Source organism: Clytia hemisphaerica, unplaced genomic scaffold (assembly GCF_902728285.1).
Source record: "Clytia hemisphaerica strain Z4C2 unplaced genomic scaffold, Clytia hemisphaerica genome assembly, whole genome shotgun sequence".
Lineage (NCBI taxonomy): Eukaryota > Metazoa > Cnidaria > Hydrozoa > Leptothecata > Clytiidae > Clytia > Clytia hemisphaerica.
This window is the reverse complement of record NW_027103674.1, coordinates 27,225-88,172: the sequence shown is the minus strand read 5'-3', so window position 1 is coordinate 88,172 and position 60,948 is coordinate 27,225. Positions and strand designations below refer to the sequence as shown.

At 34.5% G+C, this 60,948-nt stretch overlaps 2 protein-coding genes and 1 long non-coding RNA gene across 3 annotated transcripts; 1 reads left to right on the top strand and 2 right to left on the bottom strand.

The window, feature by feature from the left end:
- Positions 1–1,087: 1,087 nt before the first annotated feature.
- On the bottom strand, positions 1,088–7,199 carry LOC136803400 (uncharacterized). The gene is made up of 15 exons (XM_067060118.1): positions 6,696–7,199; positions 6,410–6,515; positions 5,987–6,207; positions 5,624–5,755; positions 5,202–5,366; positions 4,504–4,640; positions 4,085–4,196; positions 3,764–3,847; positions 3,397–3,577; positions 3,124–3,213; positions 2,936–3,022; positions 2,632–2,752; positions 2,258–2,445; positions 1,889–2,073; positions 1,088–1,614 (listed from the first exon to the last, which is right to left on the bottom strand). The coding sequence occupies exons 1-15, from the start codon at positions 7,149–7,151 to the stop codon at positions 1,165–1,167; spliced, it is 2,715 nt and encodes a 904-aa protein (XP_066916219.1). The 5' UTR covers positions 7,152–7,199; the 3' UTR covers positions 1,088–1,164.
- A 19,861-nt stretch (positions 7,200–27,060) lies between these two features.
- Positions 27,061–28,646, bottom strand: LOC136803399 (uncharacterized). Its single transcript, XR_010846143.1, has 3 exons — positions 28,356–28,646; positions 27,925–28,176; positions 27,061–27,507 (listed from the first exon to the last, which is right to left on the bottom strand). It is a non-coding gene; the product is annotated as an uncharacterized lncRNA (long non-coding RNA).
- A 29,117-nt stretch (positions 28,647–57,763) lies between these two features.
- LOC136803541 (putative nuclease HARBI1) lies at positions 57,764–59,257 on the top strand. The gene is made up of 2 exons (XM_067060282.1): positions 57,764–57,988; positions 58,190–59,257. The coding sequence occupies exons 1-2, from the start codon at positions 57,764–57,766 to the stop codon at positions 59,255–59,257; spliced, it is 1,293 nt and encodes a 430-aa protein (XP_066916383.1).
- The last annotated feature ends 1,691 nt before the right edge of the window (positions 59,258–60,948 follow it).

Below are 60,948 nucleotides of genomic sequence, written 5' to 3'. Positions count from 1 at the left end.
GCTAAATAACAACTTAAAAATACAACTAATATAATACCCTGCAGTTAAAAATCAGGTCGAAAATATTCTTCGAACCTTTATAGAAAGGAAAAAATACCATATAACGGGCAAAAAGGTTAGCTGAGTCTTCAGTCGATAAACAAAATTACTTTCCAAACAAAGTTGAGTCCAGGATAATTTTGAAAAAATGTAAAATTTGGCAAGATGGCAAGAAAAATGTAAAATTTCTAAATTAAAAAGGATTTTCTGAGTTCGGTTTAGCTTTAAAAATATTTTTTTAACCAAATTCCTTGATCTCCTTATCAAATCGATTTTTTTTCTTAGAAGCTGGAAAGCCTATCTGAACAAAAAATCACAGTTTTAAGTTGAGGTAATACTATAGTATGTGAGAATTAGCTAAAAAAAGCCTTAACCTTGAAAGAAATAGTACGAGGCTAAAATTTGACACACTTAGGGGTTATAGATGCACCAGAAAAAAAAAACACAATAAATTGGATAAGTTTTGGACCCTTTTTGGGTCAATTTCCCATGACATCATTTTTTAGTACCCAACTCCTAGAACATGGTTTTCAAAAAGACTTTTAAAATAAATCTAAACCCATTCATTGGGGAGTTTTCGAGCAATTTCTCGGACTGAAGTTGACAAATAACCCAATTTTCGTCATCTAATTTTTCATGTCTTTCCAATGAATAGGTTTAAAGTTATTTTTGAAGTCTTTTTGAAAATCATGTTCTAGAGGTTTTGTACTGAAAAATTACGCCATGGGAAATTGGCCCAAAAAGAGATGCCTTGGAGTTTTTACAAGATACTTAACTGATTGGTTATTTTTAAACAATAGGGATGACGCGTTCTTTAGAAAAAGAAATAAAATCGTTTGTCTCAACATTTAACGACCAGCAGAGCCATCAAAGAACTTGTAAAAACTCCAGCTTGACCCCCAAAAAGGGTCCGAAACTTATTCAATTGACTGTGCTTTTTTTCTGGTGCATCTATAACCCAAAGGGAGCTATGTGCCAAATTTCAGTTACATACTATTTTTTTCAAGGTAAAACCCTAATTCCCACATACTATAAACACAGTATAAAGTACCTTTTCCCAATTAATTTAACTTTTGATCTAAAAAGAAGAAATTCCGATTACAAAAATTAGCGCAATAAGACAATTTACATATAGAGATCGAAATCAAGTTCACTATCGCTCCCAGGTTCACTATCAGTTCCTGAGATGGTTGAATCCGTGAACTGTTCAACATCGTCAAAATTGTCTTTAGTACCAGATTCTTCATGATTGAAAGAATCATCGTTATCGAATGAAATTTGACTATTCTGGACATCAGTAGGTACTATTTTTGTGGTAACTGACGAGAAACACTTGATCAGGTCATTGAGAAAACATTCTACGAAATTTATCTTTCCCTTTAACAGGAATGCGATACCCTCAGAAGCCTGGACCTCCAAATAGTCAACAAGTTTTTGAAGTTGGTTTTCCCAGTATTCCCGTGTTTCCTTCATTTCTTGTTCGACAAGCGCCACCTCTTCTATCGCGCGTTGCTTCCTGATGTGGTACTGTATGAGCGATTTCACGATGGTACATGGGACAGAAGGACATATCACCTGAAAATCGAATACAATTTTTTAATAGTACATTTCTCTAGAAAGAATGGTAAAATCGATCATTTTTTCCTATTTCCATTTAAAGTTTCGCAGAAACAGCGATCTGCCTTCAAAGAGAATCTCTCGAAAGTATCAGTCGAAGTAAGAATACCTAGGAAGGGCGAATCTTTACTTAAAATCTGGGTCTCTCTAGTAATCTAAATTCTAAGATAAGGCGAATGGGAGATGATGAAGAAGAAATTAGTTTATTTTAATCTCGTCTGAAGAACCTTACGTTTGAAATTAGACTCGTGTCATCATAGATAGGTGACTTGACGTTTAAAACTTCAATGTAGCTGATTGCCTTGAATGCGGGTGACAATTCCGAATTGATGCTGTTATACGAAACCAATAGATTTTTGATTTCAGAGCAAACTTTATTTATTTGCTTGGACAATCTCGTTGCAATAGCTGATCCATCTATAACGACGAAAGTTGAGGAAAGTTGCAAAGTGATATTTCTATTTAGTATCGAGAAATAACCTTTACACGATGATTGATTGAGGAGATAAGATATTTTTTAACCTCTTTAAAATTGACAATATTATGTTTAATTTCAATCATTCTAGCTAACCAATGTAACACACAATGTTTATAAGTATACCTGCATAACGTTTCTTTAGCACTAATAACATTAATCTCTCAGAACATCTGCTATACAAAGTGGAGGCTGTTTCCTTAGATTTTTCTTTCAGGAACTTTAGCTGTTGCAATTTAAATTCCTCAGTAGAATTCGTCCATCGTTCCGGAATTTTGTGTTTTTTCTCGAGTGATTTTAAAGTTGATTCCATTCTAAAAAGAGAAAGCCTAAATTGCTGACAAGATTCAAGTTTTTATTTTATGAATTTTCAAAAAGAAAAATGCTAGATTAGTTGTTAAAATACTAGAGTTAATCTTTCCTTAATTATCTGATTCTTTTAATGATTTTATGGTCGCCAAACCTATCTTTACCTAAATCAAATTAAACAAAAAAGTTACCGTTTGGCTTTGCGTTGGTGTAAAGCAGCGTCCGAAACTTTTTCACTCATTAACGCCAAAGAAGATTCTTTGTGGAATGATCTTAGTTTCTGATAATATGTTTGCTTCCAGTCCGGAATTTCTGATAAAAAAAAAAGAAATAACCATAGGCACATTATACAAATTCTAAACACAGAATGTTTCTTTTTCATATATTGTTGTAGGGGTCAAAGTTATAGTGAGAACATTTTATGTTTTTTTATCAAAACATCTTAATTAATCAAGAGTTGTTGGACGTGAGATTGAGTTGAATGAAAGTATAAACCTGCAATCTGCGATGATTTATCTCTATTGTTCACAGCGTTATCCTCTTCAACTTTCCAGGAGTCTAACACGTCGTCAGTGATTTTCACTAAAATAAAAATTTACAAAGGTAACTCACGAAAAAGATGTTATGTTTTGTATTTAAATAAACATGTAAAATAAAAAATTAAAGTGGAGATAACCAATTACCATCTAGCTTTGAGCATATTAACTTTATTTCCATTTCACAAGATTCCAATGTTTCGGTCGCCTTATGATGCAAAAATACCAAGTATTTTCCTACAAAGATAGAAAGTAAGTATAATATGGGAATCTTTTCACAGAACTCATTTTTAATGAACAGTGGAGGAACCTACAGTTTTATTTACGTTTAAGTTTGACTTAGCATAAACATTGACACTATAGATGATGTGATAACGCCAGAAAAAAAATTACTGGAGATAATTAGCGGAGGCAGCTTACCGATGCCACTCATTTTCTTGGAGCCAAAATGCATCAGTGCATCACTAAGTAAATCAGTGCGGTGAGCCGGTGTCATTTCTTTGGTGATTTTTGAGAATGATCTGAGGTATGACCACAACCTCTCCATAAGTTCACCATCCATCAAGCCAAACGTGTCTAGTCTTCTGATTGAGTTTTTTACCTTAAATATAGATAAATTAATTAAAAAAATAAATAACAAAATAAAAAGTGAAAAGAAAAAAGAACTCTACGATCCCGCTATTTTTTAAGCCAGGAGTTGACTTTTAAACTATACAGCCATTTGAAGATTTCTAGGTTCTAGTCTTCTTTAGGTGATTAACTCTCTAGACACTCAAAGAATACTTGCCTGGCAGCCTCCTCGGTGGCCATAGGAGTGAAAGACTGGTATTCCGAACTTGAAATCTTTATATTTCCAAAACGTGTTTTTTTTCTACAATATAAAGAATTAAAAAATTTTCTCATGGGTCACTATAGAAATAAACTTCTTGAGATCAAAATTATTTTAGAAATAAATTCGCAGACTTGTAGTTAGGTTAAGTTGAGCGTACATAATATAAATGGGTCCCAGACTAAAAATGCGTCACCAAAATCATCGACAAAATAATGTTCGACTGATGCCTGCCGTTGGTTGAGAAATTAACCCAAATTGTAGTTTCAATAAAATTACCTTCAAGTGTAATTTCAATACACATGCTATATCATATATAACGTGAGTAAGTAAACATTTATCCTTGTTTTCCTCCAATAAATGATCAAGTAAATAAACTGCGTAGCCTAACCTGTTAAAAAAAGTGTTATATAGTAAAATGAAGTTTTAACAATTCAATTAAAAATTGATTTTGAGAAAGGCTATATCTTTCAAGGGGCAAAAAGTTCAAAATTTCCTAGGTAGTAAGGAACTCGATAAGGGACTTTGAGACTGAAATTCTCTGTAAAAATAAGGAACTCCAGGCTCAGAGCAAAGTTAAGGTTCCTTATAAAAAAAAAAACGTGTATTCAATATTCAATATTTTACATTTCATGTATGTAAATGTGAAAAAAACTTGTGATAAAAGAAAACATGAAAAATACAAAATCCATAGCTACCTTTCACCATGTCTCATATTCAGAAACAGTTTTGGAAACTCGTGTCTACAAGACATGCCGAAAATTCCAGTAACGCTGAGTTTTTTTGTCTTTCTTTTCGATCTCAAGTTACTTCCTGCTTGAAAATTACTACAATCCTGAATAATAATATATTTACTTTAAAAATAAGAGGTATCATTAATGAAGAAACCAAAAAGTTTTAATCAAGCGGGTTAGGTGCCTCAGTCTACTTGTGTGGCAAATATTTAGGGAAAGAACAGACGAAGTTATAGATAAACAAAAGTAAAACGGATTGGAATGAGGTTAGAAGAAATGTAAGAATAATGCAAAATTTGGTGTAGTCGCTGTTGTTATTGTTGTCACTGTTGTTGTTGATATTGTAGTCGTTGTTGTTATTGTTGAGATCCTTGTTGTTGTTGTTGTTGTTGTTGTTATTATTGTTGTCGAGTGGACAGTCTAAAGTTGTAAATGTCTATGGTAAAGTCACTGAGTGTGGTGTTAAAGATGTTACTAACTTTACAAAAAAAACATATTTTTGGAATATATACAAGAAAATTGCTGGATCGTGCATCTTATCATATTCTCAAGATGGTCATAATATCAGAATATATAAGCAGAAATCATATTATTAAAGATGTCATTAACACGGGTGAGGTTTGCCATCTAACACGATCTTATAAGGAGAAAGTAGTCCTTACCTTTGTCTTCAATGTGTCATCGTAGCTTAACATAAATTCATCTATGTCCTCATCAGGAACAAATAAATTGGAGGACCTTATTGTAAGTTTTGTTGATTTTGATGCAGATGCTTTGAGCACAAGACCAAAGTTGGCATCAAAACAATAGAAGACATTGCCATTTTTCTAAATAAAAATTTCGGATGATTTTAGGGAGTCGTCAGCACAATTTAATTATTTTTAATCAAAAAGGGACTTTCAAGGCGATGTACGGTTCAGCACGTAGAAAATGAAAAAATAATATCTTTTATGAATGACGTTATTTAATGATGAAAACAATTGGATTGGAACTTTTCTATATAAAAAGGATTTTAGATAATAAGTAAAATTAAAACCTGTGAAGAACAAGATGCTCTTAGCAAGATATGTTATTGAAGCCTTACTTTAGGGCAAGCTGCACACTTTTCAAATCCACTGAATTCTCTACAAATGCTTTTGAGATTGACTAGATTTCTACGAAAATTTCTGAATTGGTCTACTGAATCTGTTTTTTCCAATCGATTAAGGTATCTTCTCTAAGGTAAAAAAGGAGAAAATACATTTTACTCTATAAAACCATCTACCAAAATAAAATTTTCACAATAAAACTTGGATAAGATGATGTTCCCGAAACAAGAAGAAATAATTCGATACGTGGAAGAAATATTAAAGGAAAATTTACATTGTGGAAACATTTTACTAGCAGAACTAAGATTACACAAACAAAGGGGTATCATAAAAATATTCATAAATTCAACTCTGCTTACCAAATCTGAATCCAACATTCCACTTTTCCATGCCAAACCCTCGCAAAACGAGTGAAATGAGATCTTCCCTTCCAATTGCAAAGCAATGAAGAGGTGTAGTAAATTTAAAGATACCACAGTATTGGGTTTAATTGGAGTAACAGGCCACAAGTCCAGGCAAAGAAGCGTTTCAAGTTCACTTTCACAACAGCAAAAGTAAATGGAATATTGATGGGACGATCCTAAATTTAATTAAGAAAATAAATAAAAAAGTCAAAGCTTAAAACCAAAAAGAAGGTCGCGAGTTGAGAATCATCCCTTCACAAATTATTTCACAAACTTACCTTGTTGTCATGATGCTTTGTATTAGAAATTTAAGCTTAAGTCTGTTTATAAAAAAGAGCAAGAATTGAGTTTCATTAACATCTTTTTTATTCTCTGTACCTGTTTCTGAAATAACTGTTACCAGTCTTGGTTTAGCAAATGAACAGTCACGGGTGTGTCTGCTCTTCATTTCAAGCTTGATTTGAAAGTCTCTGATGCCTTTTTCCTGCAGGTGAAAATAAAAAATGTAAAGAACATAAAATGAAATGAAATTTAAAGACTTTGAAAAGAGAACAGCAATAAAAAAAGATCCATATTATCAATGTTTGAAAAATAAATCTGCAGATGGAAAAAGATTAATAATAATAACAACATAATAATATAAATTTTCTACTGTATTACTTACATCGACTTCCAATAAAGTATGAAACTGTATGTTCTTGTGGACTTTCACTGCACATTCCTTGCAATATATTGTACACGGTCCACATGTTTTGCAACAAATGCATGTTTCAAGTAAGTCCACCTCACAAAAACAGCAACTAGCAGGCAAGAGCTTGAGTTTTTTAGTGTAGAAATCAAGATAGTCTGATGAAGAGAAAATATCCCATGCATGGAGTTCCTTTTCTTTCAAAGATTTATACGACTTTGATGGTTGATTAGGGATATCTTGATGGTGATGATGAGGAACCTCTTGGAAATCGGGAAAATCTTGAACATCATTTTGTGTACATTCATCATCAGTTGATTCTTTAAATCCTCGTTTGCATGGGGCTTTAATCAATGTCGTCTTCTTTTTGCCGTTTCGTATTGTACTTCGTTTTAGTGCAATTGTCTTTTGTTTGACTTTACCTTTAGGCATTTTAGTTCTGACTAGTGAGTAATTATAAAAAAGTCAACAGAAATTTTTAATTTTTCCGGATAAATTCAATTTTAATTTAAAGCAGATTAACTTATTTTTTCAAATACTTACCTCATGGTTGTATGTGAAATAACAACTTAATAACAACTTCCCCACCTTAAGAAGAAATGTGTTAGGTATGAAAAGCTAAAACTGTGAAAAGTTTATTTCTCATTCTAATTAATAGCAATGTCAATTAAATTATTCCAATGTAATTTACCCAATTAGCTGATTTTGATAGATGGCTCAAATTATAGCTTTAGTTTCAAATTTGATTAGCTCTTTTATCAGTGGCCCTCAACTTTTGAATCAGTGATTTTCAAAGGCTGTCTTGTTGGAGGTGTGTGATAGCAGACTTATAATTCCAGGAAAGTATGTTACAACACTGTTCACATCTCTTGATTGGATTGAGTTTCTAAATATTAATAGATGACATGCTTGGAATTCCAAAAATGAACCACATCTTCAATTTACTAAAAAGAGTGACACTAACGAACTAAACAATTAGTAATACTAATGATATAAATCAGAAGTTAATTTGACTTTTCTTTCTTGAAAGCAAAATGAATTATACAAATTAAGGTATGAATTTGACTGTTTCATCCAGCAAAACAAATGATACAAGTTAAAGGGTTAAGTTCGTTTAAACTGTTTCATCCAGCAAAACAAATGATACAAGTTAAAGGGTTAAGTCTGTTTGACTGTTTTCTCCAGCAAAACAAATGATACAAGTAAAAGGTGAAGGTTCATTTGACTTTTTCCTCCAGTTGCTCATCTCATTACAGATTAAAAAATAGTTACTACTTTAGCAAAATTCTATCTGGCATTCTAAAATTTGAATTTTGTGAAGTTCTATTTGCTAATATGAATTAGGATTGTGAAACAAAAAATAAGCCATCAACAAATAGTGCTTGGATTCTAGTATTAATATTTCACATGAACATCAGCAATAACAGCAGTTTCAGTTGATCGTTTTATGATATGTTTACAATTAAAAAGTTCTAAAAAAAGGAGAAGAAAAAGAATCATCAAATTGGACAAGCCAAATCTAAAAAGAACCAAGGCAAACCAGCCTTAACATACTCATTCCTTACTCACCTCTTATTTGTTTTCTTGAGCATCTCTATATATGATAATGTTATTTTCTGTGTATTAAAATTCATTGTATTATTTAACACAAAGGTCTAATTTGTTGCATAAAAAACTAGGTATATAACCATTAAAAAATCCAGAAAAGGCAAATTGTGCTTTTAACGTATAGCTTTTTCTCTAGCTCTTCTCTTTAGAACAAACAAACACATATAAGCAAAACAAATAACACTGATAAATTAGATTTAAACTATGGGAAAGAGCAGTGCTATTTTTAACTGTTCTTCGCAAGAATACGACACTCAACAGATATAGGGTTGACAAACGATATAATCCACCAGGATGTATCCTCTCTTATTTCACCCCTATTTTCTACTTTCCTATCTTCTATCCTGATTTTCTGACTTTCTCAAGTGTTTCCAACTGTTTTCTGAAATTTGCCCGTACCGATGAAATAGGTCTTTGACCCTGGCTCGAACCACCAAACGACCCTGCCGGTGCACCCGACAGTCGGTTGCTGTCGGGTGCTGAAATTTCTAAATTTGCAAAAACACCCGACAATAGCGCACCCAACAGTCGGGTGCTAAAATTCCTAACTTTGTTACACGTTGGGTGCTGTTAAAAGCGCCCAAGATAAAAAAAAAGTCCGAAAAATGGCGATTTCGATGACGTCAGCATTATTAATGACAGTAAAAAATTAAAACGTCGACCAGCTCATCATGTAGCCCTGATTAAGGCTTTCAGTAGGAAAGTATATGGTTTAGTAGTATGTTTAAGTAGCACACGACAAAAGTGCACCCGACTGTCGGGTGTTTGAATTTCTAACTTCAAACACCCGACAACAGCACCCGACTGTCGAGTGCACCGGCAGGGTCGTACCATCAAATGCAAGCAACCTTGGTTTACAAACCCCAATGCCTAACTGCTTGCGCCAACTAGACACGTCAAATAACTGTCATTCACAAATAATCATAGCGTGTAAATTACAGACCTTAATTAAGAAAGCTCCCAACCCTACTGGTGCCCCTACAAGGGTCCCTACCTAGTCCTATAAGTTAAGTCACAGGGTAAGAATGCCCCTAAGAAGGCCTTCGGTCTTTTATTGCGACTCTGGAGCTCTAACCCTAACCCTAACCCTAACCCTAACTAAATGATAACCAAACCACCCCGTCTATGTCCGCAGATTGAAAAATTTCACTTGCATCCCTGCCCTGGCTGGTGGATGGGTACCCTGGTGGATGATATCATCTGCCAACCCAGATATTAGCAACCCCCTGATCAGAAGAAGAAATTGGCTTCTGACACAATAAAAAACAAAACAAATCTTCCCACTGTCCGCGCGCCTGTCCGCCCGTCCACCCGAACCCGCCTGCGGGCCGCTTGCTATATATTTTCAACAACCGCTGCGGCGAGATGCAAACAAAACTATTTTTGATGGCTGCCTAGCAAAAAAACGGGTTCATCTCACTAGTCCAAAACTTTCTAGTCCAACCACAAGACAGCCTAGTATAGCATGCTGCTGTTGTGTTGTTTTTGCAGTAAAAATTAATTCTTTTCATCACCTGTTCCTCCCTAAATATGTATATCTCTGTTTCTTCCAGAAAACTGGCACAACCACCAAATGTATTGTCAGCCTGTTATGCTGACCAACTAGGGAGTGTCCTCCCAACAAAACCAAACCAAAACAAATGAGAAGAGATCTATATATTTACAGAAATCTTTTTAGCTAATCATGATCCCCTTGAGCTTGACTTTCGTTTTTATCGCTGCTTGGACTACCATTTTGTTGGATCCAAGCGTGAAAGTGCGCATGCTCAATACTATCATTGAGGGTTACGATTAGCATCGTTATACGCATTGACCCAGAAATTCAGATACTAAAGGTGTACGGATATGTATCACACACCTTTTGATGCGGTGTTACGATATCTATCAGATACTCATTGCATAAAAAGAAAATACACGTCTTTTTATAAGAACATAAGGCTGCAATGGCCGAAATTTCAAGAACAAGTTGAGACTCCAAACACCCAATTTCTTAGAAAAATGACAAAAATACTCAAAAAATGGCGAAAATAATGTTAAGAACATTTTTAAGCTTAAAACTCAAAAAGTTAAGAACATCCGAAGGCTTCAGAAATTTTGGAACTTCTTATGAAAATAAACGTGTATCAGATAAAGGTAGGAACACGTTTTTTTATAATAACAAACCCCATAACCCCATTTTAGAACATAAGGCTTCGATGGCCAAAATATTAAAAATTTAAAAATATTTGCAGACTCAAAGCATTTTACGGGAAATAAACAAAAATTATCAAAAGATGGTGAGAATAAGAACATATTAGAAACATTTTTATGATTAAAATTCAAAAAGTTATGAACATACGAAGGCTTCAAAAGATTTTTGATGTTCTTGTGAAAAAATGTGTATACGTTCTGGTAGTAATCACTCATTACTGAAAATCTCAAACATTCTTTTTACATCATCAGCCTACAGACAACTGGAAGGAAGGAAATTACGAATGTAGCTTTAAATCAACACTAAATAAAACGTTTGTGACCCTTATTCTGATGCCAGCTCTCATGAATTTAAATTTACCAAACAGAGCTCTATACATGTTTCTGTTCTTTTTGAATTGTTTGGGAATATATCATTCTAAAATATTCTTACGCTGTTCTAAGGTTTGGATTCAAATTTGAAATTGAACATGTAATACGGTACGTACCAGAAGCAAACAGGGCCCGCGCCATTATTGTAAAAGTTCTGAGGTTTAATTGAGGACAAATATGACATTTTTTAGTTCTAGTTGCTAAATTCCATGATTGTGGTAGTCATGCATCAAAAATCACCCCATCCCGTTTATCACCTGAGAGTACTATTTTAATTCTCTTTACCAAAAAGCGACGAGTCTGGTCCATCTAACCTAAAACCAAAGCTTTGAACTACACACTACTGTCCAGCTCATGTCACAAGCACCATATAAAATTTAAAACTAAAAACATCCATCAGAAAAATTCGAACATATAGGCCCTTATGCAAACCCAAGCTTTGACTAAACCAAATCTTTGAACTACAAATCAACGTCCAGCTCATCTCACAAGCACAATATGAAATTTAGAACTAAAGATATCCATGAGAAAAATTTGGACATTTTTGTTCACTTAAGTACAATAAAAAGTACTCAACATATAGTCCTTATGCAAACCCAAGCTTTAACACAAAACTAAAACTGTTGAACTACATACTACTGCTCAGCTCATCTCGAAAACACACCTTATGAAATTTCAAAAAATACATACATTATATCAGATTTTAAAGTAATTTAAGCAGAGTAACACCTCTGGTTAATCTCCAACGATTACTGTCACGGGTTTCGATCAGAAAATATCAAGTCACGAAACTCTCTTCCTTTCCAACATCATTTTTTCAAAACACACACGTTACGTCATTTCTAGCAACTCTGATTGGCTGCTTATGATGTAACGTTTCGATCAGAAAATATCAAGTCACGAAGCTCTCTTCCTTTCCAACATAATTTCTTCAAAACACACACATTACATCATTTCTAGCATCTCTGACTGGCTGTTTATGATGTAATGTTAGAGCTTAACAAATTAATGTTTGAAGGAGCTACCGAGAGCTTCCTGTGATCTTTGGTAGCTTGGTATATATCTTAAAGCTGATAAAACAGAGAAAATACACGTGTTTTATTATAAGAACGTCTAACATTTTTGAAGCCTTCGGATGCTCTAAGCATTTTGACTTTAGAGTCTGAAATATGTTCTTAAAATATTTTTATCATTATGGGAGTACTCTTGTGTATTTCCCTAAGAAATTGGGTGTTTCAGAGTCCATAAAGCTGATGTTCTTAACTTGTTCTTAAAATTTAAGAACTGTTCTTATATAGTTTGTTCCTATATAAAAACGTGTGAGGGGCTTGATAAATACTCTCTAAACACAAGCAAATAAAAATATGGAAACATGTCTTTAACTTTTAGCAAGTCTTTTTAAACCGGATGCAGCGATACAAGTATTACCTTCTAGCGTTGACGCCAACACAGAAGAAAGTCTCAAAATTAGTCCGAAATTCATAATGTAGATTTTTGTATGAAGGCAAGAAGGTCCACTATATAGTCGAATGTTTGTTCACAATGTGGACACTACGTACTAGAAGGCACCGTTTCTTCCAAAATGAATTTGAATGAACAAAGCACTGCTCCTTCAAAAATTGATATTCAGCCGACATGCCATTGAAAGTTGAATCAAACTTTAAATACAAAGCAATTAAATTATGTGAATAAATTTCCCGATGCTATGTTGCGTAAACGCTACAAACTCGGCACCGCACTTAAAGTTGAGATAATACGCTTAAGACTAGTTCCAGACCCTATATCCACATTGCTGAACAAAAGCACCATCATTCTGAAAACGCTAACTAGGCTGAGACAGGGATGTAATTTGAGCTTCTTATCGATTTGACCTTTGTTTTATAACAATATTATGAAGAGCGTCTGAGACATTTCAAACTGTCAGCATGACGTGTACATTGTCAACCAAGAAAATGTCTCTGTAGCTCAGGTTATAAACTTAGATAAATACAACTTACATAACTCATGAAGGGGCTAGATAGGTATCTTCAATATTTTTCAAGCAAGAAAAAGTTACCCTGAGTATCAGAGGTCAAGTTTTCAAAGAGAAAATATTAACTCGAATTTATTCGCGCTGTGATACTCACGGTAAGAAAAAGTGAAGCCTTAAGTTTTGTCCCGCATTCAGAAATTTTGTTTGTATTGAGAAACTTGGATGGGAAATAATCGGCTTTATCTCCCATCCAGGAAATTCGGATCTAGCCCCTTCGGGGCTTTGAAATCAATGACATAAATAAATATAGCCTGGATATCAAAAGCTCTAAATTTCAAAAAAGTAAATTTTACCTCAAACATAAAAAAAGTTCTGATAATAAACCAGCAACATAAAATATCAATTTAGACTGTGAAATAATTTACCGCCTGGATATCCAGGCTAAACTAAAGATTATCTTCATCAATCCCTGTTGCTTTGGGAGCTTCTATTTGGTACCTGCGCCAGAGTGGCAATGTCTATAGACACTGTTATCATCCGTTGGCATAGTAAGCACGGGGAAAATATATTTGAGCGGAGTTTACAGGCCCAGCTGGCACACAGCGTTGTTTCAACGTTAATATAACGTTATATGGACGTTGTGAACGTCAGATAAACGTTGAAACAACGTTGTGTGCCAGCTGGGCCTGTAAACTCCGGTAGATAGAAAAAATAGCGGTGGTAAAGTTTGAAACAAACGTTCACTGTGAACACCTCCAAAACTGTTTACGCCGCCCCTGGCTGACCTCCGTTTTCAAATTTATCCCGATCCTAAATTAATCCCCTTTATAATAGTAACATCGTACAGACGATCGTCTACCTGTACTAGGCTAAAACCTTAATGCAAACTTACAACAAACAGACTTCAAAAACACCAAGTTCAAGTAAAAGTTATCGGACAGTTTCATATTGTACGAGCAAATGTCTGATAACTGGTTTATCGGTGACCCAAAAAATTTTTTGTGTTTGAAAAAAGCCTAGGGCACTTTTGTTTGTAGCAAAATTACGTTAGATTGCTTTTTCCACTACAATACAACAACATCTTTTCGTCAATTTTTTGTACATGTAAAATACAAGATACTCTTTTTAACCAATCAGATTGCAGATATTTTTTTGGATCACCAAAAAAATACCATATTTGTGTTGCTCACAACTCTATCAACTGCTTACCGTACAAAATATGCGTCTAAACTCTCCGTCAAGCACTCTCACAACAGGCAAAACCACAAAACACACAAAAGTAAGAAAAATTCAACCATCAAACCTGTCAACAGCTTATAAGGAAAACAAAAACAACAAAAACATGACTGAGCGGTAGTTTACTCGAAAAATAATGAAGTAGATTCGACCGGGATACCTTTTTGAATGATGAATACTACAGAGCCTGGCGACGAGCAATAAAAAACGTGGTTCTTATTCCAATTTTAAGAAGTTGCTGACTTTTTGTTCGACAACTGAATTCCAACAAAAGTAAAAGAGTGTCTTCCTCCATTTAACGACAATCCTCATTAAGTCGTCACGCTACGTCCATCTTCTTACGCCACCAAGCTAACATCTTGAATTTGAACTATCACGCCAAAAAAATTGTATACATACATACTACAAATCATGCACGAAAAAAGTTCGAATAGCGACATCATGAAAAAAGTGTTCTGAATCCTGGTTGACAGTGGTAGTTTCCTGCCGTAAAAACGCTTACCGCGCCCATTAGTTTATCCTTGGAAGCAAGACAACATCAACTACAACATCATCAAACAACAATCTTATGCAAGCAACTAGATGTTTAAAAAGAAATATACAAAAATAACACCATGTACAAAGATGGCCTCAGTTCCTTTTCATCGTCCAATATTGAAATTTCTTCACGTAGTAAAAGTTGTTTTAAGGTAAGGTTTAGGGTAAGTGTCAAAAGTAAACATAACATTATAGTCCAATATCTTTGATTAGTTAGTTCCTTTAATACACATTTTTATGAAGAACATCTAAAACTCTTGTAGCCTTCAGATGCTCTTACCTTTTTTTAGTTTTAAGGTTTGAAAATGTTCTTAACATGTTCTTATTTACATCTCTTTTTCAGTATTATTGTCAATTTTCCCGAGGAAACAGGTGTTGTAGAGTTCCAAAACCCCTAAAATGCTCTTAACTTGTTTTTAATATTTCGGCCATCGAAACCTTATGTTCTTGTATAGTTTGTTCTTACGAAAAACGTGTATCAAATTAAACGATGTTTTAATTTTACAGGCTTTTAGAACTTAAGGATCAAAAGAAAGCGATAAAAGCGTAAACAGATCATGAAAAACTTGTTCGGCTTGTTTCAAACATAACAGTTCTATGGACAGTAAACACCTTCAGAGTGGCGGATCGAGGGCGGTGTCCAAATTTATGACGGAGATTCTTCATTTCTTTGAAATCTACATCCTATTACGCTTCTTTTGACGTATAAATGACCATGCCTAATAGACTCCGTATGGTTTAGACAAAATTTGACGTCAATCGTACTCTATCTGACAGAATTTCAAACTTTAGATGGCCGTATTTCTTCGTGCGTTCGAGTAAGAGACTTGTTGTAGTATACTTTTTTGCTCAGAATTTCATGCTCTTTCCGATGGTCTCATTCATTTCTTTCAAATTCAACTTTTAAAAAATGTCAATTTTTTACCCATTTTTTACCCTTACAGTTTTGTCTGTAAACATCAGTCTTTTAGTCATAAAAACTTTTGCCGGGTCTAATTCGCGGGGCCCCTCTCAAAAAAGTCTTAAAAACCTTCTTACTTTCGAACTAACCACATGCGGTTGCGTCGCATAAAAGATGTCACGGATCCTAAGGATTGGCCCCCTACTATTAGGCCTCCAATTTTCGGGCAAAATGGGTTACGGGGATGCGCCGCTGGTCAGGGTACCTTTTTAGCCTCCACGAGTCCCAGGTAGGGCCGCAAGAATACCAAAATAGAAAAATCAGTCCCTCGTAGGGTGTAGAAAATTTGAGAAAATTTTGGAATTTCAGTCCCATTCAGGGTCACTTTTTTTGCAAATTTCGGCGTGAGTCCAACGTAGTGTCCATTTTTCGAATCTCAGCGGAGCACCCCCGTCGGTCGGCAAGGGTAATACCCCCTCGGGTTCCTTTCCCCATCCTTCACCCTTTCAGAAGCAGTTAGAACTGTATCAGTAACAGTTAGAGAAAATCCGAGAAGGCTTCCTAATGTTAGCAATGGTCTTAACAACAAATCACACAAAACATGTCTGCACATAATATGCTAACTTTACAAAATATTTCACCAAAAGTTTAAGAAAACTAGAATTTGAAAATCTCACTTAATTCCTTCTAAAGCCTCTTTCAGACACGTACGTTAAATAAACATACATCCCGTTGATAAGTGACTTTTTTTTATCAAATTTTGTACAAGCATGCAGATTCATTCATTCGTTACCAATCACTAAAACCTTGCTTCTGTAAAGTTTAGGGCAGATAAGGCATGCTTTGTCGGTTAAGATTGATGTAACGTTTTTAGTGACTAAACAATACATAACTCACTAAGGAGCGATGGTCAAGTGGTCAAAGGCGTCAGTATTTCAAACCAGGTATTCGTGGTTCGAATCCCCGCTCCTTCCAATGTTCCATTCAGTTCATAGATAGCCGAGCTGGCTGGCTGTGGACCCCGTGAAAAGAATAGAAAGTCCTAGATTACTTGGCTATCCACGTAAAATATCGACTCTATTTATCAACTTTGAGAACCAAAACAAACACAGCTAATTTTTAATTCCTGATACCTTTAAGGAGACTAATTTTGACGACTTTAGCCTGAATTCGCAAATGTTAGATCTTGCCAAAATTAATTAATCGCCAATTCCATATTGTTTTCCGGATTTATGCTGCTCGTCAAAATTAGTTCCCTAAAGTAAGGTGTTAGATCGCCAAACCAACCCAAACATCTTAAGATCTCAATGTTTATGAATGCAAACAAAAACAACCCATTTAAAATAAAACCATTACAATATACAGCGTACACGTTGTTTTTTTATAAGAACAAACTACATAAGAACATAAGGCTTCGATGGCCAAAATGTTAAGAACAGGTTAAGAACATTTTAAGGCTTTGGGAACTCTAAAACACCCAAGGAAAATCGTAAAATTGCTAAAAAAATGGTCAAAACAAGACCATGTTAAGAACATTCCAGGTTTAAAACTCAAAAAGTTAAGACCATTTGAAGGCTTTAAAAGTTTAGGATGTTCTTAGAAAAAAACGTGTAAGATGAGACCAGTCAAGAAGAAGTTGACAAAAGAGGAAGTTTATACTGACACAAAAGTTTTTGTTTAGGTAAGAAATGGTGAAAACAGTAAACAAAATGCTGAGTCAAAAACTTTCGAACTTTAAGGTCAAGTATCATTTGATGACTTTCCCAGAGCAGAGAAAAACTGATATTATAACCAACCTTATTCCATGTTACTCTTTTTCTTTTTCTTTTTTTCCTTAACGCCAGATATTCTGTCGGCAAATAGTTAACGTAAATAAAGCCTGGGATACATGGGGACAAGTGTATAGCCCTTAATTTTGACGGGCGGGGATTAAATTTGGCGGATTTGGTGGTTTTTGTTATAATCCGTCAAAATTTTCAAAATATCCCAACCCACCAAAATTTTACAAACTCTACCATTCGCCAAATGAAGCTCCCCCCAAAAATCGCACTTTAGCTAACCGCCGAATTAATTACACGCCAAAATTAAAAAGATGACACTTAAAATCTAATAAAATAACTCTCAAAAAGGGCAAACATTTTTACCCTTTCCCCTCAGGCCGTCGAAACGTCGCATACACAAAGGTTTTTAATGTTAACCTAAGTAAGCAATAAATATCCTAAATAGGATATAAATATCGTAAATAGGATATAATTTCTGCCTTAATTAGGCCATCAACCTAAATTGGCTATCATAGCCTAATTTGCCGTTGTTTCTGACTGACCAACACCCTTGTGTCATAGCACCACCCTGAAAGTGGCCAAAATGACTGAAAATAGACGAAAAATCTTAGTAATTTTCCAATTTCCACCCTGAAAATTGTCAAAAATTACCGAAAGACGACCCTGTCAGACAAACATCTTGAAAATTTGGAACCTTGTCAGATATCTTCAGAGCCTAAAAAAGAGATCCTGACCAACGGGCACGTCCCCGAACCCAATTTTGCCTAAGTGCCTCCCGGGAATCACTCTTCCAGTGTCGTTCGAGTGTCATGGAATGTCATACGCAATGGCTTAGCAGCTCGCGTCTGTCAATTGGCTGTGTCTGTCGGCGCAGTGATTCATACTCTTTCGGGAGTAGGACCCATCCCGAATGCATTCAGAGGGTTCATATCTATACAACGTCAAAAACTAGCCATGGTGTACCGCCATACTATAGTATCACGATATTAATTTTTTTCGCAGCCTCTTGTTTGATTACTTGCAAAATTTACAAATACTGTACTAATATTAAAAACATCGTTACACAGCGGTGGTCCCAGTAAGATTGGAAATCTTTACTTGGTCAAGAGATATGATTTCTGATTTGCTGGTGAGCTGCTACACAATTTTTTATTAGAACAAACTATATCAGAACATAAGTCTTCCATGACCAAAATGTTAAGAACAAGTTACAAGAACATTTTAAGGTTTTGCGGACTGTAAAAGTAATTTCTAAGAAATATGGACAAAAAATACTCACAAAATGGTGAATCAAGAACATGATAAAGTTTTAGGCTTAAAACTTGAAAAGTTCGTTTTTTTTTATAAGAACATTCACCATTTTTAAGCCTCAGGATGTTCCTAGCCTTTTGATTTTAAAGCTTAAAATTGTTCTTAACTTGTTCTTACTTTCGCTATTTTGTGGATATTTTTGCCCATTTTCTTAAGAAGTTGCCCATTTTAGAGTCCGCAAATCCTTAAAATGTTCTTAAATTGTTCTTAACATTTTGGCCATCGAAGCCTTATGTTCTTATATAGTTTGTTCTTATAAAAAAAAACGTGTGGCAAACTATGAAAATAGTTATAATGTTAACAAAGATTGCAACCAAAATCTTATTACTATCAGCCACAAAATTTGGAAACTAGCATACCGTAATTTCTCTAATTTAATACGACCAAAAAAATAATTATTTTGGAGGTGTCGCACTAATAATAGGAGGATATAAATTGCTCTGAATCTGGAATCTTTTTATCGTACTAATAATTAGAGGAAAAACTTTGTAAAGGCGCGCTAAATTGGAGGAAAAATAAAAAAGACAATTTTTTTTATTTTCTGTTTTTTGTTTCTTTCTTTTTTAAGCTTTTTTCTAACCCATATTTTCTTCTCTTTTCAAACTCTTCCAACTTTTCACGTGTCATCTGCCTCATTTGGGCGAAAAGATCAGCGTTCTCAGTCTTAAAAATAAAGCTTGCGGGAATTTCCATTCCTCCTTTAGGCAGGTCATGGCATTCCTCCTTTAGGCAGGTCATGAGAGTATCTCCTTTCTCCTGTAATTTTCACCGACAATCCTCCTCCATTCTTGATGAAAAAATATGTTAATTTTGACAAAAATTTGGGAACGTGTCCAACCGTTTGACCATCACTACAGATAGCAATCGCGTATTGATCTTCGACTAATGCACCAGGTCTAACTAATCCTGAAAAAATCAGTTCGTACTATAATTAGAGGAAAATTTGAACTTTACCGTATTAAATTAGAGGAAAATCAAAAGTAGGTAAATGGGTGCTCGCACTAATAATTAGCGGATTTAAATTAGTTCAAAATGACGAAAATAATTTCCTCGCATTAATTAGAGGACGTATTAAATTAGAGAAATTACGGTATGTGTAATATCGACCGAACATATTGATCTTAAACGGCTAATTCTCTTAGTCTACACGTTTTTTTTATAAGTACAAACTCTATAAGAACATAAGGCTTCGATGGCTAAAATATTAAGAACAACTTAAGAACATTAAGGCTTTGTGGACTCCAAAAGGCCCTATTCCTAGGAAAACACACAGAAATACTCAAAAAATGGCGAAAATAAGAGAGAAAAAAGTTAAGAACATAAGGCTTCAAACATTTTGGATATTCTTATAAAAGAAATGTGTACCTTATAAAAATTAACTTTTACCTGCATAAAAAACTATGAAAAACAACAGCCAAGAGAAGGCTAAGAACATTTTCAGGCTTTGCGCATTCGAAAAGAATTTCTAAGAAAATTGCAAAAAAATACTCAAAACCTAAAAACACTTTTGGACTAAAAACTGAAAAAAAGTATTTAAAGTTTTCGGCATTCTTATAAAAGAAAGCGTTTATTTGGACAATATTTTAGGTGTACAAACTTTCGCGAGAAGAAACTTTCGCGAGGACAAAAAATCGCGAAATTCACGACATTCATTTCGCGAATTTAACGTAAAATATTTTTCGCGAGTATAAACTTTCGCGAATCAAGACGAAAAATTGAGAATTTTTAGATGAAAAAATGTATTGAAACATTTGTCCTTTTTTAGCAGCATAAAAAGTGCATGCCCACGGTTTTAATATGTAAACTGTGGACGCTGGCCAAAAGATTCTCACTGTAGCATTGCACGTTTTTTTATAAGAATAAACTATATAAGAACACAAGGCTTCGATGGTCAAAATATTAAGAACAAGTTAAGAACATTTTAAGGCTTTACAGACTCTAGAATGGCCAATTTCCCATTTTTTTAAGAATATGGACAAAAATGCTCACAAAATGGTGAAGTTAAGAACATGTTAATTAGGCTTAAAGCTCAAAAGGTTAAGATTAAGAACATTCTAAAGTTCCAACGGTTTCAAAGATTTGGGATGTTCTTATAAAAAAACGTGTTAGGTAGGTGTAGAACTTTTAACGGGGTGACCAATAGAAATTGACTTTTCCCTTTAAACACGAAAATATTTTTTTAAAAAAGGCTGGCAATATCTTCAAAGGATCCATCAAATAGTCCAAAATTAAAAAAAAAATTGCACCAGCATTCTTTAAAAACCAAAACTTTATTGAAAGATCATGCTAATTTCCAAGATACACTCAAAACACTATCCCCCAAAAAGAAATTTCAGATGATATGTATGGAGTTTTTATAAGATACTTAAATAATTGGTCATTTTAAGTAATAAAATGACGCGTTCTTAAAAAAAATTGTTTTATTACCAACCAAATCAAATAAGAGCTTGTAAAAACTCCATCTCGTCCCCAAAATTTCGAATGTTTTTGTCACTGTCAGATTTTCGTTCCACATACAGTAGTAATCCAGTCACAATTTTTTTTAAACAGATTATAAACACAATAGCAGATCGTGGACGATTTATTTCTCATACCATAAGCGCTTTTTAATTATATGAAACACTTATCTCATAAAAAATAATTACACATCTAACCGTATGGTATTTAATTGTAATTGTTATCAAATGGAGGCTAATTAGCATTCTTAATTGAAACAAAGAATTCCTTCCTTCCGCGATTACTTAAAATAAATTCTACGCAGACGGAATTTTGAAGCTATGATATTCCATTGTCATGGTACAAACGAGCATAGATTTTCTTCAAAGAAAAAAAAGTGAAGATCGCAAAAAATTGCTATTGTTTTAAAAAACCCACGAATCTTCTCATTGGTCAATTGCTAAAGTTCTATTGTAACGTTACGTGACCTAGGTAGGATTTCCTACCTACTAGTAACTCCGGCTCACTTTACAGCCGAATCACGACATCTAGCCCTTCGGGCTTTACAGAAATCTGTACATATGAGTAACTCCTTGTTTAGGCTATCAGGTCTATGTGTTAGCCGGTAGAACTTTCTGCCCGTTGAAGAAAATCGATCGAAAGTTACTTGAGGTTGATACACAGTTTTTTTATAAGAACAACCAAATTTTTTGAAGTCTTTGGTGTTCTTAACTTTTTTTAGTTTTAAGCCTAAAAACTTTCTTAGCATGTTCTTATTTTCACCATTTTTTTAGCATTCTTGATTCTTGTCCATTTTCCTAAGAAATTGGGTATTCTGGGGTATCCAAAAGCTTTAGAATGTTCTTAACTTGTTCTTAACATTTTTTCCATCGAATCATTATGTTCTTATATAGTTTGTTCTTATATAAAGAACGTGTATGTTAACTGGCGGGTATCTACAAGCTGTAGTGTACATTTTCCCAGTCTCTAAAAGCAGCCTCTTCTCACAGACCCGGTAGGATTTTTTCAATAACGGAAAGAAACTCGATGGAGATGTTTTTTATGGCTAAGGATTATAATTCCATTATTTTCAAGTCATAAAATTCAGTGGAGATAAAAAGAAGTGGTTCCTAGTGGGTGTGTCAGAAGGAGGTGTTCTGTAACTATTGATGTGGGCTACACGGTATAAGAACAAACTATATAAGAACATAAGGCTTTGACGGCCAAAATGTTAAGAACAGATTAAGAACATTTTAAGGTTTTGTGGGCTTTAAAACACCCCATTTCTTAGGAAAATAGAGAAAAATACTCAAAAAAAGCGAAAATAAGAACATATGTTAAGAACATTTTTAGGCTTGAAACTCAAAAAGTCAAGAACATCCCAAGGCTTAAAATTTTTGGATGTTCTTATAAAAAATAGCGTGTATAGCATTGATAACACTCTCTGATGAAAGGGTCCCAAATTCGATTCCAAAATGGAAAGTTCACCTTAAGGTTAATCCGCAAATGTCGACCATCTCAGTTGGCACACAACGTTGTTTCAACGTTTATCTAACGTTCACAACGTCCGTATAATGTTAGATGAACGTTGAAACAACGTCGTGTGCCGACTAGGTAAGCTTTTGCAAAAATTAAAAGAATATTTAGGGAGAACATCTCTAAGGGTCCTCAAAGGGGAAGATAGTTCTAATTGGTCCAGATCTTCTCACCCGGTAAGAAGGACGTCTGTGACATTCCCCAGCTGGCACACAACGTTGTTTTAACGTTCAAATAACGTTATTTGGACGTTATGAATGTCAAATGGACGTTGTTTTGACGTTGTGTGCCGGCTGGGTCATGTGCAACACAAATGATTTAAAAAGTCATCATTATAAACAAACCATTACCGCCTTCAAAAAAGAAATCTCAACTTTGATTCTCATGCAATCTTTGCTCAAAATGTTCGTTCTTATGTTATGTAGCAACTACGTTATGTAGCAACTGTATATTAGAGGGCAAACCTAACAAAATTTCGTTTTTTTTACATAAGAATATCCAAAAATTTTGAAGCCTTGGTTCTTAACGTTTTGAGTTGTAAGCATAAAAATTTTCTTAACATATGTTCTTATTTTCGCTATTTTTTGAGTATTTTGATCTACTTTTCTATTAAATTCGGTGTTCCACAAAGCCTTAAAATGCCCTTAACTTGTTCTTGAACATTTTGGCCATCAAAGCCTTATGTTCTTATATGGTTTGCTCTTATAAAAAACATGTATCTCGTTTAAGTCAACTTTAATCTGCACTAAACACTAAATAAACCCCTTTTTCTTCAAGACATAAGAAAACTTTAAGGCTTAAGTATTTTAAATACCGTAGAAAGAAATATAGTTTTTATTAGTTAGAAATTCCCTTGCGGGTTTTTGACGGACAAATTTTCTCAACTACAATCATGGATGTTAATGTTTGAGAAAAACACTGGAATGGTCTTCCTCCCCCAAGTGGCAATAGGGACCTTTAGAATCTAGGACGGCGACTTGAATGAGGACGTGAAGTAAATCTTGTAAAATCAAATGGCAAATTTTATCCGATTTTACATAGATTTAATATACATGGACAAATTTGAATTTAGTCAAGATTTTGTAAAAAATGACGTTATAATTCTCTAGGAATTCATATCATTTAAAACTATTGTACTCTTCCCTCGCCTTTACCACTCGGGTAAGTTATGGCATGTCTTAAAATTAGAATGGTCTATCTAATTGTCTTCCAACTTTCACCAAAGATGCATCTTACCAAAGTCGATCAATTGAAAAAAAATGTTTTCAAAATTTTGATGATGTCAGCAAAAAATAGGATTTTTCGTTTTTTACTAATTTCTGCTGACGTCATCAAAATTTCGAAAGATTTTTTTTTTCAAATGATCGACTTTAGTAAGATACATCTTTGGTGAAAGTTTGAAGACAATTGGATTAACTATTCTTGAGAAATTCAATTTTCAGTTTTAGTGACATCATCGATTATTACGTAATAATCAGTTTTTGCGGTTTTTCGCGAAAATCAGCGAAAAAACAATTAGGTTACACATTAGGTTAGAAACTACATCATAGTACCCGTCACGTTCAGTCATTTGTTTGGTCATTTTCTGTCGACTAATGCGATCTAAAAATTATTTTCAGTTTTTGAGACATGCCATAACTTACCCGAGCGTCTTCGTCCCAAAGGCGACTTCAAAAAAGAATTTTCAAGTGGTCTTGAGATTTGAAATCCTCCATTAATTACCCTATTAAAATTTTCTATTTTCATGAAAAGAATAAAACCTAGCTGTGATCCTTATATTAATCCCCTAAGGGCTTTTCTTTTGTACAATCTTGCCGTACTTTTTCAAAGTCACCCTCCTAGATGCTAAAGGTCCCTAATGTTTAGTGCAAACGGCCTTCCCACGGGGGGGGGGAGGGAGTGAAACTTATATTCTACTCTTGTCTCACCATTTCTGTCCATAATTGTAGTGGAACCTATCAACTCATTGATCCCAGGGCGCCAACAATTATGGAAATTTCTATTCGATGAGTCTTTGTTCCTGACTTTTCCGTTAAAAAAGTAACAATACAGTTGTCTTATCTAATTTGACAATTCTCTAAGTTGACACTCGAAAACACACATATCGTCCCCGGTGACAAAAAAGTTTCACACCCACTGGATTTTTTAACCTTAGAACAGTAGAATTTCTATCCCCATTGGGATTTCGATAAAAAATTTAATCACTGTGGGCAAAAGTTCCACCGGGGCTGTGAGACAGGGGTGTATAATAGAGCGTCCATTGTATCTTGAAACGTTTGTGGATGCGCCAGGTCAAAAGCATTGAGTTGACCCCGAAGGGCTAGAATAGAATTGATGACTTTTCCAAGGCAAAAAAGAAGTGAAGGCACTTATTTCCCATCCAAAACACGCCTAGAACGCGCTGTAATCATGACGACGAATTGTATATAGCGGTTCTTTTGATTTTAAAGACTGCATGTTGTAAAATCTAGCGATAGATTTTATTTTCAATCCTGCGTTTGTGTGAAAACAATGCGCGGGCGAACTGGGAAATGGGAACTGAAAAATGACTAATGCTATGTTTTTATGCTGAAAAATTTGAATTCGGAATGTATTCGCGAATGTCGTCTATACGATGACCATACATTGATTCCAAAAGGAATGGATGATAAGTGCTAAGCTAAGATGGGTAAATTGAGTCATATTATTATCGCTCAAGGATGAAATTTTTCAGTACAATTTAGTCTAGCAAACTAGAAGACTAATTCTGGCATAGTAGAAATAAAGCAAAAAGTAATGCAGGAAACAATTTATACAAACTAAATCCCGTAACAATAATAGTATTAGCATAGAACGCTTATACTATTGTATTACACGCATTATAAACGACTCCAGTCTATGCGCAATTCAGCATGTATCCGATTTCTCCAGTTCTTAGCATCCTGTATGAGCCAGAAGGGGTGAACCTTTTTATGTGAGAATTCTACTGGGGTACGTCAAAATCATAAAATTTTGAGTGGGGTATGTGCGGATTCTTCGTATCTTTTAATGCGGTCATTTTCAGTTACAGTATTCCAGTAGGGTGAGTGATTTATATACTGGGGTGAAAAATGGGCGATTTTTGGGAATATTTTTCACTGCGATGGATCCCAATGGGTCACAGAGGCAGGGTGTATTCTAGATCTTATCTTTGGTTGATGTCAAAGTTTCAAAACCATATACAAACACGTCTTTAAGGTCTTGTTATAATTGAATTGTTAAACCTTTAAGTGACAACTTTGTCAGTGATGTTTTAAATACATGTTTTTAATGAGCATATAGCAAGCTAGCCTGGATATCCAGCCCGTAAACTTTTTCTTGATTTTGATATTTCTTATGTTTACGGTCTGGTTTATCTAGATCGTCTGCATTCTCATCTGAGGATGATTATGCGGATATTCTAATTGGTTGGTCCAAGCGAATCAGAGATCTGAATGGTGGCGCCATTATAAGAAATTATGCAAGCCGACTTGAAGTGTTCGCCTAAGTATTTGGATGGACCGCGCGGGCGATCAGCAAGGCGCGTACGCTGCTTTGCAAATCTCCCTGACTTTTCTTTTTCGAAGCAAATAACAATAGAATAGGTAGTTATCTCCCTTGGGTGTTTGACCACGCATCCAAATAAAAATAACAATAATGGTAGGGAAGAAGAGCGAAGATCAAAACATGGGAATTATTAGATGTTCTGGTTGTTTTCTTTTCAATTACTTGCTTAGCTATTCTTGTTTTAATCTTCTTAATGACTTGGTTGCATCGGGTAAAGAACTAAAGGTATATCTTTATTTTGCTTCAATTCTTCTTTTTTGTTTGCCAATTTTGTATTGCTGTTTTGGGTTGGATTTTGAAAAATAATTTCTCCAAAAATCACTTTGCACTTTCTGTCTAACATACTTTCCACCACACTGTCTATATTTTATGGTCAAGGCTCTCATTCTAAATTGATTTATCACTGCTGGGGTACCATTTTGAAATTATGCATGTCATTATGTGCATATATTTATTTTCAGCCATGGGATTCATCAGGAAAATCTGTCAACAGGGGTTCACCTGATTTCTAGTTGAACCAAGCTCTATAATTTTAGAACTTTGTCTGGCTGAGGTAAAACTTATTTTTTCTAAAATTTTGAGCTTGGATATCCAGGCTAATAGCAAGCATGTCCAGGGGCTTAAATCTTACCAAAAATTAAATAGTTCCTAAAGATATGCTAAGCATGTTTCTTAGTTTTTAGGCATTCTGAGCCTCATGTTTCTTAAAAAAAAACGCATAGTGGGGAGTTCGTTTGTACCTACTATCATTAACTCTTGTTTATCGTAATAGTCCTTCCAGGGGCTCAAATCTTACCAAAAATTAAACAGTATCTAAAGATATGGTAAGGCCTCATCAGTTAACAAAATAATTAAAGGGAAGCAAACCAATGCACCAACAGAAGAAAAAAGGAAAGATTAATCACACAACAATTATATTTTCTGGAACTAATAACCATACTTAGAAAAATATTAGAAGAATATCAAAATAATTATTTAAAAAAGTTATTTTTCAAAAATTACAAAGAAACACTTGAAATCAAACAAAAGAAAATTGACAAAATTATTGTGTAAGTTAAATTGAAATCGGACTTGTTTCATAATGTCCATAACCATTGACAAATTCAAATTTTCTTCCTCTTTAAACATTCAAGGATCCATTGTTGCATGACATATTGGCCCGGAGCCACCAGCAGAAAATTTCATTTCGCAAACCTCCTTAGCAGATTTTCCTAACAATCCTCTTTCTCTGGTGTATGCACAATCTGAATCTTTTTGACAAGAAAAGAATTTGTCACGTCTGGCTTCGTCTGCCAATCTACACCATGTCTTCGAGTTTGAGTAACATTGACGCCAGCAAGTTCCCTAAAGTTACAGGAATTATATGAATGCTTAAATTTCGTGAAATTATTTGCGAGTGCTTTAAAGTAGTCTTGGTATAATATCGAATTTTAACTTCTTACACATCGTTTAAACTGTTATTGCCACTCACAAAGTGTTTCTTAAGAAAACTGCAGTTTGAGCCTCATAATATAATCTATTGCTTTCCTTCTTCTTCTATGCGATCTTACGTAACGATGGGCAAAAATTAATATGGAAAATTAAACTCTAATCCCAGGGAGATGATTGCTCCGTAAAACTAGATAGTTTTTCAGGCACAGTTAATGTAAATGTACATATGATGTTATATGGCAGTTTCTACCACTAACAATACAAAAGTGGTTGTCAATCAAGTAGTCAAAATGACTTTACAGATAGCTGCAAAACCAAAATGTTACTTACGATTTCTGTGCATCCTGAACCATCACATTTCTTGTTGTACTTATGACATCCGTAGCTGTAAACATTGTTACATAGACCTCCAAATTTACATTCATGTTTAGGATCCATTTTTTCCGCCACACGTTCATCAATCATATCTTGTAGCGCTTGGTAGAAATTCCTTCCTGTGTTAGAGTCGTCATTGCTTATGCGATAGGAGTAAGCAATTGCCAAAACCGCGGTGAATAAAATGAGTACTTTGATGTCCATTGCCTAAAGAAAAACCAAGAAAAGAAATTCTGTTTAGCTATAAAAATTGCTTCAATATCTCGTCCCTCAGTCTCAGTATTGGTTATTGAAAAATTGAGTTATTGAAAAGTGTAGTGAGAAAACCTATTCGCTTTGGAAAAGTCAGTACTTTCAAAGATCTGATTTATTAAATTTGTACTTACTTTCTAATGTTGGCAGTTTCTCTATTGCACTGTATACTTCGCTTGAAATTAGCTTTTCGTTTGATTTTCAAGTCATACGTTCGTCTCTTTTTATACTGAGGCTTTTGAGCAATTTACTATTCACTTGTTTTAAAATTCACCCAATGAGGTGCTTGGAATAGAATGTATCACACATTAAATATAATTCCCATCATAATTACAACTTATTCACATGTAACCATGCTCAAATCCCAAGATGCAACAGAGGCTTTTAAAATGTTTTTAGAGTAATTATCTGTTCATGATTCACCCAAAAAGTAACAAACAAAATAATTTTGATAATCGGTCAGTGCGTCTTGGAAAACGAGGTGTGTCACTTCAATCATAATATGAGAAAGCCGCGGCTGGAATGTCGATGGCATTGTCTTTGCCAGCTAAATCAATGTTTTATCCATTTAGTTTAAAGCACGAAGGGCTAGAGGCGAAACTTTAACCCTTCTCAGGCAAGAGAAATTGAAACCACCTATTTCCCATCTAAAACGCGAATAGAACGCGCCGTAATCATGACGACCGATTGTATCTAGCGGTTCCTTTATTTTGGACTACATTTTTTTGAAATCTAGCGATAGATTTTAGTTTCAGTCCAGCGTTTGTGTAAAAACTACGCGCAGGCGTCTATCTGAGTCGTCGCACGTTATAAGAACTACAATGTAGTAGACATAGTTTTTTGGATAAAAGTTGCGTACTTTTTCTTTTTTTGGTGACAAAGGCTTTTTCATAGTATAAAATCTCCAGTATGGTTCCTATATTGACATCATAAACAAGATTACCAGTGGATACCCCTTAAAACCCACAATAAAAAGTGGTACCCTCTATCTCATTGTTTAGTTGGAGTGTAAGGCTGAAACTTTGTGTGTTGAAAGTACGTTGTCTATGATTGTCTTCCCTAGCAGTGATGTTTTGTAGAAAACAGTTTTCAGTTTTTCACGAGGAAGTGAAAAAGTGCAGTTTTAGCTATTTACCCCTTAAAACCTACAAAATGGTTTTTCTCGAATAACTTTTTACAAAAAAGTTCTTTTGACTTCAAATTTTGAACAGTGATTCACTGTAAAGTTACTAATGTTATGAATATACCATTAGTACCAAAATGATCTCAAAAATATGTGTTAAAATCAAAATACCCCTTAAAAGCTACAAAAATAAGGCTAAAAACCACAAAGTCCGACCCTTGCTAACGGGATACTCAAGCTGATGGATACAAATTTGGTGTTGCTTCGTGATTCAATGGTTCAAAGACTTGCTAGAAATTCATTCTCACAACAATATTTTCATTTTTCAGGATTTCATGCCCATAATGCAATTGTGTGTGGGTTTTTCGTCAAAAACGGCTACGAAAGGCCAAAACCTTCATTCGCTTCATTTTTGATCTATGGTTCTAATGTTTTTCTAAATCTCCATCAAATTTGTGACATTTTGGTATGCAACATGACCAGGTTTTGAGAAAGTCGATTTTCAGATTTTATTGATCATCACCATAAAAGTGCTTTAAAGTAGAATTTTAAGGGCCTGTCATTTTCGTTGGGGTCTATTCACGAAGATGAAAATGATTTTTTCATACCTACCATAAGTATAGGTATCTAAAAAGTATAGGTTTTATGACCTTAAATTCAATTGTGTAATTTCTAGGTCCAAAAAACCTGATTTTTTGAAGGGATTTTTGATAAAATTTTGAATAACTTCGAATTTTAAGATACTTTAGCATCTTTAAAATCCTTAAAATTTGGTATTTTATGAAAGAACATTTATAAGAGGTTGTAAAAAAGTGAAACATACCACATAAAATTAAATCTGGTAGTTATGAAAGCCAAAAATGCAACATTGTGGGTTTTAAGGGGTATGTGGTTTTAAGGGGTATCCACTGGTATATAGATTTTTTAGTGTTTTGATAAAAATAATGCTATCTAGCCTATATTGTTTTTGGTGTTTTGATAAAAATAACGCTATCTGGCCTATATTGTTAATGCTCAAATCCCAACATAGTACAGGGTGTCCCTAATAAAAGTATCGAGTTTGAACATGCGATTGAATAAAAAAGTTTGTGTGTGTTATCGCTAAAATATAAGAACGTTCTCCATCACATAGGCTCATTACAAAAGGTAGCAATGACAAAGAAAAAAGAGGGAGAGCTTAAAATACAATTTTGTGAATACACACTTAAAACTTTCTACTCAATCGCATGTTCAAACTCGATACTTTTATTAGGGACACCCTGTATAAGAAAGCCGCGGCTGGAATGATAACATCTGAATTTCTGTTGTTCCATTTCTGTCGTATTCGATGACTATTTGTTGATCGAGAAATCAGTAATGTAGCATCTTTAATGGTAAATTTTATTGATTTGTCGTTAATACTTACTTCCCAGTGTGTTTTAGACATCAATGATATGCCCTTGATAATACACTTGCATTATAAAATCATTGTAAAGGAAAGATTAACAATATGAAATTTAAACAAGCACAAAATGGTTGGGCTGAAAGAACTCAAAAATGAATAAAGTGCCTTCGAATGCCTTCACTTTTTTCAGTGAAATCTTTTTAGAAATCAATGAAAAAGTCCATCAAGATAATACTGTGAAAATTTCAAGCTAGCACCTTCAAAATTTAATATTCAAATTGACAGGAAAGTTGTCATCTTGAATATAGTTCTTATAATTTTAATTTTGGCGAAAAACTATTATTTCCGCAAAATACCCCTAAAATATGTCCAAAATTAGTTCAAATGTTCAATTGGGTACAGATTCAAAGATATCTAGCAATAAAAAAACCTTTTGTGAAGGGAAATAAGAGAAAAGTCTCAAAAACTATCTACGAATAATAAACTGACAACTTGATGTTCTTATAAAGCTCGGAGAAGAGATGGAACAGCAATTAACTGAAAAGACAATGCGGTACATATTCCAGCCGCAGCTTTCTTATACTATGACCCCAAGATGCAACAGAGGCTTTTAAATTGTTTTTAGAGTAATTATCTGTCATGGTTCAACTAAGAAGGAGAAGAAGTAACAAACAAAATAATTTCGATAATTGGTTAGTGCGTCTTGGAAAACGAGGTGTGTCACTTCAATCAAAATATAACAAAAGCCGTGGCTTGAATGTTGACTGCATTGTTTTTGCCAGCTAAATTGATGAGTATATTCTATCTGTGTCGTCGTACGTTATCAGAACTACAATTTAGTAGACCTAATTTTTTTGATTTTATATAAGCCCTTTTGAAAAAAGCAAACCTTGAACGACGATTGTAAGCTCATTGTGTTAAACTTCCCGAGCCGATGTCGTATATATCCGACATGCAAATTTTCACTCTACTTGCCAATGTCGGATATATCCGACATCAAATTTTTTTACCTAATTGCCGAGGCCTTAAAAAAAGAGGCAGCTCTATTGCCGAGAAATCAGCTTTTAGGAAAATGGTTTTCTTATTTTGCCAATGTCGTATATATCCGACATAAAAAAATCCAAATAGTAATAGTGACAGTATATATTAAGTGCTCAAAAGATTTATTTCAGGTTTATTTTAGTCATCATAAAATATAAAACAAATGTCAAATACAAATGTCAAACATTGGCAAATAGGAATAAAATATCCCTGTCGTATATATACGACATGCGGCAACACGAGTTAAAATTTGCATGTCGTATATATACGACATCGGCAAATCAGGTTACTAAAAAAAATTACCCCTCGGCAAATGGATTGGGGTACAAAAACAAGGTACCGGCACGCAAAGGGTTAAACTTCCCGAGTATGATCTTGAAAAGTTCCTCTTTATTCCAGAAACAATTTTAGCATCGATGATTTTATCAAAATATGACAAAGGCATTGAAAGGCAATTTAGTTTTGTTCTAAAACCTTTTGTTAAGATAATATGTTCTTCTTCTGATGGATCTATATATTCAATCAATAAGGCAAATCGCGGTACAGTGGTAGAGCATTCAGCCATGGCTCGCAAGGTTGTGGGTTCAACCCCCTGCCGGGTAATACCATTATTCAAAATGGTACTGTAAGTTGGTCTAATGTTGACATCCCTCTTCTAATTCCGACACCCTTCTTTAGAGATAGGAATAATATGAAGGTCAGAATCACTAATATAAAGAGAAACATTTTTTCCTCTCTGATTGCTAAGCAAAGAAAATTAGTTAAAATCAGCAATTCTGACCTTTCTATATCATTCCTATCTGAAAAGAATGGTGTCAAAATTAGAAGAGGGATGTCAACATTAGACCAACTTACGGTAATTGATATTCCTCTCTGCTTGATGCTCAGCAATTAAGAGAAAGGTCAGGGGTAAGTGGAGAAATCCAGAGAGAAAGAGTGGTGCCTTTTATAATAAGAGCTATTTGTGATTACTATTCACTTGTTTTAAAATTCATCCAATAAAGGTGCTCGGAAGAATGTATCACGTTAAATAATTCCCATAATGATTAAAAAAGTGGTAAATAAAATTATTAAAATTATATGTTGCAATTATGGTATCATATTTTTTACATCCAGTGTGTCCGAAAAAAGCTAAATATATTTTTAAAAAGGTTGACTTTATAGGCATTTCAAGCCATACGTGAATATGGGCATACTAAGGAAAATATATATAAGAACGTATTTAAGCCTGATAATCGCAAAAAATACTACAAAAGCCAAAATTTACTGGTTTTTATTTCAAAAAAGTCCTGATTGCAAACAATATGGTGAAAGGTTGACCCTTTTTTTATTTTCAAAAATATACCGAAACTTTTAACTCTTTAAGTGTCACGGTCATTTTTTTCTAAGTTTTTAAAGAAAATCACTAGTTCAAACTTTAAATGCTTATATTTCTAGATCTAGAAGGAGTTAGAGGCTTGTTTATAGTTCGTTGGATAGCTTAGAGTCTAGTCTAGATAGAAAGGTGCCCGTGGTAGAACTACAAATGAATTCTCCAGAAGACAGAATCAAGTAAAGCAGGGCCAGATTTGGATGTTATTGAATCACTCGTTGACCAAAAATGGTCAAAAAACGGTCAAAATCTTAAAAAAGGGGATTTTTGTTAAAATTTTTGCATTTTTTTGACTTTTTGGCTTAAAATCTCGCTGGAAAGACTCACTTTTGATTTTATTTTGCTTGACTATGAAGCCCAGTCCAATTCCTTCGAGTTAAACCAAAAATAACGATTTCTAACTCAAACTAGGCATTACAGGCACATGACCGATATACTCGTCATTGGCTCCCAAAAGGCACGAACGTTTTATCCAAAGGCACGAACTCATTTTTGCAAAAAGGCACGAACTCTTTTTTACAAAAAGGCACGAACTTTTTTTGCAAAGACATGAACTTTTTTTCGAAAGGCACGAAAAAAATCACTTTCTTAGCTCTTTAAAAATTTGACTACTGAAGTGAGCGAGAGAGCAGTAAAATTTAATTTAAAGTAAACTCTAGCTTACATGTAAAGGGCTTTTTACGATAAACATACAGTTATGCAAAGTTTTGTACAAGAAAGCATACACGTTTTTTTTATAAGAACATCCAAAATTTTTGAAGCCTTCAGATGTTCTTAACTTTTTGAGCTTTAAGCATGAAATTGTTCTTAACATGTTCTTATTTTCAGCGTTTTTTGAGTATTTTTTGCCCAATTTCCTAATATATCAGGTGTTTTAAAGTCCACGAAGCCTTAAAATGTTCTTAACTTTTTCTTAGTATTTTGTGTTCTTATACAATTTGTTCTTATAAAAAAATGTATATCGAAGAATAATCTTTTTCATGAAAAAAAACCAGACCAGTCTTATTTCTACAACAGCTTTAGAAGTAATAGACAAGAGAAGGTGTGAAATCAAGAAGTGAGAAAAATAGGATGAGTGTTGGGTGTGTCCTCACTACTTTCAATAGATATATATCACTTTCTTAGCTATAAATGATATATCTTTTCAAGGTCAATATGGAGAATTACCTTAAGTGGATAAATTTTGGCGTGGATTTAATTTGGCGAATGACCAAAATGCGATTTTTAGCGAGGATTTAAGTTGACGAATACTCAATTTTGTAAAATTTGGCGGGGATTTAATTTGGCGAATGGACAATTTTTGAAAATTTGGCGGGGATTTAATTTGGCGAAAGACAGAAAAAAATTTTTTTATTAAGGTGTTTTGTTGAAGCATATGTCTATGGTTGAAGCTCAGAATAGAAGAATAATACGTGTAACAAAAGAGCATTTATAAAGGTAAAAATAGTTTGTTAAAATGTATACTGTTAATACACGATCGGCTTAAGAAAGGCAAAAATAATTTTCTGAATTTTCTTGATGAAAAAACATGATTCTCCTTTAATTTTGGCGGGTATTTAATTTGGCAAAAAGGAAATTTAAAAAATTTGGCGGGGATTTAATTTGGCGAGTTGCCGAATTTGGAAATTTGGAAATTTTGACACGGATTTAATTTGGCGAATTTTGTCAAAATTCTCTGTTAGGGTTAGGGTTAGGATCAGTCCAAACCTCGTTTTTTGATGTTTACTAGTAGCTCTGGCGTCCACCAGTAACGTAAATAAAGCCTTGTATACACGGGGATGAGGTTGGATCAGTTTATAGCAATGTCATGGAAAAAAACATTGACGCATAATCAGTTTTCAATACTTACTGATGCCACCAGATAATTTTCAGGGTAATCTTTGGAGTTCAATAGATGGAACGATAATGGAGATTGAGTAGATTGAGTAATAGTAGAACAAATTGAGACCATGTTCAGACGTTTGTTTAGCATTTATTTGATATTGTATTTATCAAGGATAGAAAGGATTCATATTTGTTTCGAAATGCTTCGAATGTAAGAGAACAGTAAAGTTCCGTTCCTATGAAAGCAATAGAGTGTAACTGTTTTGACCCATTTTGTTTGGTAGCATCTTCGTTTGCGATGTTTAAAATGTTTATTTTGTACATCACTGACCTTTTTTTTGCTATCCGCCATCATTGGTTTGAGGTTTTGTGAAAGTGGTACCCCTTACGCAAAGTTTTGACACTTGAAGGTTTTATTTTTACATAAGTGTTTCCGTTTCATATCAGGACAGTGTCTTCCTTTTGTTATAAGCAAAAAATTTTCTTTTACTCTTTCTGGCCAATCTTGCTCCACATCAGTGTCAATTCAATGTGAAAAAGCTTGTGAATTAAAATTAACGAGTAAGAAAGCGATATCACTCTTATTTAAAAACAAAAAATTTAAATAGCTTCTCTGTGGGTAACACTCCGCTAAACCTCCGATCAAAATATTTTGCTTAGTCGGGATTGAGAAACTTTCTCCAAGGTCTATGTAAAGCTCAGTAGTGCACGCAGTGTTTCGGAACCGTTTCGTTTAGAATCGTCTGAACACCTTTTTTCGTTAATATCTTTTGGTAAAAAGGGTGAGACCAAATGCAACTAACTTATCTTATTGGTCAGCCTAAGCTGAGCATTCAAATAGGTAAAATTTTCTTCCAGTTCCACCATCATAAGACGGCAAAAAAAAATCCGATTTCCCGATCTCTTAACTTTTTGGGTACTTTTAGGGTGTGTTGTTTTTACAGATCATAATGTGGTGTTTCAAGATGGCGGCTCAAGCGATAAGTCGATGAAGTGTTGTTCCAAAGTATTTCCAGTGTGAATCTGTTGCAAGCTTCAATTTCTGTCATTTATTTTTTTAACTTGGCAAATCAAACACATGATTTTCATCAAGGGGATTCTTTTTCTACATCTTATGAAGGTTTAAATCCGTTTGCTCAAGTTTTTGGGCGCGTTCACACTGGAAAGTTTACCTAATTAAATCTATCAAAGTTAAACAAATAGATTTATGATGGATGAATACACTGGTTTATTACAGTTCTTTGTAGGTTCACGAGATCTATTATAACACGCTGATTGATTTTGCTTAACCCTATTCAACCTAGGCTTTTAGGGGCGGTTCAGAACTAGGAGGGGGGGGCTTTTCCTGTACCACCCCTTAACTTTTGATCTAGTGGGTCTTTTTGAATGAAATTTGGCACACAAGATCCTTGACACATAAGGTAACTTTTGACAAAAAATCTTTTTGATGACGTCACTCATAATGCCCAAAGTGAGCAAAAACCGAAAATTTCCTTTGTTCTTATAAATAGCTATTGTATTCTAACAAAAGCTTTAGAAAAAAGTTGCCTGAGTTTAAAATGCTTATTTTATCCTAAATATTCAATAAATTACGGTTTAAACGATATATTTGACATTAAAAATCAATTTGTATTAGAAAAGTGTCAATTTTTTTGACACCTTACTGTCAGAAATCTTATCATGCTCAAGGTGTGAAAATTTTTAGGTGTCAAATTTTTTTTATATTGAAGCTAAATAAAAGTTAGGAATTTACAGAAAATTTTACGGCAAAAGCTCTATTATTTCAGGAGCTATTACCAATAGTTTGACCTCCGAACAGAAAGAGCCACCCCCCCCCCTAGGCCGAATAGGGTTAAGGCTTCTCATTGGTTGATTTTTTATTGAGAGTTTCGATTTCACCTGTGATTGGTTGATATTGGTATCCATACATCACTTGAAATCCGCAAACATATTTCTTCTAATGGTTTTACTCATTAACTGCATTCATCTTACACATCAACAACACCGTTTGCACTATTTCTAATTTTTTCCTCAGTTCATTCGTTTTTGAAATCGTAAAACTTTTTGTTCACTGCACGCATTCTTTGTTTATGCTTCCTTAATAAAATCTTTTGTTTTAAGGGAAGCCTCTACCCTACCCTTAAGACAATAGAGCTTACGACTCTTAATTAACGAAGATCGATTAAAAATTACAATACTACGCATTCGACTCTTTGTTAAATGCACGTTCTGTATTGTAGTCAACAAAAGATTCTCCTAACTACATTTTTATTAAGGAAGGTCTGTAGTGTGAACACGACCTTTGTTTATGTTGAATTTTCTGATTTTTCTTGTTGCTTTTTATTACAGTAGTTTTTGCAATAAAAACATATTTTTCTTGTTTGCCTCAAGAGGGGAGATTGATGGTGTTATAATGTTATTGGAATTTGATAAAGTATATAGACTAGAGTCTACTTCTGGCTGAACTTTGCTTTTTGATAATTTTTTATGACGCTGAGTCCAGTCAAGTAGACTAGGAGCATTTGGCGAGGTCGCCATTTTGAAAAAAAAAATTAAAAATCCAAATAACAACAAAACTACTTGGAGTTGAAGGATATAATCAAAAATGAGAAACAAACACGATTAACAGATTTGTAATCCCTTATTCTCAAATAAAAATATTGCTTCATACTGTTTTTACCTTCCAAAAACAACTAAAATCTGGCGGACTGTTTTACAGTCCGCCTAGGCAAAAGCATATTACCATATACTACCGGGCCACTTATCAGCGCCAAAAAGTCCATAAAAAAGCTCTAAGTGGACCCCGGGCTATAAAGTATACAAAAGTACATACAGCTACTGTCTAAATTTGATAAAGACTGGATGCAATCGGGTTTTTTTAGACTTGGACGTGTTTGGCTTCAGAGGATGCTCTTAGATCGGATGGCCAAAAGTCACCTTCATTTTTTTATTTTATTTTTTTATCCACGGATCGCTGATAGTCACCTTTCCGGGGGTTTTGTTGTTTGGAATTGCTTAGGTCAGGATTGCTAGTAACGGCTTGTCACTGTGCCGGGTGCATACTCGGCGCCTTGGGCCCCGCAGGGTTGCTAGTAACGGCTCGAATTTCAGTCAGGTTTAAAAAAGGGGTACTTTTACCCATATTATAATAATATTACCCCCGTCTTTGCCAGTTCAGTATAATATGTTATGAATTGCGAATTTTGCTGTGCGGCGATGGCTCAACGGATAGAGCGCTGGCTTTCGAATCTGAAGATCTTTCTTTGGTGGTGGTTCGAATCCCACTCGGTGCGAACATTAGACTGGTCGAAATTGATGGACAAATGATTGACAGGTATGAAAACTCAGTCAGAAATGATAAACTAAGTCTCAGAAACTCAGACAGTCAGAAAAGAGAAAAATAGGATAAGAGATAGGAAAGAAAAGAAGGTGACTTTTGGCCATCCGATATAACATTTTCCGGCTTCAGACAACCCTGCTGATACACCGGACATTCTGGCGTTGTTTTTTGTCTGGTGTTTTCTTCATTAAATTTTCAAAAGTGAACACTGGACTACACCGGACTGTCTAGTACCGTCAACTGCTCCAACTTGGGACGAGTGTACGCAACATGGGACTGTATATCTGGCCTGTATTTTCACTTACTGTTAAATCTCTTTGACAACAAATTTGTTTTGATAATTCCACCAAGTTTATCAATCATACTTTCTGTCATAACATGTCACGATAACTTTCACTGATAGCGCGCCCTTTTTAACTTTTGTTTTCATTTAAAATGACCGGACGCCGAATGGAGAATTAGAGAATGCCCGCCGCCTAACCGCCCGATGAGATAATAAATTTCCCGTTGATGGTTTCTAGATATTTAGGTTGTATATTTTCAATTAAAAGTGGTTTGGGATTGTTCGCACCCCATCCAATTTTTTTGTGACCTCAGCTGCCTGTCTATAACAAATAGATCACATTCGCGCGTGTTCCACTACGGATTTTTTTCATATTTCGATTTAAAAGCCTATTTGGTGCGAAAGAGAAATTGTGTATTTTTTTAATACGCGGTTCATTAAACTCAATGCAAATGACTTTGGAGGTTCGGTGAAATTTTGGTGGAATGGCCGTCCCATGTTGCGTAAGATAGTCCCAAGTTGGAGCAGTTGACGGTACATTTTTCTCTCAACAATGACGTTCGATGATCAAGGATTCACTTGAGTGAAAATGAAAGTTATAGCACTTTTCTACAAGATCTTTATTTTTTTCTTCTTCATTTTCATCTTCATTTTTAGAATTTTTTCAAAGATTTTTTTACTATGAATTGTTCCACTTACTAATATCTTTCCAATGATACCAAATTTATAAAGATTGAAAAATTCCTTCAAAAGTTATAGGTAAATGAAAAAAGAGTGCACACTTATCGTGAATAGACTTTAATAATGGTTCTGCACTAAAATTATGGCATGTATCTTTATTTTGGGTTTGACTTTTTGGCAATTTTCTTATTTATTTGTAGTATAACACTTTGGTCAGATATGGATATTGTCTACACCCAACAGAAAAAATTTATTATAACTGACTAAAATGAACAAAAAGTTTAATTACACTATGTAGACTAACTAACATCCCAAACGAGCGAGGTTCCTGGACTTTTCAACCGGCAGCTAATTGCCATTGTATCGAACGCTGTTCTAACATTTGCTCGCATCTCATCAAAATTATCCCTTTCACCCCTTTGACCCTCTAACCCCTTTGGCCCTCTAACCCCTTTGACCCTCTAACCCTCTTAGCTCTTTTGGCTGACCTTCCAGCCTCGGCTGGTTTATTTTAATTAAATCTGGGGTTCAAACAAGTCAACTTCAAATCCTGTCAAAAATGTTGTCTTATACGTCAAAACAAGACCCCTTAATCACATCAATAAATTGTAATAAATTTTTTTATACGTTTAACATCTAAAATTACCGGTGTTATTTTGGACTTAAGAGATGCAAACATTTTACGATGCCGGCTTTCTCCGGTTGTTCCCGCAAGCATAACATAACAAAAGAAATTATGCAATAGAAACACAATGTATTCAAAGTCTGGAGCATTTCCTTAAGAGGAAGTCTTTTTTCATAAGATTAATGTTTAATATGTCTGATAGTTTAGACTTTGGAAAGATTTTAGAGGAGAGTCATCCTCTGAGAGAGTGTCTTTATTTCGAGAGGCAAGACGAGCTAAAAGAAGGATATTTATAAATTACCTTTTTTGAAAATTCAGTTTGATTTTTAGGTACGTGTCGATAGTTCAGGACAAGCAAGTATGTATTTTCACTTTTGACTTGAGAACAGTAAAGTAAATGGAGCTTTTCGAAATAACCCGCAGTTCTGAGTGGGGAGACAAATAATTCCTATCTTCATCTCGCCGGCGAGTAGGAATCCCAAGCACGCTCCGTTTTTTCCTATCCATCAATTTGAGTTTCATTTCAATACCCTTGTGTCACAGACCCAATGGGACCCCATCCCCACTGGAAATTTTATCAAAAATTTGGTCCCCGGTGGGAAAATACCCTGGAATTTCAGCCACTTTGGGAAATTGACTTTGATTTCATCCCCGCTCGAAAATCAATGTCTAAAAATTGCACTCCAAAACTATCCCACAGGATTTTTTAACCTTGGAACAATAAAATTTTCTCCCTATTTAGGGATTCTTATCCCCACTGGAGAAAAAATTTCCACCGGGGCTGCGAGACAGGGGTGTATTACAACGCACTTCTTACTTTATTCTGAATTTTAATTTTAATTCAAGCTTTTAACCCTATTCATACTAGGCTTTTAGGGGCGGTTCAGAACTAGGGGGGGGGGGGCTTTTCCTGTACCACCCCTTAACTTTTGATCTAGTGGGTCTTTTTGGATGAAATTTGGCACACAAGATCCTTGTCACGTAAGGTAACTTTTGACAAAATTTTCTTTTGATGACGTCAGTCATCATGCCCAAAGTGAGCAAAAACCGAAATTTTCCATTGTTCTTATAAATAGCTATTGTATTCTAACAAAGGCTTTAGAAAAAAGTTGCCTGAGTTTAAAATGCTTATTTTATCCTAAATATTCAATAAATTACGGTTTAAACGATATATTTGACATTAAAAATAAATTTGTATTGGAAAAGTGTCAATTTTTGTGACACCTTACTGTCAGAAATGTCATCATGCTCAAGGTGTGAAAATATTTAGGTAACAAATTTTTTTTTATTTTGAACCAAAATAAAAGTTAGGAATTTACAGAAAATTTCACGGCAAAAACTCTATTATTTCAGGAGCTATTACCAATAGTTTGACTTCCGAACAGAAAGAGCCCCCACCTAGTACGAATAGGGTTTAAGGTTTTGATTTATCTTGTTTTAGAACGGCACAAAACATGTAATGAATTAAATTAGCAGCAATCAACGTCTGTTTTGTCTTTATAAGCAATATTTTGAGACAGAGACAATCCATCAGTTCTTCATATCAACACTTCGTACTACACTACAAGTGATTTTGCTACTGTCTAATTTAGTCTGCTACCTATATCGATAGGCATATAACGACATTGTCATATAACTTGTCATTCCCAGAGCTTGGATGCACGAGACGATCTATCCAAAATCTGATCAATTATTCAAGTTTTTAATTCATAGCTGGGGTGGCTAAAATCTTATTTGGACAAAATCAGACACCAAGTCCGTGTGTCTATATTGCGGTCTCGTTAACAACTCTGCAACCTATTAAAAAACTTCCGTAACCTGACATCAATACGTTGCACGTCCTTTGATGACTTCGACCTATATTTTGTGTGCTGTCAACTTTACTAAAATTAGGCCACGGTCGATTGTTTCATCGAAGAGTAAAACACATCAGTAAACTTCAACGTCTAGTGTTGCAGTACCACCGGCCTTTTGTCTGTTGACGACGTTCTTGCATTCAAACCACGGATTTTCTTTTCAATAAAGAGTAGCTCAAAACGCACGTGGTTCTATTCTTGTAGGCTGTTATGTGCAGCAATTAGAAGGTATATTTGACATAACACAGTCAGTATTTCCAGAGTTTTTCGAGACGAAAGAATCCAACAAAATAGACGACGTTCTTGCATTCCCTCCACGAATTTTCTTTTCAATAAAGAGAAGCTCAAAACGCACGTGGTTCTATTCTTGTAGGCTGTTATGTGCAGCAATTAGAGGGTATATTTGACATCACACAGTCAGTATTTCGAGAGTTTTTCGAGACGAAAGAATCCAACAAAATAGACGACGTTCTTGCATTCCCACCACGGATTTTCTTTTCAATAAAGAGAAGCAAAAAACATACATGGTGCTGTTCTTTGAAGTTGTTATTTACAGAATATTTGTCATCTCAGGCATCGATATCCAAAGCCTCGCAACACGAAAGAATCTGGCAAAATAGAACATGTTCCGGAACATCTTTTCAATACTGCTTGTGATCTACTGGCTAAGTGGTGTGGTACAGTCCATTTCTGGTGGGAATATTCTTAACGAAATTGACCTTTGTGACGCAAGCTATTGTCACTACAATAGNGACATTTTTCTGACGAATTTTTGAATTATCATTATATATGTTTTACTGGCTATGTATCAGCGAGATGTGAGAGTATGATCGAGTTTGGTGATACACTTTAATACACCTTTTCGACCGTAGCCGCCAATTGTCACTCGGACATTTTTTGTCCGTTTTACCACCCTAAAACCGTTCCAGTCTTTTTTCGCACCTAAAGACAATCGAAAAAAGTGTAAAACAAGGATTCGATCGAGTTTAGGGGGATAATTAAATGATAAAGTGGCACGCGCCTGACCGCGCGACTACGGTAGAAAAGGTGTATTAAAGGGGAATATTCATTTGGCATTATACCGTCGAATCTTTCTCATTCCCGGAGAAACATTCTTTACGCATTTCCGGGATCTTTCCGCTGTATTTTTTCCGAGCATACCGGGTGTTTCAATGTATATACGATGTACAGCGGCCTTAGGGGAGCCCACTAAGCAAGTTGAAGCGTGCTGGTATTTTTCCACTATAAATTTGCAATAGGAAAGTTTTGTCGAGAATGAGATAATTTATCAATTTACATCGGAACAACCCCCCAAGAAGATAGAGGGGATCAACTTTTGTCCTGGAGGGGGAAGTGAATATTTTCACCTTGATGGGGGACTAGAAAGTACAAAGAATAGGTATGATATTTGAAATAGATGATTAAATGTGTCTATATTTCCAGTATTTGTGCGTTCATTGCAGGAAATTGTTATTTTTATTAAGTTATGCAAAATATAGCGAATCAGTTGGTCACAAAAATATTCTTCCAATAGGGGAAATCCTGGAAAAAGGGTACATGGGGGGAGAAGACCAAATTGTGGTTTTAGGCCCCAGTTGGGGGGACTTGAAAACCTGGAGGGCACCATGATCTAACGGTTACGGATAAGAACTGCCGTTGCATCTGTTTTGCAAAATATCTTTCCAACGAGATTCGAGATTTTTTCAAAGGATTAAGAAAGTGATCTGCAATCATGGTCAGAATATATTGGCATTTTTGGGTATTTTAGCATTTTGCTGTATCTAAAGTTTAACTTAGGCGAGTTTCAGGCTTTCCACTCCATCTAATCGGTTGTTTTCGATTTGGGAAGGATGTAATGAATTCCAGGCTATTTTGAAAACCGACAATCATGGTCAAAATCTATTGAGAATTTAGCTTATTTCCTTGTTTTTCGAAATTCGGAGTTCGGGCGAGAAAGTCAATCTTGGGCTAATTGATAAGTTTATTCGAGCATTTCAATCCGGAGGGGTTTAGACGTCCAGGCTATATTCTGAGCCTAATTGGATCAATCTTGGACTTTTGGATCCTTAAAAGTCTTGAATCTAGCGTTAAAACTCAGAATTAAAACTCATCATTTCATTTCATTTCATTTCATTTATTAATATTTAAAGAGGAGCATACATCAGTTAAATAAATAAAAATTTACAACTGCTATCAACGTCACTCCTCTCACCCAAATCGTACACTCGCTTCACATCACACCTCAAGACACACACTCAAGATAAAAATTAGATAAAATGACATAAATACTAAAAATAAATACTATTATAAATTGATAAAATTGATAAAATCTAAAATCTAATGTTTTCGAAAGATTGAGTATAGTCTTATGTTCTTATTAAAACTCTACCCTTCCAGCCTAATTTAGGTCGCTTCCAAATTGTTTGTGTTGTAAGATTTCGTAGGAAATTCCCTTTTTTCTCGAATATTACTCCCATAATTGTAGTTGAACCATTCACAAGCGTTTAGATCGATTTAGTCTTAAGTCTCATGTTAAAACTCAGAGTTAAAATTCTACTTTCCAACAATAAGTTTAGGTGCTTAAAAATAAATTCTATTTTTATTTTGATTTAGTAATTTCAGGGTCGGTCGGGCCCGTAAAACAACTAATCAAATTGGTCTCGCCTTAAAGGAAGATTTCAAATATTATGGCATGAAAGTAAAATGATTATGGTCATGGTTGTGTAATTGATGTCATTACGTTCACAAACCTGACTCTAATGACTTGCTTTGGTATGGTAAAATTCGGATGAAGTTTTTAGCTCAATAAACCCCTGTCTCACAGCCCCGATTGGACTTTTTCCTCAGTTGGGATAAAAATTCCTATTGAAATCCTAATGGGGATAGAAATTCTATTGTTCCAAGGTTAAAAAATCCAGTAGGGATGGTTTTGGAGTGCAATTTTTAAACATGGATTTCCCAGTGGGGCTGAAATTTCAGGGTATTTTCCCACCGGGGACGAAATTTTTGCTTAATTCTTTAGTGGGGCTGGGGTTTCAGCCGGGTCTGTGACACAGGGGTGTTAAAATGAAGGTGTCAAGATAATGAAAGGATGCTTAAATTTACAAGTTCTTTTATATTGATGTAAAAATCCCTTTTGTAACTCGAGAGGCCGATATTTCTTTTGGCAGGAGAATTCACAAAACGCTAATATCAAGAAAAAAGAAAGAAAAATTAGAAGTGAATTTTCATTTTTAGTTTTATGTTTAACTGTAGATTGTAAAATTGAACGATTTAAATAATAAATTTGTCGAGACTAAGAATAAATATTTTTGTCTTTGATTTACTTTCAAAATCTTCTATTTCACGAAAGAAAATGCTTTACTTGAAAATGAGGTGAGTTACTTGTTTCTATTTCAACTGAGATTAAATTCTTCAAAACAAGCCCCATCCAGGGGGGGGCACTGACCTTGACAAACGACGGAGACATGCCAGTGGAGTTTGAAAGATATGACTATTTAGTCAATTAAGAACTCTGTCAGAAAGAAAAATCGAAAATCTTTCTAATTTTCACCCTGAAAAAACTACCAAAAGTCGACCCTATCAGATACAAATCTTGAAAATTGGTAAGTTTGGGACCCTGTCAGATATCTTCAGAACCTAAAAACAGGGACCCTAACCAGCGGAATACGCTCGTGCCCAATTTTGCCTAAGTGCCTCCCCCGGTTAGCCTCATAATATTTCCGGAACAAAAAACAAGAGTATAAGATTTTGTGATTTCGAATCACATTTATTTAATAAATTCTGGCGGCAAATGTTATTTCCAATCCGTTATTTGTAGGAAAACTTTCGCGGGCTGCAAAACTTATGTAACAAATGGTCAAATTTATTAAAGAGTCCCTTCCCCTGAGCGGACCTTCAATTCACGCAGTAACGCATATTCTTTCCCATTCTGTTTTTTCGCAATTCACTCAATTTTTGTTCACGCAAAGCTTTCCAATTCAGGCATTCACGCTTTTTTTTTAATTTTCACACATTCACGCAAGTGAAAAAGCCCATTCACGTATTCACACACACCGCTAGGGGGCCCCATAAAATAAGGTTTTTCAACCGAAAATACTTTAACTATGTTCTAAAGAAATGAGAACACAATGAGAACAATTTGAGGATCAAGGTACCAAGAAAATAAGAACAGCTGAGCCTCCTCAAAAATTTTGCAATTGGCGACACCTGTCAGAAATTCAGAGAGAAACTTTAATTTCTATGTCTCGTGAAGGAAAGTATGACTTGAGATAAAATACATCAATATATTGGTTTGATGGGAGTGTGGTTGTATTGAAGGCAAGACTTCCGCAATATTGAATTCATAATATTTGAAATGTTTATTCATTATAATTTGTGTTTCAGTTTTAAAATCAGTAACCATGACAATAACATACACGTTTTTTTATAAGAGCATCCAAAATTTTTGAAGCCTTCGGATGTTCTTAACTTTTTGAGTTTTAACCCTAAAAATGTTCTGAACATGTTCTTATTTTCGTCATTTTTTTGAGCATTTTTGCTCATTTTCCTAAAAAAATCGGGCATCTTAGAGTCTGCAAAGCCATAAAATGTTCTTAACTTTTTCTTAACATTTCGGCCGTCAAACCCTTATGTTGTTATATAATTTCTTCTTATAAAAAAAACGTGTATCCACAACACAAGATATAGTATAATTTTAAGAATTCATTTTTCCTGAGAAACTTTGAAATTCAATTTATAATATTTGTTGAGACATTGGTGGTTTTAAGAGCTTTTGTTGTGCGCAGATATGTAATTTTTGCGCAAATATGTAATTTATGCGCATATATGTAATTATTTTGCGCAGATATGTAATTTCTGCGCAAATATGTAATTATTTTGCGCAACTATGTAATTTCGAGCTGCGCAGATATGTAAAACACGATCTTTAAAATCAATGGTACCCCCTTGATAGATTTTATCATTACTTTTACCTTTTTAAGACTTAGGTTTTTAGCTAATATCTATCACATACAAGAAGTAATATCTTATAAGCATCAACTTTATAAGAAAAATATCCATAAATTTTGAATGGAATAGAATAGGGCCTTAAATGAAAATAATAATTTTTCTTATAAGCATCATCTTTATAAGAAAATGATCTATAACTTTTCAACCACTAAGTTTTAGCTTTCGGTGATTGGTTCTTTCAAAGCAAACATGGAATAGCGCCTAAAATGGATATTACTATTTTTCTTGTAAGCATCATCTTTATAAGAATCAAAGCAATAACTCTTGATAGACGGCCATATACCTTTCGGAAATTAGTTCTTACAAAGTAAACAAGGGACGGCACATAATATGACCATATTTATTTTTCTTATAAGCATATACTTTATAAGAATCAAAGTAATAATAAGCAGATATTCGACAAGAAAAATCGGATATCCGATTTTTCACGTTGAATATATGGTTTATCGTTCACCATTGAAATGTATTTTACTTTTTGTCCCATTATTTTCTCATTCAGTCCTTCTCTCTTTTTATAACATTTTCGAACGTTTTACTTAAGGAAGTCAATTTCATTGTTTTTTCTCTTTAATTACAAAATGTTCGAATTTCCTTTCTCTTTTGTTAAAAAAGACCTTTCTGTTTTTCTGTTTTTTTATATGTGACGTTTAAATAATTATTTGATCAATAAGCTATTTTCTTTATGCTCGCTTCTACAGAGGAGATATTTTGCTATCGGATATCTAAAAATATTCGACAGTGCGTTTTGCCTAGAGGTGGACGATAACTCTTGATAGACGGTCATTTAGCCTTCAGTTATTAGTTTTTACAAAGTAAATAAGGGAACGGCGCATAATCTGTGCATATTTATTTTTCTTATAAGCAACTACTTTATAAGAATCAAAGCAATAACTCTTGATAGACGGCGATATACCCTTCGGTTGTTAGTTTTTACAAAGTAAACAAGGAACGGCGCATAATATGTGCATATTTATTTTTCTTATAAGCATATACTTTATAAGAATCAAAGTAATAACTCTTGATAGACGGTCATTTACCCTCCAGTTATTAGTTTTTACAAAGTAAATAAGGGATGGCGCATAATATGAGCATTATCATTTTTCTTATAAGCAACTACTTTATAAGAATCAAAGCAATAACTCTTGATAGACGGCGATATACCCTTCGGTTGTTAGTTTTTACAAAGTAAACAAGGAACGGCGCATAATATGTGCATATTTATTTTTCTTATAAGCATATACTTTATAAGAATCAAAGTAATAACTCTTGATAGACGGTCATTTACCCCCGGGGGGGTACTACCCTTGTCGACCGACGGGGGTGCTCCGCCGAGGTTCGAAAAATGGACCCTACGTGGGACTCGAAATTTGCGAAAAAAGTGACCCTGAATGGGACTGAAATTCCAAAATTTTCTCAAATTTTCTATTTTTTCCCCAAATTTTCCAAAAATAGGCACCCTACGAGGGACTGATTTTTCTATTTTGGTGTTTTTGCGACCCTACCAGGGACTCGTGGAGGTTAAAAAAGGTACCCTGGCCAGCGGAGCATCCCCGTAACCCATTTTGCCTTAGTACCCCCCCCCCCCCCCCGTCATTTACCCTCCAGTTATTAGTTTTTACAAAGTAAATAAGGGATGGCGCATAAGATGAGCATTATCATTTTTCTTATAAGCATATATTTTATAAAAATCAATTCAGTAACTCTTGATAGACGGTGATATACCCTTCGGTAATTACTTCTTACGAAGTAAACAAGGAACGGCGTATAAGATGAGCATATTTATTTTTCTTATAAGCACTTATTTTATAAGAATCAGCTTTTCATAGATGGTCATATACCTTTCAGTATTTAGTTCTTACAAATTAAACAAGGGAAGGCGTATAATATTATGAGCATAGTAATTCTTCCTATAAGCAACTACTTTATGAGAATCAAATAAATAACTCTTGGTAGAATGGTATATACCCTAGAATAAACACCCCTCCTGAAAGTCTTAAAATTAAAAAGACGCCCAGTGCGTTTATTCGAAAAAATACGGTAGTTATTACAAAGTTAACAAGGGAGAACATGTTAAGAATATCTTAGGCTGAAACCTAAAAAAAATAAGAGTATCCAAATTTTTTTAAAAAATACGAACCCATCTAGAAAGGTATAAGCAAAAGATTCGGATTTTCTATTTATCTTATCGGTACAACCTAATAAAAAAGTACAATATAATGAGATCTTCGATAAAACCTTTACTCGAGATCTCGCATCTATGTAAACTTTATTGATTTTGTAGATATGGATTGCATTTCTTTACATATTACAGTGAGATAAAGTAAAATTATATTGGTTGTCTCTAGCAAAACTTCCTAAAAAAACTTCCTTTTCCTTTTCATGGTTCGATCTACGAGCAAAGTCATTATATTTGATTGAATTATCCAATGGAATAGAGTGGGATTATTGACACTGATTGTTGAAGATATTGAAGAAAATTACATGCCTTTTTTATTTTCCCCTTACAAATTAAACTAAGGCAAAATATTCAACTTTAAGCCATCTAAAAGGAGACAAATTATTTTTTTTTCTAAGTGGAATCAGCATTCTGCAACGGCTCTATCGAAAGAAATAGGGAATTTTCCTAAATGTAACATTAGTTTATAAGAATTTTATACGAACAAGGATTTTTTTCTAAGTGGAATAGGCTTTCAGAGATTTGATTTATCAAACAATAGCTAAAAATATTATTTAAAAGTTATGAATTGTGTTCTTATAAAATGTTGCTTATAAGAAAAATAAATGTTTCTCTTTTGGGCACAATCCTATGTTTGCTTTGAAAGAACCAATCACCGAAAGCTAATAATCATTGATTTATGAGTTATGAATCGTGTTCTTATAAAGTTGATCCTTATAAGAAAAATAAATGTTTCTCTTTTAGGCACAATCCTATGTTTGCTTGGAAAGAACCAATCACCGAAAGCTAATAATCATTGGTTTAAGAGTTATGAATCGTGTTCTTATAAAGTTGATGCTTATAGGAAAAATGAATTTTTCTAGCTTAAGCACAATCCTATGTTTGCTTTGAAAGAACCAAACGCCAAAAGCTAATAATCATTGGTTTAAGAGTTATGAAATGTGTTCTTATAAAGTTGATGCTTATAAGAAAAATAAAATTTTCTAGCTTAAGCACAATCCTTTATTTGCTTTGAAAGAACCAAACGCCAAAAGCTAATATCTATTGGTTTGAGAGATATGAATTGTGTTCTTATAAAGTTGATGCTTATAAGAAAAATAAATTTTTCTAGCTTAAGCACAATCCTATATTTGCTTTGAAAGAACCAAACGCCAAAAGCTAATAATCATTGGTTTAAGAGTTGAATTGTGTTCTTATAAAGTTAGTGCTTATAAGAAAAAATAATTTTTAGCTTAAGCACTATCCTATGTTTGTATTAGAGAACCAAACGCCAAAAGCTAATATCTATTGGTTTAAGAGTTATGAATTGTGTTTTTATAAAGTTGATGCTTATAAGTCATTTAGCACTGTCCCCTAGTTGCTTTGATAGAAGCAATCGCCGAAAGCCAATATCACTTTGATAAAAAGATATTGACTTGTTTCTTATAAAGATGATGCTTATAAGAAAAACAACAATTGCCAATTGTCTGTCACAGTCCAAGAACAATGCGATTAAATACTTTGAAAAATTAATGTTAAAATCGAGTCAGTTTTTCAAAAAATGACTAAGTCCAAAAGGTCGTGTTTTACATATCTGCGCAGAAATTTAATTACATATCTGCGCAGCTCGAAATTACATAGTTGCGCAAAATAATTACATATTTGCGCAGAAATTACATATCTGCGCAAAATAATTACATATATGCGCAGAAATTACATATCTGCGCAAAAATTACATATCTGCGCATAACACACAGGAAAAAATTTTCAATTTCCAAGGTTGGAAATTTCAAGTTTTCTCAGTTGGAAAAAAGATAAAATCCAATGGAAAATCCAACCTGAAAATGTGGGACATTCTCCAAGGTTGGAAATTTTGCATTTTCCATGGCTTGGAATTTTCGTAAATCCAGGTTGAAAAAAAGCCAAAATCCAAATTTAACAAGGTTGGTTTTTTTTTAAATCCAGGTGGAAAAAAAAGCCAAAATCCAAACCAAACAAGGTTGGAATTTTCGAAAATCGAGGTTGGAAAAGCAAAAATCCAAATTTTCCATGGCTTGGAATTTTCAAAAATCCAGGTTGAAAAAAGCCAAAATCCAAATTTAACAAGGTTGGAATTTTCAATAATCCAGGTGGAAAAAAAAGCCAAAATCCAAACCAAACAAGGTTGGAATTTTCGAAAATCTAGGTTGAAAAAAGCCGAAATACAAGGTGGTTTGAAAATTCGAAAATCCAGGTGGAAAAAAGCCGAAATACAAGGTTGGAATTTTTGTAAATTCAGTTGGAAAAAAGCCAAAATCCAAGCTAAACAAGGTTGGAAATTTCGAAAATTCAGGTTGAAAAAAGCCAACAGCCAAAATCCAAAAAGTGATGGCAGAGATGTGGAAAAGAGATCTTAAACAAGGTTTTTGTTTTTGTGAACAGTCACTCGCTAGCCTAGGCTCGATGGCTCCCGGTCAATCTCTCGTTATTGTTCGCACAGATACGTGGTTGACCTTAGATCACTCACACAGCTCAGCAGGGCACTATTTGAAACTATGACACAAGTACCCTATGTGCTTCACTGTGCGAACTCACTGCGATTGACCGAGGCCGCTCCGAAGAGACGCCTCACCTGACGGAAACTTACAGCTTGACTGCTCACATTATAGCCTAGTATCTAGGTTAGCTATACATCAAAACAGTTTTGAGCGAAAAATCGCTTGTGGTTTTCCCAAGGACATGCGCAGAAAATGGTTAGAAAAACGTATTTTTCCACATGGATTTTTAACGTTTTCCAAACTGTTTGGAAAAACACAAATTTCCAACCCAAAAAGTCTAGTTTTCCAATCGAAAGAGTTTCAATTTCACAAAAATGTAATTTCCACATGGATTTTTAACGTTTTCCAAACTGTTTGGAAAAACACAAATTTCCAACCCAAAAAGTCTAGTTTTCCAATTGAAAGAGTTTCAATTTCACAAAAATGTAATTTCCACATGGATTTTTAACGTTTTCCAAAGTGTTTGGGAGAAACAAAAATTTTCCGACCCAAAAAGTCTAGTTTTTCAACTTGAGGTATCAAATTTACTAAAATATGTATTTTCACATCGATTTTTGACCTTTTTTTTTCAATTCCCAAACTGTTTGGAAAATAAAAATTTCCCACCCAAAAAGTCATGTTTTCCAACCAGCCTTGGAAAATTGTCATTTCTACATGGTTTTTTTTTCACTTGATTTTTCAAGGGCATTGGTTTATTCTACAAAACCTATGGGTAATTTACGTTTTCCAAATCAGCTTAAGGTAATCGCTCAAATTTCCAACCTTCAATTATAAAACCAAAATTTCCAACCCAAAAATATTGAATTTCCAACCTTGGAAATCGCAATTTTTTTCCTGTGTTACTTTGTCGCATTGAGTTCAAAACCCCGAAAGAGCAAGGGGTATAAGATCTAGGTTGTGAAGCCACTGATTTCACCCATCCAGGAGCCTAATAACACTGGGCGAAATAAGAGATTTCCAATCCTGGAAATATCTTAAAAATATGATAATTCCATATACTTTTGTAAATATGGAAATATGACTTTTCTATATTTCCAAAGTTGTGGAAATACCATATTTCCAACTGAAAAATCATATTTTCAAAATATTTCCAACTTTTGGAAATATGATATAGAATACACTGCACAATCTGCAATCTAGGGGGGGGGGGGGTTGTTGACAGATAAAACAGAAAAATTTCTTACTCTGATAGAGCACTGTTGTTTACTTCGTACATAATCATCATCCATTAATGATATTGTCGGATATTTTTCAATAATAAAATCAAACCAAGACTGGGCTAGTTTTTGTAAACTTATCACTCGCATTAACTTGATACTCTAACAAGTATCCTGAGAAAGAGCTCCTTCCTAAGTTTAACACGTTTAAATGATTAAAGAACAATTTCTTTGAAATTTTTTCTTGTGTTCACACTCTTATTTTCTCCATCACAAAATACACATTTACAGTCTTCTTTCCCTTGGAAAAGCTTCAGAAGTTGAGCCTGTGAAAAAAGTTTTGGATTCTTTATAAATTTTAACCATTCCGATAGACTTTGGCATGATCTTAATCGATTTTTCGAGATTTTATGAAGGAAGTTACGGTAAACACTCAAAACGTGAAAATTAAATCAATGCCTAGGCCTAGTGATTTGTTTGAAAAATGTATTAATGAGATATTTTTGTTTGTATTCCGTTGAAAATAATCAAGGATAAATTTCAATAATAATTCCTGAGTATAAAAGATTTTGAATAGAAAATATATTATATCTAAACTAATTTTTTGTAAACCAAAACAAATTTAATGCATCATTTTATATAAAAATATTCATAAAATTAACTTATATAAAAAACGAGTATTTCTATTTATTTACAACGTGTTAACTTTTGGTATAGAAAAATGTATACATCATGAAAAAATAATATTGACTACTGTCTTTATATGAAAATTAATTATCCCAACTACAAGAATTAGAAAGTTCAAAATTTTTATGACCTTTTAAACAATTATGTACAACCCCAGGCTAGTTCAGGGTGTCTTTTTCCTTTTTCGTGGAAACATATCGGCTAATATATTCTAAATATGAGTCATTTTTGAGTTTGAAATATAAAATGTCCTTTTCCAAGTAAAAACGAATAATGGCGGTTTAAAAACCAAGAGACGCTTCACGGAGGGGGGGGGGTGACTTCGATAATTGATTTCAACATCTCGCTTTTCAAATTACCATAGACATCTCTTATTCGAAGTTGAAAGTCCAATTCTCCTTAAAGTTGAATTAGAGAGCGTCAGTTGTACCATTAACGAGTTCATTAGGCTGCTGGCATCCACTAACGGATTCGTGCTCCTTATATACCTGGGATTCTGAGGACTAAGTTTTGATAGTCTTTGAAAAAGTTTTCATAATCACGAAAAGAGAAGTAAACAAATGGCGAAACAAGAGAATCTTCTTCTTTAAATCCTGGCCATTCAAACAACTTGAACAGAAGGGATTTCTGCTATGTCGTTATTTGGTACCAACGGTTGGTTGTTGTGTACAACATCCTCCTATAAAAAGCAAAAGGCCTCGATGTGGGTTATAAGGATAATGATATTCAGACATAACTTCGAAAGTTTTACTATCTATAGTAAACGATATGAAGGCTGGAAGTAGAAAACATTTTATGCTACTTTAGACTTTAGAAAGCTAGCAGTTTAACAGCTTTTAAGATTATCAATAATAAAGCAAACCACTTTTTGTATAAGGCGTACCTTCCAATATCCTTCGTGATATTTATGACGTAAAGTTTTTATATGGAAGCACCCAAAAAAGATTGAGTGTTTGCCACTAGTTACGAATTTAAACNCAATCGCTGATGCTGATACCTTCGGCTTCCGTCATTTCGGACCACCAATCACAAACGTTTTTGTATCAACTCAAAGCGACTGATAATACGCAACTTTTCCAGGTAAAAACTGTTTTGAGAATCTCAAAAAATCATTTTTGTCAATGTATATTTAAAGTCTACCATACTTTTTTCCAAACATGCTTTGAGAGCAAAATGTAACTAAAAAGTATAACCTCGTTGGAAAGGTAAGGATGTAAGCTTTGTAGAATTTCCTAAATATTCGAAAATAAAGATGAACGGACTTTAGTTTTAATACGACGTCAGCAACATAGTTGATAGTTAGCTATTGATATGAAAGTCCCTGCGTCCAATCTACAATTTAACTTTTTTTTTCATATATTTTCCCCTTGCAGGTCACATCTTTAACCATCGACATACTTGGACCTTATTCCATATTACACGAATGTTCAATCAAAATCTCCATGACTAGACTGAGTACCGCATCATCAAGAACCAATCTCCAAACCATACAATACTTCATTCAGAGGCTAGCCAGCTATTTCCAAGTCACAGAAGAGGAAATAGGCGTGGTTTCCTACTCGGCCCAATCCTCTTCAACCAGTGTTGTTTTCATATGGAGTTACTGTTCATCTAATTACCGAAGCCAAGCATATCAGACCGATTCATCAACACTCAAAGTGGATTACTACAATCTACAAATCAAAATTTTACGATTACTTTTCGATGGTAAACGCAAGGTTCAAACAAGCTTTTTATCCGTATTCTCCAGTCAATTTAGCATCCAAAATGTTGAGACACAGTTTACTGGCCGGTGTCGTGATCTGCCACCAACCCCGACCCCTGGTCACCACGAAATCGTAATATATTTATCTTACGGGGGTTACGTCACACATGATTACCTTGACAACTATTTCTACGATTACGAAGACGGGGATGCGTTCTCACTCTCCCTCACGTTCCTGAACTCGCAAAACCATACTGTGCTTATAGACCATTGGATTAACATAGACTACAGCTTGCACACCATTTATGCGATCGTTGATGACGTCATTCGAGCATCATCTTCTTCGATTTTCATCTACTATTTAAGAGCTACCGACTCCGCCTCGCAGACCGCCTTCATAACAATCACAGTCCGTAGATACACGACAACTTTCGTATGGGCACCTTTCAATATAACCTATAGTCTACAGTATACAGGACAAAGCAGCATGGTCTATGTGCGCCAGTCACATTACTTGATCAACTCTATCATCCATACTTCTCGTCTATAACGACATACGTTTTCGTTTGGTCCGTGGTTTTTACCAAATCCCAGGCTACCCTCAGTATAAAACAATTGTGTGTTTTCAGTAGCAAGGGAAACATGCTTCGTCAAAAGTTCTGGAGAAAGTGAAAACAGTTTATTCATCCGCAAACGGTAAGAGAGTTGTTATCAAATGTCCATGATATCCATATAAATTTCAGCGGGCGTTTCTTTTACCAATCCCATATAAGAAATGAAGATCTCCACCATATTCTTCCCATAAGAAAATGAAATCTCCACCATATTCCCTATAAGGAAATGAAACCAGAAGCAAATGAAAATCTCATAAGGAAAATCCCCAAATTCTCCCCTATCTAAGGAAATGAAAATCTCCACCATTCCTATAAGGAAATGAAAGCTCCACCATACATGGAAAATACAAATCCACCATAAAATCTTCACCTATCCCATACTTATAAGGAAATGAAATCTCCACCATGAATTCCCTATACTAAGGAAATGAAATGCTCTCCACCACCGTATTCCCTATACTAAGGAAATGAAAATCTCCACCATACCCTATTCCCTATACTAAGGAAATGAAAAATCCACCATATTCTTTCCTATAAAGAATAAAATCTCACATTTCCTTACTAAGGAAGAAAATCTCCACAATCTTCCCTATAAGGAAATGAAAATCTCCACCATATTCCTATACTAAGGAAATAAATCTCCACCATATTCCCTATACTAAGGAAATGAAAACTCACCAAACATAAGGAAATGAAAATCTCCACCATATTCCCTATACTAAGGAAATGAAAATCTTCACCATATTCTTCCCTGTACTAAGGAAATGAAAATCTCCACTATAATTTTGAGCCCCCCCGTCATTCACTTTAGGTGAACGTTAAACATCGGTGCGTGCCAGCTGGTTTAATACACCCATTTTGCTTCTTTCATAGTTCATGTCCCTGGTTAAGAATTAACCAAAGAAATATCTGGTCATCTGAATTCATATTAGTCACTTTTGTCCGGAGTATTCCTAGGGATAAAAGTTATTCTATCTAAAAATGTATCTCTTAGAATGCTTTGAAAGCGTAGATTTTGGCTCAAGACAAACTTGAAAACATTTCTCTCCAAAACTGTTGGTCGAGATTGAAACAAAAACTTCTACTTTGTTTTGTCGGGTGGTTGAAAAGCAGGGAATTAAATTTGTGTTGTGTTTTTTATAATAAACGACAACCACTTCTCACTACTTCATCCCTTCTTTTCAGGACAATTGGATTCAAACCTCAAATCATCTGTTTCACCAAATGTTCACACTCCATCGTGTGACGTATGAAAGCACGTGTTCCTCGAATCCAGACCCTCCCTCCCCCGTGGATCCTCTCCCTGACTTAACCGTGTCTTATTGTATGGTCTTCAATTATAATTTACCATCAACGCTGTTTCATGATACAATTGACGGAGAAACGAATCATCTTGGATTGGCCTTGCTAGACCAGCATGGTAAATTTTAGATTTTTCTCTGGGTTTTTATTACAGATTGCCATGGTTAGTCGCTAGTTTGTATCTTCTTCAGTGCATATAACATCACTATATTTCCAATGTGCAGATTTCTTTACAAATGGATAACTGCCTACAGATTTCAAACATTGAATCGTTCTGTTGTTGACAAGAATTTAAACAGATGGCGGACTAGTCGGCTCTACAACTGGACACGCTTCATTTTTATATGGGAGCCTAATCCACGTCGTTAGAAATTAGTCTTCCGATAGTTTCGAGAGACATCAAACCCCCCCCCCCCATGTTGAGGAGCCCTTTTTGGGAAAGATAGCCCCCTAGATTTTTTTAATTTTTAGACCCCTTGATTTTTATCTCATTTTTGGAGCATGTTTTACTGACCCCTGGATTTCCTTATTTTCCAGACCACTGGACGCCACCTCCTCAACTAGGGGGTAAGACTATTTCTGGAACAGCCCATTTCTTAATTCGAACTAAAGTGTCGATTCATATTCGAAAGTCTTAAAGGCTACATACACTACACAATATATTGTTCAGCAATATTCACCAATATATTGGCGAATATTGTCAAAATATTGCAAAACAATTGTCCAGCAATAGTCGAGCAATAGTCTCATAGCGTAATAAAAAACATGAAAACATATGATATGAATATTTAATGAGCACCCTTCTATAAATTTTCTCTAAAACTCTTTATACGCGATATCATAACTATGTCTACTGTTGAGAGGAGAAGGGCTGCCGCTGCAGTTCTTTTGGTCGCAGCGACCATTGTAAAAAAACCCAAGAAGAGTCGGAAAAAACGACAAATTTGGGTCAAGGATTGGTTGAAAAAAAGAAAAGAAAAAAGTATTTTTTTTAATCTTTTCGGAGAGTTGGGAGATTATGATACTTTCGAATTCAAGAAGTACATTCGTATGGACTCTACTACTCTAGAAGTAAGTACTTTTAAAATTATCGAATATTTTAGAATCGTTTTACGGATTATAGATTGTTTCTTTCGTATTTTATGCAAGTCTGTCCTAAACCCCTCTTTAAAAAAGTATATAAGCACAATTACTTTTATGGTCGCTAGAAAAACCCTTTACAGTATAATTGTTTTATATAATATATAAATATCATTTGCATTGAATTCACAGATGATTTTGTCAAGAATCGGACCAAGGATATCAAAGCAGCGCACCAAGCTCAGAGAGCCCATCTCAGCACAAGAAAGACTGGTTGTCACATTAAGATTCCTGATCACTGGCGAGAGCTACCTAAGCCTTCATTACCAGTTTCGTATGAGTGATTCCATCATCTCAAAATTTGTTCCAGAGGTTTGCGATGCTATTTATAAAATCTTGGGGAAAGAGTTCCTGAGATTCCCGAAAGAAGAAGAAGAATGGTCAACTATCAGTGATAATTACCTCAATAAATGGGACTTTCCTAATTGTTTTGGTGCCCTAGATGGCAAACATATACAGATAACGCGACCAAACAATTCTGGATCAAAATATTACAACTATAAAGGCTTTTATAGTATTGTTTTGATGGCGTTAGTGTCCGCTGACTACAAATTCATTTATCTAAACGTTGGCAGCCAGGGTCGAATCAGCGTTGGGGGAGTTTATAGGAATTCTTCATTATTTTCAAAGCTGTCACAAGGAAAAGTGAATCTCCCTGAGGACTGCGAACTACCTTCGACAAACCCGAATCTGGACGATTCATTACTGGATGGAATTGAAAGCATTAAAGTACCCTTTGTTTTTGTTGCAGATGACGGATTTAGTCTAAGTCGTAGATGTATGAAGCCGTTCTCACAAGCAAAGCAAAACAGTGGCCAGAGAATTTTCAACTATCGCCTCTCAAGGGCTAGGAGAACAAGTGAAAATGCCTTTGGTATACTAGCTCATCGTTTTCGCATATTTTTGAATTGTATTCAAACTTCACCTGCTATTGCAAAAAAATTGACATTGGCTTCTTGTACTTTGCACAACTTACTAAGCGCAACAGTCAGTGATTACGCTGGAGAAGGTTATGGGGATGTAGTTGATGATGGTGGAGAGATCATTGAAGGACAGTGGAGGAGCGAAGTTGATTTTCGGAGCGTCCCATTGGAAGGAATTCAAACTGAACCAGAAATCACTGCTGAAGAGATTAGACTCCATTTCATGAGGCATTTTGAAACAAAAGGTCAAGTTTCCTGGCAATGGAAACATGTTTGATTTAACAAACATGATTTAGATTGATTTGTAACTATTAACGACCAGGATTTTTAAAACGAGCTATTATTTGGTTGATTTATCTTTTATATACATCATAAATTTCATAAACTCCCTATTATTAAAGCTTCTTCCTCACATACATCATAGTTTGACCCCTCCCCTCCCCCATGTACGCAAGCATATACTTTTGAGAAGACCCCCTCCCCCTTAGTGCGTATATACTATGTGGACGGCCCCTTAAATGTCATACTGTACGATTAACAAAGTTTCGACACTGAAAATTGCTTTGCAAAACAATATTTTCGTTTATCCCAGGAATCTTGATTAATGTATGCGAATTCCGAGAACAGAGATAGTTGATGGGCGAACAAAATTAAATACAGCATGGAGGGGCAAATTTACTTGCGAAGCCAAGTCCCCAAAAGGGTGGTCAAATTGATACAGGGGTAACGTAGAATCAGAAGATACAAAGAAATGGAAGGTCAAGTTGAGGCAGGTGAAATTAGATTAGAAGAAAAAAAATGAAGTCGAGGTCAAATTAATCTGATATGTAAATGGGTAACTTCAAACATTAAAGAATTACGAAGAAATAGTAGGTCGAATTGAAAGGGGCAAAATATTAGATTACGAGAAAAATTTAAATTAGGCATAATTAATACATAAAATAGAAATAGAAATTAAGCTGAGAATTGAAACATACGAGTTTATATCTCAAAATATCACGAATTTGTCGTAGAGAAAAGAAAGGTCAGGGAAATCTAAATAGAAAGGGAAATCTAAATGCGTATACTCAGGCTAATTTTCGTGAGACTTAAATTCCCGTTTTTGAAAATTTTTGCCAGTTTCACGAAAATAAATCTCACCAAATAATGTGGGATCCCTTACTCGCAAAATTGAACCCACGCTAATTTTTTTTCAAAATCAGATTTTAAACGTAAAATACAAGACTTATTTATGGTGTCTTCAGGGCTACTTTCAGCAAGTTTTAGCTGAGTCACGAAATTAAATCCAGAAAATTTTGTCATTATTTTGGCTCGCGAAATTGAATTTTGTGAAAATTAATCCAATTAGACAAGTCCAAAATAATGTTGCTTTATTCAAGTTTTGCTGATTACCGAAATTACGGATAAAGATCAATCTAAATCCTTCTAAAAAGGTCTTGGTCTTTTATAGGCTTTATATGAACGCTGAAGCTTTAATTTACTAAAAAACAAGTGATACTTTTATGGACCTACCTGGTTATGCATTTAACACATATAATTGATATCTACGTGAGCATGACCGTTAAACAATCATTCAGAACACAAATAGTGACGATCTATTAAAATTAGTCGTTTGTTTCTTATAAAAAAACGTTTTAGAAGCCAAAATTTCATGCCCTTGAAATATTCTTTCATATTCAAGACTTCGAGGGAAAAAAGAAATATATCTATCTCATCAAAAAATTGAGTAATTTGCTTTGGCTAAGAACATTGATGTATCCTTATTAATAGCTATTCTTATAGATATACATGCGTTTTTTTTAGCTAAAAAATTATTTTTTTACAAAAATCTGCTTGAGCCATCTTTTACCTACTTTCATGCAGAAATTCAGAAAAAAACAATGAATCAATATTTCACAAAGTCCAAAAACCCTTTTTAGCCGTTTTTTGGCCCAAATTTGCCCCCAAAATTTTTTTTTCGAAAATCGG

Bases quoted from the DNA above. Each gene is read 5' to 3' on its own strand.
- LOC136803541 (XM_067060282.1), top strand. From the start codon at position 57,764: ATGTCTACTGTTGAGAGGAGAAGGGCTGCCGCTGCAGTTCTTTTGGTC. The intron at 57,989-58,189 runs GTAAGTACTTTT...TTGAATTCACAG, and splicing joins TGGACTCTACTACTCTAGAA to ATGATTTTGTCAAGAATCGG.
- LOC136803400 (XM_067060118.1), bottom strand. From the start codon at position 7,151: ATGCCTAAAGGTAAAGTCAAACAAAAGACAATTGCACTAAAACGAAGT. The intron at 2,446-2,631 runs GTAACTTTTTTG...TTCTCTTTTTAG, and splicing joins CACCAACGCAAAGCCAAACG to AATGGAATCAACTTTAAAAT. The intron at 1,615-1,888 runs GTAAGGTTCTTC...TTCGATTTTCAG, and splicing joins ACACGAGTCTAATTTCAAAC to GTGATATGTCCTTCTGTCCC.